This window comes from Pyrus communis, chromosome 14 (genome assembly GCF_963583255.1).
Source record: "Pyrus communis chromosome 14, drPyrComm1.1, whole genome shotgun sequence".
NCBI classification, from domain to species: domain Eukaryota; kingdom Viridiplantae; phylum Streptophyta; class Magnoliopsida; order Rosales; family Rosaceae; genus Pyrus; species Pyrus communis.
The window spans coordinates 24,220,101-24,286,364 of NC_084816.1; the positions used below are offsets into that span (position 1 = coordinate 24,220,101).

General features: G+C 38.2%; 6 protein-coding genes and 2 pseudogenes across 7 annotated transcripts in view; 4 read left to right on the forward strand and 4 right to left on the reverse strand.

The window, feature by feature from the left end:
- Window positions 1-660: 660 nt before the first annotated feature.
- On the reverse strand, window positions 661-2,083 carry LOC137716438 (BTB/POZ domain-containing protein SETH6-like). Its single transcript, XM_068455896.1, has 3 exons — window positions 1,750-2,083; window positions 1,593-1,659; window positions 661-1,446 (listed from the first exon to the last, which is right to left on the reverse strand). The coding sequence occupies exons 1-3, from the start codon at window positions 1,806-1,808 to the stop codon at window positions 1,273-1,275; spliced, it is 300 nt and encodes a 99-aa protein (XP_068311997.1). The 5' UTR covers window positions 1,809-2,083; the 3' UTR covers window positions 661-1,272.
- Window positions 2,084-16,230: 14,147 nt separating this feature from the next.
- On the reverse strand, window positions 16,231-17,015 carry LOC137714657 (uncharacterized). The gene is made up of 2 exons (XM_068453815.1): window positions 16,983-17,015; window positions 16,231-16,884 (listed from the first exon to the last, which is right to left on the reverse strand). Exons 1-2 carry the CDS (start codon window positions 17,013-17,015, stop codon window positions 16,231-16,233), a joined length of 687 nt encoding a protein of 228 aa, XP_068309916.1.
- Window positions 17,016-19,474: 2,459 nt separating this feature from the next.
- On the reverse strand, window positions 19,475-23,800 carry LOC137716105 (zinc finger CCCH domain-containing protein 32-like; annotated as a pseudogene).
- Window positions 23,801-28,109: 4,309 nt separating this feature from the next.
- On the forward strand, window positions 28,110-32,369 carry LOC137715048 (peptide chain release factor APG3, chloroplastic-like). Of its 2 annotated transcripts, XM_068454264.1 has the most exons (15): window positions 28,113-28,335; window positions 28,516-28,572; window positions 29,186-29,266; window positions 29,386-29,443; window positions 29,550-29,653; window positions 29,789-29,840; window positions 30,015-30,064; window positions 30,394-30,459; window positions 30,535-30,699; window positions 30,800-30,872; window positions 30,984-31,116; window positions 31,323-31,380; window positions 31,556-31,603; window positions 31,811-31,894; window positions 31,998-32,369. In XM_068454264.1, exons 1-15 carry the CDS (start codon window positions 28,186-28,188, stop codon window positions 32,067-32,069), a joined length of 1,251 nt encoding a protein of 416 aa, XP_068310365.1. In that variant the 5' UTR covers window positions 28,113-28,185; the 3' UTR covers window positions 32,070-32,369. The 2 variants fall into 2 exon arrangements, with proteins under 2 accessions (XP_068310366.1, XP_068310365.1); XM_068454265.1 differs by lacking the exon at window positions 31,998-32,369 and having other exon boundaries at window positions 28,110-28,335; window positions 31,781-31,894.
- Window positions 32,370-33,018: 649 nt separating this feature from the next.
- LOC137715047 (uncharacterized) lies at window positions 33,019-38,087 on the forward strand. The gene is made up of 15 exons (XM_068454263.1): window positions 33,019-33,433; window positions 33,526-33,598; window positions 33,710-33,731; window positions 33,820-33,898; window positions 34,029-34,061; window positions 34,489-34,637; window positions 34,850-35,006; window positions 35,256-35,496; window positions 35,702-35,943; window positions 36,095-36,358; window positions 36,460-36,570; window positions 36,761-36,985; window positions 37,072-37,275; window positions 37,368-37,544; window positions 37,633-38,087. The coding sequence occupies exons 1-15, from the start codon at window positions 33,107-33,109 to the stop codon at window positions 37,840-37,842; spliced, it is 2,514 nt and encodes an 837-aa protein (XP_068310364.1). The 5' UTR covers window positions 33,019-33,106; the 3' UTR covers window positions 37,843-38,087.
- Window positions 38,088-40,779: 2,692 nt separating this feature from the next.
- LOC137714693 (peroxisomal ATPase PEX6-like) lies at window positions 40,780-46,080 on the forward strand (annotated as a pseudogene).
- A 7,893-nt stretch (window positions 46,081-53,973) lies between these two features.
- Window positions 53,974-63,550, forward strand: LOC137714910 (cysteine-tryptophan domain-containing zinc finger protein 3-like). Its single transcript, XM_068454071.1, has 14 exons — window positions 53,974-54,472; window positions 55,375-55,447; window positions 55,554-55,684; window positions 55,811-56,173; window positions 56,266-57,497; window positions 57,678-58,135; window positions 58,232-60,114; window positions 60,196-60,350; window positions 60,836-60,996; window positions 61,111-61,274; window positions 61,501-62,312; window positions 62,432-62,588; window positions 62,680-62,787; window positions 63,099-63,550. The coding sequence occupies exons 1-11, from the start codon at window positions 54,320-54,322 to the stop codon at window positions 61,693-61,695; spliced, it is 4,968 nt and encodes a 1,655-aa protein (XP_068310172.1). The 5' UTR covers window positions 53,974-54,319; the 3' UTR covers window positions 61,696-62,312; window positions 62,432-62,588; window positions 62,680-62,787; window positions 63,099-63,550.
- A 1,233-nt stretch (window positions 63,551-64,783) lies between these two features.
- Window positions 64,784-66,264, reverse strand: part of LOC137715622 (cullin-1-like) — a 7,220-nt gene continuing 5,739 nt past the window's right edge. Inside the window, exons 16-20 of the mRNA XM_068454967.1 lie at window positions 66,105-66,264; window positions 65,874-66,017; window positions 65,543-65,761; window positions 65,290-65,457; window positions 64,784-65,149 (exon numbers count right to left, since the gene is read on the reverse strand). The exon at window positions 66,105-66,264 is cut by the window's right edge and continues 2 nt beyond it. Of these exons, the coding sequence (XP_068311068.1) occupies window positions 65,048-65,149; window positions 65,290-65,457; window positions 65,543-65,761; window positions 65,874-66,017; window positions 66,105-66,264 (793 nt within the window). The 3' untranslated portion in view covers window positions 64,784-65,047. The remainder of the gene's footprint in view (window positions 65,150-65,289; window positions 65,458-65,542; window positions 65,762-65,873; window positions 66,018-66,104) is intronic.

The following is a 66,264-nucleotide window of genomic DNA, read 5'->3' on the forward strand; positions in this document are numbered from 1 at the left end:
GCGCATAATGACTTGACATCACCCTCACCTTCCTCCCGCTTACCACAATCTTCTATCTAGTAATTTCCGAGAATGCATCGTTCCAAAGAGTTGGGTCATTAGGTAGTAGGATTGCTTATCTAAAAGCTCATAACTCATAAGTACTTAATTGAAATTTGTATTGACAATCTATGTGTTTCATGGAAAACTCTTGAAAGCACTTTGAAGTTTTCCGCTAAACATAGCACTTTTGGTTGTAAAAAAACAATTAGTTTAAGACCAACTCCAACCCTTGAACTCAAACTCAAATATTTAGGTTCATTAAAAGACAAAATTTAATTTTAGGACCTAAAATGTATTAATTGTTATGAAATGGTTTTAATCCTAATTTTTTTTGGGTAAGGATATTTTTGTATCTTTGAATTACGTTATCTAAATTTACTTTTAGGGTAATGTTAGGAAGACTAAATTCGTAGACTAATCTTTGTAAACTAAATAACATGGAAGTTGATGATTGAATTATTACTTAAATGTTGATTAACGTGCTTATTTTTTTATTGGTAATACATTATTTAGTTTGCATATTTAGCCTACCTACATTACTCTTAATTTTACAAAAGTTTTAATCTAAAGAAGATTTATATTCGGACAAAATTTCTAAAAACGAACAAATCACATCAATCAATCAAACTTCAATACATACACCAATCAAACTTCAATATACAAACTAGCCAATCAAACTTCAATACACACACCAACCAAACTTCAATATCCACCTGTTAAAACTACCTAAACAATCACCAGACAACAATAAATTTTCATTTGAGAAATTGCAACACCAAGCCTCACGTAAAGCTTCATATTTTCTTCTTCCAATTTGGACCTCTTGCATTTTGTCCTGTAGACATCTTCAGATTTTGCTGATCATATATATCCTGTTTAACACCCTTGATAGAACGCGTTGTAAGAAGTCGAGGCTAAGAACTGTAAGCGCTTTTCCCCACCAGTCTGCGGGCGTTTCAGGTTCCATATTTGGAGCTTCTTTTGCAGTGAAGTTGTGGTCAAGTTTCAATAAGCCAGAGGTGAGCTGCTCTTTGCATGCAGTGTTTGCAATTGCGTTGATAAGCCTGCTTACAAGGTTGGTTTCTTCTGCTGCAGGCAAGAGGGTTTCACAGCGATGAAGAACTGATATCGACTTTGATATGTTTGGAAGCACCGTCTCCTTCAGATAAGCTTCAGTTCTCGTTTCCATATTTTTCTCACCATACTCTTCCGTCATTTCCAGGAAGTGCGCTACGCAACGAAGCATGGCAACATTTGACTCTGTAATTTCAACATGAACTTTGCAGCTAGCTCAAATCCCTCTGGTCCACCCGGAACAGAAGCAAGAATTATGCGCGAAACTTTTGCATCTTTTGCTTCAAGCAACAGTTTCCGAATCCTTCCACTCTTAGAAACTAGGGGGAACTGCAACACAGTCATCCTCACATCATTATTTCGACAAGTCTTCGTTTAATCGTGACAGAAAGTTATTTTATCGCAAGCTAATGAATAACTATCTTGTAACCGCAATAAATTGAACAATAGACTAGTTCTGAACCGGTTTCACTCACCTTGTGAAGTGCAAGGCTTGATGCTCCTATTTTCACAGTAATATCGCTAGAAACATCAGATATTGGCCTGCGTAATAGAATAAATTCATTGAAAAATGGAAACGAAGCAAGGCAAGAAAATCAGTATCTAGGTTACAATCAAGAACCAAATGTATACATTCTCATAGGTACCAACATATCAAAAACCCTGCCCGAACTTTTTCTTTTTGTTTCCATGGAAGTACACAACACGCATGTTCTAGTTCAATTGAAACATATGGACAGCGTGATTCTCCCTAGATATTAATGGTTCGCTACAGGCGGATGGCTCAATAATTGCGAAATGAGTGGTGGATTGGAGTTTGCACACGAAGAGTAATGTTGGATTATGGTAAAGGATAAGAAAGCTGATTAGCTAAGCTTGTTGAGTGGACTAGGGCTGGTTTGGTATTGATATGCTTTGGAAAAAAAAAACTGTTTTTGCCGTGCTGTGAGAATAAACAGCTGTGAAATAAAGCAGTAAAGTGTTTGGTAAACTTTTTTGTAAAAGTGCTTTTGAAAAAAAAAAAAAAAAAAAAAAAAAAAAGCAGTATTATAGTGTTCGATAAACTTTTATGTAAAACAGATGTGAAAAAAAACTGGGTTTTGCAGCTTTGTGTTTTTGGCTTTTTTTCACCTAAAACAGTGAAAAAAAACTGAAGCTAAATGTTTACCAAACATAAAAAAAAGCTCACAGCTTTTTCTTATAGCCACTTTTTTCAGAATCACCTTAGTACCAAACTAAGACTAATAATATCACATAACGGTGTAATAGTCACGCTAAATAAAGCAAAAAGGGTCTGTCACAAACAAGGAACAATTTGTAATTTTGTACAACTGGTCCGTACATGTGTTCAGGTCCTACAGAGGGTAAATACACACAAATAATTGATCCTCAAAACATTAACTTGGGTTGGCAGTTGGCATTTCAAGAATGTTGACAGTAAAATATGGCTGCATCTGGAAAGCAATCAGCGAGGTGGTCCTCGTGCTATTGTTGTTTCGATTCCGTACTGTCGGGAAGAAGCTCACAGGATTTTTGTGTGACCATGAAATGTTACTATCTTCCTTAAATTCAGGGGAGCCTCAGAAGCTCATAGACTGTTTGAAAAACACAGGCTCTGTTTTGACACTCAAATCCCAAAAAGATGCAAAAAAATGAACTCTTTTTTCGGGTTATATTGCGTTACCCGTATCCGTGTAACATAGAGTTACTAGTAAGTAGAGACTACCATGTGACTCAAAGCTAAAGAAAATAAGGCTAAAATTCAAAAACTAGCGAATTAAATGTAGGTAATCAATCAAAAGCAATAAGAGATGGGAGGAATGTAGAACTGGGTGTAACCAAGTTGGCTATTACAATGTGTACCCAAGTTCAATTCCTGCTCACGCATTTTACTATTTTACATTAGATTAGATTATTGCTCGAATATAAAGAAAATAGAAGATGAGGGGGAACGTTACCATTCAGTGGCATGCCTTATGCTGGAACTCGGACGAAATGACCGCTTCCCGGAAATGCTAGGCTTCAGTTCACCAATGGTGACGGCCCCCATCTTTCCTCGAACACTTTATGATCAAAATCCTGCAGCTCCAATCCCACTACAAAATTTTCAAAAGCCTCAAACTTTCAACAATATAAGCACTTTTACTAAAAAGCCGTCTCAGATTTCTCAATTTTTCAAACACCTTATGTTCATAAATTCCCACTCAAAATCCTGCACCTCCAAATCCCACTACAAAAAGTTCAAAAGCCTCAAACTTTCAGCAACATAAGCACTTTCCACTAAAACCCCATCTCAGATTTCTCAGTTTCCAGTTGCACATTGCAACATTTGTCTGAGAAATGGTTTGAGGAAAGAGTGACAAAGAAAAATGCTGCTAAAGTGAGGAGAAAGTCACATGAAACCGTGCAAGAACAAAGGAGGGGACTTTGAAACAATTTAATTACTTTAATGAGTGTCTATGATGAGGTTTTTAATCTAAAAGTCAAGGAATTGCAGCTGCAAAAGCACTTTTCGGTGAAAGGTAGTGAGAGGGAGTGAGTGAGTGAGTTGCTTTTACATGGTTAATGTTGGTGAGGGAATTTTGCAGGATTTCTGAGAGGGCTGCAGTGCTTTTGGGGGTTGTAATCATGGCTAGTGAAAGCCATTCGCTTAAAGCTTTTGCTTAAATTAAGTCGCTAATTATGTGTAAAACTAATTAAAGTAGAAATTTAAAGGATGAGTGGGTACCTGATATAATTAGAACCACAATGCATCCACTTAAACTATATTCCTTAGTCTTCTAGAACCAAACATGCATTTCCATCATATATTCCATAAGGGATGTATACCGGTGTTACATACTTTCAGCCACTACGGTTTCGACATCTGGAGGCCTTGTACGGCTCAATGACGAGAAATTATTATGTGATACTGAAACATTGTACATCAAACCTACCAATTCAGGTATGAATTGCCGGGTATACCCAATGTGTAGCAAGGAGTGGCAGTTAGTGAAAATCTTAAGAGAAGATGAGGGGAAAGGTTGTGTGAACGGCACTTGCACATAGATTAGTGAAGAAAGTTATGATTCCACCATAAATCAATTGGCAATATAAGAAGTAGCTCAATTACTTATAAGCACATGCAAGGTCCCTTCTTTTCCGGATGTGGGATTCATACTCTCTCAACGCACCCCCTCCCGTGTGACAAATTTTCAAACCTAGGAAGTAGAAACACAAATTAGGTGACTCGGAGCACGTGTGGCCCTTGGACTTTACACGAGGGACAACCTGCTCTAATTCCATAAAGAAATTTGATTCCACCATAAAATCAATTGGCAATATGAGGAGTAGCCCAGTTACTTATAAGCACATGCAATGTCCTTTCTTTCCCGATATAAGATTCATACTCTCAACAATTAATCAATCATGAGAGACAAGAGAAACATTTTGTGAATATCAGTTTGCACATAGGTTAGTCAATCTAAGAAACAGAGGCAATACATCTAGTATAGCCTCTTAATCGGCTCTCACACAAGCTTCAAAATGCTAACAGTTTGCCCTAAACATATGCGAGTCACCTATTCATATTATAACACGGATAAACACCTAGATGATGTTTTTCTACAATAGGGGTGTCCATAGGTTTACACCCTAGCATACCAGTTTCTTTTAACAAATCCAATAAATATTTTCCGTTGAGATGAGAAATACATTTGGACGAGCTAGCAACCTCAACTCCAAGGAAGTACTTCAAATCTCCCAAGTTTTTCATCTCAAACTCTAATGCAAGATTCTCCTGCAATCTAATTATCTCATCTAAGTCATCCCCTATAATTATCATGTCATCTACATATATAATTAGTGCAATTACTCTGTTTAATCTATGCTTCATAAATAATGTATAGTCTGAATGACTCTAATGATACCCATTTTTCTTCATTGTCTGAGTGAACCTATCGAACCATGCACAAGGTGATTGCTTAAGCCCATGTAGAGACTTACGCAATATACACACCCCAGTCTTCCCATTCACATCATATCCGGGAGGAAAACCAATACATACTTCTTCTTCTTCTAGATTCCACCATGAAGGAAAGCATTCTTCACATCAAATTGTTTTAGTGGCCAATCCATATTTGCAAGTAAAGAGATTAAAACACGTACATTATTCATCCTAGCTACTGGTGAAAAGGTTTCTTGGTAATCCACACCATACGTTTAAGTATAACCCTTCGCCACCAACCTTACTTTGTATCTGTCACTTGATTTGCCAGGCCTGTATTTGATTATGAATATCCTAACCATACTCCAACTAATACCGAGACCTTTTATTATCAAACTCCACATTTGACGGATTGTGCAAGTGGTAATTATCAAGTTGTGAACAATATTGGTGTTGTTGGAAATGGGCCTTTCACCAGTCTCTCTGATAATTCGACATAGTATCAGAGTCAGGGAGCGGACTCGTATTGTACTACCACGTGATGGGTGGGTCCCCTTGACCATGTGCAATGATGTTGGGTCCTTTGGTGCCACGTGTAGGATGAGTCATCTTGGCTCCACATGGTTGCCGATGTGTGGATCTCCCACATGTGACCCACTAATTGGATCCCACGTGAGGAGGTGTGTTGAAAAATCCCACATCAGCAACATCATAATCTTGTTTTACAAGGAAGGCTATAACACAATATAATTCTTTCCTAATAAAGAACTCCTACAATATCTCTAAGGATTCCTATCTACTCTTAATGACTCGTTTTAACATAATTACCTTGGCTACACATGCTTGTATTAAATTTGGTTGTACATTTGTGGTACTCAGTGCTCTCAGAGTGACAATGTTGGACTCATGATGGCGTGGGATTGAGTCGATCAGGTGGCAATGATAACCTCATCAATTCTTTTTCTTTTTTGTTTGCTGGATGATCGGTTGGTGATGAACAACATTTTAATATTGGGGCAATGTGCAAACTTACGGCACAGGTACACTCTTGCCGTAGTATTTCGTGTCAAAAACTCCACGTTACAGAATAAAAACTTACGCATAGTTTTATTTTATTAATATAAAACGTTACGATAACAGTATATTTGTGAAAAAAAAATAATCGAGTAGGTTAGCTTCTTTTTCTTTGTGAACTGGCAGGTGGTCCAATCCACATGTTGCTTCAACACTGTTACAGAGTAAGCTGGCAGGGCAAAGCGAAGAAATTGGAGTGCCCTGCTCTGCTGGGTGCACTTATTGATTCCAGCCAAGTTCTTGCTTTAATTTGTTTTTCTTAGACAATGTATCAAATTATGAGTGACCAAGTGAAAGGAACAGTGAGATTCTTGCATACAACCGGTGAAATTCTTGCATGCATTTAGAAATATATCATCGATGAAAGCCAAAACTTTATCAAAATGCCACTTGTAGGTAAAATGATAAAATAGAGATAAAATGAAGATGGAGTGAAAATTTTATGGGTAAATCTTAATTTATTATTCTCAAGTTTCGTGGTTTTCAACATTTGGTAATCAAGTTTTTTTCGTCTCAGAGTCATATGTAAATTTTGGGACAGTCTTATACATCCGTTAGTCAAACTATTAAGTCTTCCGTTAACTGATGACGCGGCACCCGTTAACTGATGACATGGCACCACATGGACAATGACTAGGCGCCACGTGTCAATATAAGGACCACGTGAAAATTTAAAAAATTAAAAAAAATTTAAAAATTAAAAAAAAAAAAAAATTTCTGGGCGTTCAACCCCTCACTCCTTCTCCTTCCCAACCCCCACCACACATCCATCATCACACCCTCCACCCCAGCGCTCTTCAGTGCCTGCAGACTTGAGTTCATCGCCTTCTTCCGATTCACCGAGTTGTGCATCGTTATGCTGTCCAACGGCATCATCACGTAAACCGGCACTCCCGTCCCCTTATCGTGCATACCCCTCACCTAGTGCTCCAGCACCGACGATTCTACCTTCGTCGCGAACGCCTTGCCCCCCATGGACAGATCCGGCCAGCTAGACTCGAGAACTAGCGATCTACACGGACTCAACGGCGGCGACAGCCCGTCAAACACTTCCGGCTTCTGAATTTTGCAAGTCAAACCCGCCGCCGGAGACTTCCACATTGGCGGCACACTGACCGATTCTACGGATGATGAGCTAGCTTCAATTGTCCTAATCGGAGTCTCGGAGAGCGCGCTGATCTGGTGCGTCATGCTCAACGCCATTTTCTTTGTAGCCAAATAGAAATTAAGCCCAAAGGTGAGAAAAAAATAAAATTGAATTCAAAAGTTCAAATTTTTTACAAGGAGTTTATGAATTTTTCGCCGCTGCCTTTTCCTTTTAGAGATTCAGATTCTCTTTCCAGTCAATGAGCTTTTCTGAATTTTGAAATTTCAGATCATTGTTTTTGGGATTTGAAAATTTTGTGTGGGAGAAAGAGATTCAGATTCTCTGGTTTGCGACGGAGCTTTCTGGGTTTCTTGATAGCAGTAAATGGGCTTCCCAACAATAATTCTTTGTGGATTGCAGAGGAGAGAATGGAGGGAGAATGAGGGGAATGGGTGGGTGTGCGGGTGTACGGAGGAGGCTGTGCAGAGGAGAGAAGGGAGGGAGAGGGTCAGGGGTTGAGGTAGGGTGCCCAAAAACCTTTTTTTTTTTTTCTTTTTTTTTTTTTAATATAAATTGAGTGGGTCGGGAGTTGAGGGAGGGGGAGGGTTGGCTTTGCACATATGGGTGGAGGCCGAGAAAGGAGGGAGAATGGAGGGAGGGTCAGGGTTGAGGAAGAACAACCTCTCTTTTTTTTTTTTTTTTTTTTTTGAGTTTTAACGAAAAGTCTACGGTGCTGTTAACTTTAACGAAAAACCACATTTTTATACTAAACAGTCAATTCTAGTACTATTCATTTTACCCTTTATTTTGTCTTTATCATTAAAACTCAAAGTTTTCAAGCCTTTTTCATTCGTTTTTTTTTTTTTTCCTTTTTTTTTTTTTTTGTAATTTTGTAAAATTTATACTTTAGGTATGACTCTAAGACGAAAAAAACTTGATGTACTAAATGTTGAAAATAACGAAACATAAAGGTAATAAACTGATATTTATCTAAATTTTATATATAATGAAGGTAACATAAACTATTTATCAAAATTAAAGCCAAACTTCATTAAGCTCGTGAGTCACAACGTTTTCTTTTATTACAAGTTTTATTACTATTCTTACTCAATTACAAAATATATATATATATATATATATATTTACTCGAAAAATTATAATTTTGCAGAATTCTGAAGCTGCACACTGTCACGCTGCAGTCTACAGAGCTGCCTCATCAAATCAAATTTCATCATTTGGTAATAAGCTATTGCGTTGGGACTCATTCATTTTTTTAATCTACTTTTCGAAATTTGTGAACCATGTAATTCAAAGAAATATATTTTAAATCAGATGGGAAAAAAAAAAAATTAAAAAAAAAAAAAACAAAGTAAGGACAGCATTGGCAAAAGGTTGTCTGAGTCCGTCTGTGGTGGTGAGTAGAAGTGTGTGGGCGTAATTATTTACAGTAAAAAAGAATATAAACAAAATCTAAGTACGCTTATATTGGATTCGACATTCTATCCGGATCTTCAAGTTTCATGCCAGCGGACTAAAAAATTTTGGCCGTTTAAGGAGGGAAGAAAGAGATGTGGGCCCGTGATTTGTGTGAGGTAGGGTAGCGGGACAGACAAATGGGGTCGTGATTTGTGTGAGGTAGGGTAGTGAGACATGAAAATTGTATGAGGAAGAAATTGATTTTGAGTAGATGAGTGAACAAATGAATGAATATTTATAGAGTTTGGAGTAATTATTAAAGTGGATCAGTTTTAAAAACTTTGTTTTCTATTTTAATCGTTTAATTTAAATTTCGACCGTTGAATTTCTTTTTACCTTTGGATTTGACAAATAAATATGTACTGTTAGATCAATTTTAAAAGATTGCGCAAAACAAAGGAGTTTGACGTGGACCATAGATAACCAATGGTCCAAAAATCAAAAGACCTGAATGTAAACCCAAGGCTACCATTGGACAGCTGGGTCCCTATCACATGAGGCCCAACTGTCAGTCAGACAGTTACTCAATTTTATATTCAAAAACTTCAAAAAAAAATAGAACCCACTCAAGATTTGGGGTCAGCCAAATTTGAACCCAAATTTTGGTTTTGATTTGTGTCCAAACCCAAATATTATAAGTTTGGAATCCAAATTTTTTGGGTGTAGGACTTAGCTTTGGGTCACATGTTTTTCGATTGGGGTGTGTTATCCACACACACCTTTTTACTTCTCACACACCCTTTATTAATTTATGTCCGTTGATCTTCTTCAATTCTTTCGATCCGACGGCTGAAAATTAAAAGGGTGTGTAGATATCACACCCCTTTCGATTTACACCCAAATATTTGTGTTTGGCTCCAAATTGAGTTGGTCGAACTCATCAAGTTCCGAAGAAAAACCCAAGGTAGGCCTTAATCTTTCGCCATTCATCAAAAATTCGAGTCCAAACGATTGATCATATGTGCAAAAGTGCCTTCTACACCTATCATCTCACAAAAGGGAGCAATGGACACACCTTCCAAGTTGTAGTAAGAACTTCGGTCAACCAACGGCACTAAAAATTGAAAATTTGGAAAAAGCAAAACTACGTGACAAAATTCTCACCTCAGCAAACCAAATTATGAAATAAGATCCACTACACATCTCTGTGTTCGAAGCCCGTAAACTGAGAGATTTGAACCATTCAAGAGAGAGAATAAGATGCAAGCGGTTCAAGTTATTAGGTTTTTGTGAAGTGGGTCATTAAAATATAGGGATTATAAATTAAAATTGAATGGTTAGAATCTCTTAATCCACGAACATCGGACACAAAGATCACGAATGGATCTCAATCCCCAAATTATAGTTGTTGGTTGGTTCTTGCTACTTTTGGTTCCCATGCCACGTGGGATTTGGTTATAGTTAATTGAGTTAATCTCAATTTACTGCCTGAAGTTTCTTGATTTTCAACCTTTAATACATGAAGTTTTTTTAGTCCAAGTCTGGTACCTAAAATCATAATTCTGGAACACTTTTATACATCCGTTAAGTTTTCCGTTAAAACCTCTTTTAACTGATGAAGTGGCACCTACGTAGACAATGATTGTGCGTCACGTGTCAATATGGGCCGAGGTGGATATTAAAATTTTAAAATTAAAAAAAAAAAAAAAAAAAAAAAATCTTTTCTAGGCATCCTACCTCACCCTTCCCGACCCCCTCCCTCATTCTCCCTCCCTTCTCTTCCTTGCACCCACCTCCCCGCACACCCACCCATCTACCTCGCTCCCTCCCTTCTCTCCTCTGCACCCACCCAACCTTTATACGGTACCCACCCGCACCCTCTTCACCCAATTCCTCCCATCAGATCGTCGCCATATTCGGAACCCCCAAACCCATAGCCATCACCATGGCCTCCAACATTAAGACCGTTCAGCGATCGAGACTGTAATTTGCTATCTCCGAAACGCCGATCCGCTACTGGTTCCGTTGATCCACCGCCACCCGTGGCCAACCTTCGATAATGTCAACCCATCTGTGCGACGGCGAGGCATGCGTCATGCCCAGATAGGTGGAAGAGGAGCGGGGTAGATGGGTAGGTGCAGAGGAGAGAATGGAGGGAGAATGAGAGGAGAGGGTCCAAGGGGTGTAGGATGCCCAGAAAAGAAAGAAAAACAACTTTAATTTTTAAAATTTTTAAAATTTTTTAATATCCACATGGGCTCTGACACGTGATATTCAATCATTGTCCACGTGGGTGCCACGTCATCAGTTAATGAAGATCTGACGAAAAACTTAACGGATGTATAAAAATATCCCAAAATTATGACTTTAGGTATCATACTGAGACGAAAAAAAGTTCAACTACAAAATGTTGAAAACCAATCAACTTTGGGTAGTCAACTGAGATTTTAATTTATATCACTGTTATCACCACATTTTAATTCTACTAAAATTGGAAACAAAAGCGGCCCAAAGAAGGCCGAACGACAAGGCTGGTCAAAATGTGTTTTTTTTTTAAGGAAAATGATCCTCACCGGATGCTTTTCTTGGGGATCCGGGGGATCTCGTAATCATGATCGTTCATCGTACATCGTGCGATCAATTTTCGTTAGGTACTATTTATATTTAATTTAAAATTTAAAATTTAAAATGATTTCTGACCCGCACGATGTACGATAAACAGACATGATTACGGGATCCCCCGAATCCTCAGGAAAAGGATCCTCACCGGATCCTTTTCGTTTTTTTAATACACCGACATATATTAAAAAGAATATTTAAAGAGAGATTGAACCAAGTCGAAGCTAGGGGGCTAAGCCCTTATGCCTATATTATATTACTTGAAGAAAAACATACAACAGGGGGATATAATACTTAAACCTGTTGATCAAAAGCAAAATCATATACAACCCCTCCGACTAGTCAACATGGCCATCACATATTGAATCCAAAAAATTGATGCCTCATTCACTGCATGAAAATAACAAGATTACTACTACTAAAATCTCATAACATTGAGTAAAAAGAATCATCTGAAAAGAACATATGCATTAATTCTATTAGAGAAGCCAATCAAGCGGTATACTTTGAAGAAGATAAGGAATACCTGATCAACATATATGTTTACCATTCCAAGTGCAGATTTAGAGTGATATGCTCCAAGTATGATATTGGACAGAAAAGAGCGGCAGATCCAACCAGTTCTGCTATATCCGGCTGGGTGAGAGCAGCCAAAAGCCATGATTGTTCCTTAATAAGTAATAACATGCAAGGGAAGGAGATGTGAAGTAGATGAAGAGGTGTAAAACCTGTGAATGTCCAACAACAAAGACCTTTGAGCTTGTTGTCGGATACATGCAGCGCTTCATTTCTGTCTCTTCTGATAAAGATGTATGTCCATGACTCTATCGTGTTCCACGCACATTCCCTGCGCATACATCAAAACCTTCATCTGCAAGGACAAATCCCAGGGATTCTTCTCGAGAATTTAAGAACCATGCATCACCTGGTTAAGATCAAGAAAAGCCAGTAACCAAGTTCAATTGAGTTTGAAGCACATTAGAGCCTAATTTAAAATGTATCCTATGGATGTTCATCGCTTTACTCAATAGTTAGTTTCAAGAAAAGAAATTTCAAAAAAATCTGAAAACTTAAGATCATGGAGCACCATATAGTGAGCTATACATTCAAATTTGTTAGTGTTTGAGCTACTTTTGAGCTAAATTTCTCTATGTATTTGTAATCAATTCAACAAGTAATTGAAAATGAATTTTTAAGATTGAATATCAGAGATGAACTTTAGAGAGAGAGAGAATGAGTACATTGCTCCTCGAATCTACGTTGGATTCAATCCACAAAAGTCGGATACACAGTGGGTTTATAGCCATTGCAAAACCACACAAGCAACGTTACTATGATCACGTGCAGCTCACATTTTTTCATTTAACTACTATCAAACTAGACACGTGGCACGATACACACCATTGAGATGTTATAATCTTGTCCGTTCATTACAAGTATTTAAATTCAACTATTCTAACACTTAGAACATTTCAACCTTCTTATTCTTCTTCATTTCTTCAGCAACAATGCATCTGTGATCCAGCTTTCATGCTTATCAACCAACACTCCCTTCTAAGCTAGAAGCTGGTTTAACTCCAAGCTTTTCTTTGAGTGAGCAAAATCGATCATTTGGCAGAGCCTTGGTGAAAATATTAGCAAGTTGATCTTCTGATTTACAATAGATTAGATTGATAATGTTTGACTACAAGGCTTCTCGAATGTAATGATATCTTCTTCCAATGTGTTTAGTTCTTTGATGACACAGGATTTCTTGTCATATCAATGGCAAAAGTATTATCATAGTGGAGATGAGTAGCTTATGTTTGTTCTTCCCCAAAATCTGAAATTACAAACCTCAACCAAACAGCTTATGTGGTTGCTTTAGTAGCATCCATGCACTCAGCTTCAGCTATTGACAAGGCAACACTATGTTGTTTAACTAAGGCCTAAGAGAAAACCCTACTTCCAAATGATAATGCATAACCAAATGTGCTTTTCATATCAGTTTCATCCCCCACTCCAATCACTGTCACAATAACCTATGAGAATTGATTCTTTGCCTTTCTCATATTCAATCCCATAGTCTAATGTGCCTTGTATATATATGAGAACCCTTTTTGCTGTTCCCAAATGCTTCTTTGATGGTCCATGCATGAATCTAGCAAGTAGGCTAGCTGCAAACATAATGGCTGGCTTAGTTGCAGTCAAGTACAAAAGGCTCACAACCAATTGCCTATATACATTCTCATATGTTTTCTCATATTCATCATCTTTCTTGAGCTTGTCACTCATAACCAATGGAGTCCTAATAGGCTTGCAGTCCTTCAATCCAAATTTTCGTAGCAAACTAATTGCATATTTTTTCTGATTAATGAAGATCCCAAATTCATATTGTAGTATTCACATGCCAAGAAAACGATATAACAGTCCTAAATCTAATATTTCATATTTGTTCATTATGTCAAATTTGAACTCTTCTAATAACTTTGTGCTACTGCCAGTGTAGATAATATTATCTACATAAATAGAGACAATAATGCTTTCACTTTCTCCCCTTGACTTAATGTACAAGGTTGCCTCACTTGGACTTTTGGTGAATCCATAGTTGTGTAAATGAGTATCAATTTCTTCATACTATGTCTTTGGGGCTTGTTTTAACCCATACAATGCATTCTTCAACTTGTAAACCTTGTCTTCTGCACCTTGCATAATAAATCCCTTTGGTTGATCAATGTAAACTTCATCTTGCAATACACCATTAAGGAAAGCTAATTTCACATCAAGTTGAAATAGCTTCCAGTTTTTTGAGCTGTTAATGCAATGAGTGTCCTGATTGTATCTAATCTTGCAACAAGAGCAAAAGTTTCATTGAAATCAATACCATGCTTCTATGTATATCCCTTGGCAACAAGTCTTGCCTTGTGCTTCTAAATTGTTCCATCCAAATTCAATTTAGTCTTGTATATTCACTTCACTCCAACAATAGGTTTGCATGATGGTCTATCAACCAATTCCCGGGTCTTGTTCTTCTCAATCATATCAATTTATGCATTCATGGCCTTCTTCCAAGCTATATCAGTGATTGCATCAGTGAAGCATTCTGGTTCAATCATGCTAACATTGCATCTAGCATATATTTCACTTAGTGACTTTTCTTTAACTGGTGTGGTTTTAGCCGGACTGGACTCACCACTCTCAGTTTAAGTATTAGTGACCCTTTGAGTTACACAATCACTCCCTTCTAGTTGAATTTCTTCTCTCAGTGGTAATAGATCAATCTAAGGTAAATTCAAATTAGCATGAAATAATAGTTTCTCACCACTTTCTGCATTCCAACTCCTAATACCCTTCTCATCAAATACAACACTTCTTGACAGAAATATCTTTTTGGTACTCAAGTTGTAAATCATGTATCCCATCTCCATATTTCCATACCTAACAAAGATACCTTTCATAGAGGATTCATCAAGTTTCTGTCTTAATTGTCCAGGTATGTGACCATAACAGATACATCCAAACACTTTTAAGTGTTGAATACCAGGTTTTCTTCCACTGAAAGCTTCAAATGGAGTTTTGTGTTCCACAACCTTTGTTGGACATCTGTTGAGTAAATACATTGCTGTGTTAATAGCTTCTCCCCAGAACTCATAGGGTAAATGCTTGTCATGAAGCACACTCTTAGCCATTTCAACAATGGTTCTGTTCTTCCTCTCAGCAACACCATTTTGTTGTGGGGAATATGCCACAATCAACTGTCTCTCAAGCCCTAAATCTTCACAGAATTGAATAAACTCATGAGAGTTGTACTCTCCACCTATGTCGCTTCTTAATTTTAGAATTTTGTAGCCACTCTGCAATTCAACAATGGCTTTGAATTTATTGAACACTTTGAAAACTTCTGATTTGTGATTTAGGAGATAAACCCAGCACATTCTGGTGGCATCACCAATGAATGTCAAGAAATATATGTTCCCTCCAAATGTTGTGACTTACATTGATCCACACACATCTAAGTGAACAAGTTCCAGAGGCTTGCTTGCTCTCCAAGTCAACTCATTACTGAATGCATTTCTGTGTTGTTTTTCAGCAATACACCTTTCACATACACCAGTTGATTTATTGAGCTTAGGTAGACCCAGCACCATTTCCTTATCAGACAATAATTGCAAGTTGTTAAAATTCAAATGCCCCAGCATTATGTGCCATTCCCAAGCATCACCCTCAATACTAGCTTTTAGTGCAGAACCATTCATATCCTCCATAAGTAGTGGAAATCACCTAGTGCCAGTCATCTGTACAATAACAACATGACTCTCCAAGCTTCTATCTTTAAATATTACAACCTGGTCATCTCTAAATAATAAGAAATAACCATGCTGCATCATTTGCCCCACACTTAGGAGATTTTCATCAAGTCCTGACACTAACATTACTTTTTTAATGTGTCTGATACCTCTTTTGGTTTCAATCACCAAGGTTCTTTTTGCACTAGCTTAAACAATCTGTCCATTCCCCATTTTGATTCTTGTTGAAACATTTCTGTTCAAATTAATCAACATAGACTCATGTGAAGTCATGTGATTGCTGCATCCACTATCAATATACCAAACATGCTCACTTTTGACAATTGCAGCATAATTACAAGCAAAGAACATAGAGGTTTCCTCCTCCATTTGTTGTGCCACTTGAACCTGTTGAACTGGTTTACTTCTGCAATCTCTAGCAAAGTGATTAAATCAGCCACAATTGTGACACTTTGGCTTTCCCTTAAACATGCATTCACCATAGTGTACATTCCCACAGATTTTACATGCCTCTCTTGTGTTCTCCTTGTTAGTACTGGTTTGGTACTGAGGTGCTTTTATAAAAAAATGGGTATCAAAAAAAGTTGAGCTCAAAAAGGTGTTTGGTAAACACTTAAAAACAGCTTATTTTCATAGTTTTTGGTGAAAAAAAGCTGAAAACGTGAAGCAACAAAAATGAGATTATTCTCACAACACAGCAAAAACAGTTACCAACCCTTAAACCAAGGTTTGGTAGCATATTGAGGCCTATCATTAGCCTTAAAATCACCCTTCTTATCCCTAAATTTGAGAGGCTTCTTCCCCTTGTACCCAGTGGTCTGTGATCCATTTTTGTTTTGAATACTATGACTGCTAAATGCCTTATCACTCACTTCCTCATCTTCAGTATGCCTTTTCAACCTTTGCTCAAATCCTTTCAAAGTTGCAACAACCTCATTTGGATCAATCTCATCCAATTTCTTAGTTCCCTCAATGACAGACACAATGTTATCATATACAGGAGTTAGACTAATTAACATTTTCTCAACTAGTCTCTTATTTGGCAAAGTTTCACCAAACATCTTCATCTTATTCACAAGAGCAAATAATCTAGCTAGATAATCAAAAAGATATTCACTATTTTTCATTCTAGCATATTCAAAATCTTTGCAAATACCTTGTAATTTCACAACCATAACTTGAGCATCACCTTTAAATTCCTGCTTGAGAACATCCCAAGCATCTTTTGCAGTTTCTTGATTTGCGATCCTAGGAAAGATCTCATCACTCACAACACCTTGTATCAATCCTAACGCCTTTGCATCTCTGGAGATGAGATCCTGAGCAACAAGAATTTGCTTCTCATCCGTCTTCTTCCTTTCCTTCAACAATGTGCTTCAACAAAGCTCCATAGATTGTGAGACGTAAATATAGACTTCATTCTTATACACCAAAATTCATAGTTGATACCAGTGAATACTAGTGCACGAAGATCGGTGCTAGATCCAGCCATATTTGTGCGTCTGAGTTCTTCGTTGAAAACCCAGATGAACACTCACAGATTCACTCCCATATTCAAATCCAACCTAGCTCTAAGGCTATGTTAATGTTTGAGCTACTTTTGAGCTTAATTTCTCTATGCATGTGTAATCAATTCAACAAGTAATTGAAAATGAATTTTTAAGATTGAATATCAGAGATGAACTTTAGAGAGACAGAAGGAGTACATTGCTCCTCGAATCTACGTTGGATTCGATCCACAAAAGTCGGATACACAGTGGGGTTTATTGTCGTTGCAAACCCACACAAGCAACGTGACTATGATCACATGCAGCTCACATGTTTTCATTAACTACTATCAAACAAGACACGTGGCAAGATACACACCATTGAGATGTTATAATCATGTCCGTTCATTACAAGTATTTAAATTCAACTATTCTAAGACTTGGAACATTTCGACCTTCTTCTTCTTCTTCTTCCTTTCTTCAGCAGCAATGCATCTGTGATCCAGCTTCCATGCTTATCAACCAACAAAATTCTGAAATAAACAACTTAGTGGTACGTTGAAAAAAAATAGGAAGGAGCTATAAAAGTAAGGCTTTTCACTAATCAGGCGTCGAGAGATTCAATATTTTACTCACAGATCAGTTTATGAGGAAACACTCCCCACCAAAGCAATCTCATTAGTCCTCCACATCTCAAACCAAACAGAAATTGCACTAACAAATAAACACGACTTCTACTAGTCCTTCACATTTCAAACCCAGTAAGTAGCCATCTTTCGTCTGAATCTGGAAAACAAGAAGCGGTGAAATTTAATAATTTGGGTATCTCAAAGTTACTCACTTTAATCACAAATTTAACAATTGAACATAATGGGCAATTTTGCGTGAAATATTAGTATACTACTTACTGTGTGCTCGGAGTAAGAATACCCAGAAGGCTCAATGAGCTGTGCACAGAGGGACTGCAGCGGTGAACGACAGCAACCGATTCTGTAAAACTCAGTCGAGTTTTGGGCGATTTCTGCCGTGATTTCGAAGGTTACGAGGCCGATAAGGAAAGCTGCGACGGAAGGGCGCTGATCTGGAAGAAAGGCTATGGTTGCCCCTGTCGCGATTCACAAAGGAAGAAGGCCGAGTGTATTTTTGTTGTTACAAGGTCTAGGGCTCTCATGCTTCCATGCAACAGTGAGACATTTGATCCGTTGTTGAAGCTCAACCACAAGAAATTTTTCAGTGTGACGGGCACACGGGGAGGCACATCACGTGTTACTATAAAAATTGTGGGATATGTCTGTTAAAAAGTTAGTAACTTCAAAACTAAAATTTCCCACCACTTATATAAAAACATGTGGTGTACCATCCGTATTCCCGTTATAATGAAAATTTTCTGCTCAACAACGAACATTGTGTATAAAATATGCCACCATCCAACTACACAGTTCAAAACTGAATTTCGAGCTGGAAGAAACGAGGTACAAAACAAGCACACTAAGTAACAATGCAAGCAAACCAACAAAGAAAAATATGAAGAGGGACCTGCATGGACGGCTACTTCCATATTATCAGTTAGTTTTATGGTGGAAACTCAAACCCGTTCTTCGTTTATCTCATCCGCAGAAATGAGGCACATGGATAAGCAAAAGCTGCATGGTTATTGGCTTCCTTCATCCCATCTGTTTCTTCTTCTGGCAGTGATGCCAAATTAGAGCAACAGTGAATTGCAAGGTGCTGCAGTGCAGTGACGTGAGATTGCTTATTTCTTCCGGTAGTGCTACCAAATTTGGGCAAAATTCAAACGTAAGCGATTGGAGTGATGTGAGGTTGACGATCCCTTGTGGCAGTAACGTCAGTTGAGAGCAATCTCCAATTGTAAGCTTCTGAAGTGATGTGAGATTGGCGATCCCTTGTGTGTCATTGACGTCAAATTGGAGCATTTCCTAAGCATAAGCTCGCGAAAGGATGCGAGGTTGCCCATCCCTTGATATGGTAGTGATGCCAAATTTGGGCAATCTTCAATGGAAAGCACATTTGGATACAGAGGCATGGAAGTTAGATTAGGACATTGAATGATGGTCAAACTAGAAAGACGGACAAGAAGGCAATGGGAACGACATATTTTCCGTTGATGAAGTAGAAGAAGAAGCGCTGAGCTTCAGTATTAAACTCGTCCAGCACGTCATCTGCTTCATAAACTGCATCTTCTATGCTTTCGAGCCACACTTCGACTTCATTGTTGCTGGCTTGCTTTTGCTCAGCGTCCGGAAGAATGGCTTGGAATCCGGCAACTATCTCCTTGAGCTTCCGGACCTCATCTTTGACGCCCCAAATCAATCCAATCTCTTGGAAAGCAAGGGTGCCTAGCCTCTCAACGATCCCTCTTGCAATGTTGAAGAGAACACCGATGGTTAGACGAACACTAAAAAAATTTACCTTCAAGGATACATTTGTAATCACTTGAAAGAGATGAAATGAAGATACGGGAAATTTCAATACTGCAGCTTTATTTGGAATTTGTGTTGGATTGCTGTGATATCGAATCGACACAAGCATCAACAGTGTGTGTGCCTTTCCTACTACTGTGTGGGATAAACAGATTTGGTTCATCGACCGAAATATGACGCCCTTTGCACAATTGACTCGTTACACATTTACTGACGACATCTATATGAACAGCGCTCCTGGAGATGATGAACGAGCGGCTTTGGGTTTTACTTTAAATCGATCGACGAAACTCGCCACCTGGCCTCGCCCTTCTGCTATTGCTTAAAGGAGATGAAGTCTGACTGGACAGTTGCACATCAGATAGTGAAACAGAACCGCTCTGTGAAAAAATCAATCCACCTGAACTACTTGAGGTGTTCCTGGAAGAAGAAAGTAAATCAGGCCGGAGATTCGATGATGAGGATGATTGAGCCAGGGTGGCCAGCAGAGACCCAACCGGATATTGAACAACAGGCATATCAACGAGAGATGAAGCTGAGAGGTTGTACCTCATGGTCTGCACTGGATGGTCAAATTTGCATGTAGATCCAAACTTGCACTGACCATTTTGCAGGTAGAATCTACACGGTGGCTCTCCCTGTCCAAACAAAAGCACGTTAATTTTCTCCATAGAATATGACATTGTTTAACAAATTAATGAAATATACGCAATTCACCACACATATGGTATAATGCTCATAATAATCAACACGGGCACAAAAAGGCACGAGATCTAACATTAAAAAATCTAAAAACGTCTGTTGCTTCACGATAATACTTTTGTTACAAAGCAGCTAACCAAATTTAAATAATAAAACAAAAAATGTGAAGAAGAAGACTGAACCAGCAAGACCAGATAAAGAAAGCAACCCTACATAAGAGGGGAAAGACATCTCAAAGAACAAGGGCGATAGCAATTCTATCAACGATGAACAAACTGATAAAAAGTAACTGTAATATAGAGAAAGCAAAAATATAAAACTTAAAGTGAGCACTGAGAATGATGCAAGTGCTGAAGCACAAAACTCAAGCTAAGATACGTATATATCATTGCAAGGGCATACACAGCATAGATTATTTTGTTTCAGGACTGCAGCAAAGGTTTTCCAGTCAAGGAACCTTCTGTCATCTTGCTCCTTTATTCTAAAGGACCTTTTGGATAGATAACTATTTCATAAGGTTTTTCAGCAACCAGAGGCAAATTTGTTTTTCGAGTTACAACTTATAATGTGTTGCCGTGTCATCTGATTCCTATATTGAGCACATTACACATAAACATTATTCCTACATTAACCATACAACTACTTATGCTCATTGACACATCTTCTAAACTGGGGCCCACCGTACAATCCTAAATTATTTTGGGGCATGAAACACTAGCAAATCTGGATAGGTACCTTTGGGTTTCAAACCTGAGACCGCACAGGACAAACCCATGTGCCTCAGCCACCTTACTGAGCCCCTGTTGGTTGATGCTCATTAAATATCAAAATGTCTCCTTAAATTACATCAATCACCAACCAGGTTTGTACAACACTGAGCATTAACTTCTTCAGAACTCAATGGCAAAGATTCTTGTAGAATATATAACCTTAATAAAAGAAGACTGCTAACGAGACCAAGGTAAACGAACATACCTACCTATACTGCAGAACAATCAAAATGAAACACATGTTTACTCAACCTATAAACATAGCATGACAGCCTTTTCTTTGCCACCTAATTTGTATTTCATTTGGTTGTACAAAGGAGGTCAACCAGGTATGCCCTTAGATATGATAGTAGGATCCCACAATCCCCCTTTGGAAAAAGATTACTGTTTAATCGAGTAAAAGAAAACCAACTCTTGGGTCTACCAAATTGGATAACCAAGTGATGAACTCGATAACTTCTAACAGCGGAATTTTAAAAAAATAAAAATAAAAATTCATCAAAAATAATATAAAACAACTTTGCATACCGGACGGAGTGGGAGACCTATCGGACTAAGGAGACAAGTTATTCCTGGTACAGTTCGATCCCGAGGATGATGATACCTACAAGATGGTCCATATTTACAGTCCCCAGTTTTCAGATAGTACTGGCATTCAAGTTCGCCAGGCCTCTCTGGGAAAACTTGTTCACTCGGGTTGCTGCTAGAAGGACCAACAGAAGAGGGTATGGAGGTATAAAGGCTTGCAAGTCCGTGTGTTGGAGAAGATAGCTGTGTTACTCCGTATAAAGAAGTTGCTCCAACTGTGGGTTGAGCTCCAGGAGATGGTACAGGACTAAGAGGTGCCTGCACCAAGTAATAACATATTACTATTAGTAATGAACTTCAATCATATATCAACCTGAATATGTCTTTATCATACCGAATACGGACTCCAACCCTGAATCGGAACAACTCCAGGAGGAATCAAGACAGGACCGTAAGTCCCTTGCACATATGATCCAGTTAATAGTGGAGGCCTAGCCACGCTCAAACTGGTGGATGCCCCCCCATAGTGTTCTGCCAAAGGAACAGGAGACTGCACCGACGGATAAAATTGGGGTGCAGAAGCCGGTATTGTTGTTCCAGCAGGGTGTGGATGATGGAATTTACAGGTTATGCCAAATTTGCATTGCCCCGTTTTCAAATAGTAGGAGCATTCATTCTCGCCCTGTTATAAAAAAAATATATAATTAAAAAAAAAACAAAAACAACAACTGTGAGCCACTTGCTCCACAAAGTTCACAAAAGTCTACACACACCCATATGTGGATGAGAGGGAAACAGAGAGACAGAGTCAGAGAGGAAATCAAACCGGTCGTAATGGGTATCCATAAATATTTAGGGGAGCTCGGTTTAAGGATCCAGCTCCATGTTTTGGATGGTGGAACTTGCAGGACGCACCAAATTTACAGGTCCCAGTATTTAAATAATACTGCACAATAGACAAACATATGCCACAATCACATATGAAGTTCAAAGCTCAAACAAATAAATGGACAACATAACAAAGTTGCCAAAAAGTTTCCAGATCTACATTGTCATTATCAGGCAGGAAATTCACATTTTACAACAGATCAGAAAACTACTGCATACCTGACATACAGGTTCCCCAACTCTCTCTGGGTAATCCCCTGTAGCTCTTACAGTTGCCACAACCTACGTGCAGCATCAAACCGAAATCATAAAAAAAAGATAACAAAATTCACAAGCAAAGACGATTTCAGTTACCAATAAAAACCAAGCAGTTGTAACTAAGACAACATTTCCCACTGCACCGAGCCCAAAACACAGATATTAGGCCTAATATTTTCATCAAATATAGACTAGTTTAACTATGTCGAATAAATTCCAAAAAAATTTCCCATTTCTTTTCCCCAGCTTTCTCAGCAAACAAACAATCATCTAGTTTCACGTAAAGGGACAAAAAACTACCCGCAACAAAACACTCAAACTTACGAAAATTCAAAACAACCTATATATCCTGTTGCAGTCACCTATCACTGAAAGCTTGAGTACTAGTTTACATATCAAAACCCGCAATTAAGCAGTATCGAAAAAGCTCATTAACTGATTGCAAAGCAAGCTTACAATGAACAAGGACTTACCGCAGCACGATCTCGAGGATGGCTGTACCGGCACCGACCACCGTATCCACAGAACCCGGTTCGCATGTAGTAGACACAGTTGGGCACGCCGGGTCTCTCCGGGTACGATTCGCTGCTCGTCAGCCCCAATTGCCACATTTGCTCTACAATTCACCCCCAAACCAGAACAAAACCCCAATCACAACCCCACATTACCAAACCAAACACAAAACCCTAGAAACCCCAGATAACGAAATGAGCCCAAATCGAGCTCAAACGAAGCGAAATTAAAACGCCGAGCGAGTAAAGGAGTACCTTCGAGGCCGGTCTCTCCGGCTGCGGGGCTCCATTCCTGGTTCGACCCGTTTCTGGGGGGGCTTCGTCCGTACAACTCCATCACAAAAACGGCGGCGTGTTGGGTTTGCTGTACACCTGCAGCAACTATGATGAGCAGAGTAAGGGGGAAAGGGAGAGCTGTACAGGATTCCCACCACCCTTCTAGAGAGGCCTTGAAGGATCGGAGAAGCTCGATCGAGCGGAAGAGAGTGTGAGAGAAAGAGGGGGGAGAGAGAGAGAGAGAGAGAGAGAGAGAGGAACGGAGACGGTTGCTTCACAGTGATGGAGAAGCTTTATTGCTGCCTCTCTTATTTGCCGTCTTAAAGAGAACGTATTCGTACTGTCTGCTGGTATCGGCCTTTTTGGCTTCACACTCACTGAAAGTTTGAAACACTCTTTCTTTCTCTCTCCTCATTTTCTCTCTCTTTCTTTTGGTTCATTTATGGAAAAATCTTGGGTCTGTTTGGGGAAGGACCACAAATATGGAGAGATGGATTAAAGCACTTTCACTGTGTAAAGGCTGCCCTTGGCAATAGGCAATTTAGGGCTGGTTTGGTATTGCTGTGCTTTGAAAAAAAACTGTTTCTGTTGTACTGTGAGAATAAGCAGCTGTAAAATAAAGCAGCAGAGTGTTTGGTAAATTTTTTTGTAAAAGTGCTTTTGAAAAAAAAAAGCAGTATTAGAGTGTTTGGTAAACTTTTATGTAAAACAGATGTGAAAAAAAGCCGGTTTTTCAAAGCTAGGTTTTACAACTTCTTGTTTTTGGCTTTTTTTCATCCAAAACTGTGAAAAAAAGCTGAAGCTGAGTGTTTACCAAACACAAAAACAGCTCCCAGCTTTTTTTTATAGCAACTTTTTTTAGAATCACCTCAGTACCAAACCAGGTCTTAATCTCCTCCGGTGTATAATTACTGTAACAATAATTGTTTTTTACATTTTTATCTTTAAACTGAATAATCATGGCAATAAGTAATAAAATATTAAGACTTTTTATGTTCTAAAATAATAAAAAATAATTTTATTTTTAATTTCATATATGATTTTTAATCGATCTCGTCACGTCCATACGTCATTATCTGAAAGTACAATTTTCGTGGGTAGATTTTGATAAGATTTTTAACCAATTATGTCGTGTGACATGTCCTTCCATGTTTAGAATTGTTGAAAATATTGAAATGTGGTGTAAGGTGGAAGAAAATGATAAGGTATTTATAAAAAAAATATTATAATTTTTTAATAACTTAATTAAGCTGAACCATCGGATTACAAAAAAAAATTGAAATCCAACAGTTCAGATTGTGACACATGTCCCCCCAAAACATTTCTATTTTTTTCTATTTTTTTTTAATTTTTATAACAGAAAAATCTGGACCGTTGATCTGGAAATCAAACTGTCTAGATTCAACTGCTACTTAGTGGGCTGCAACGCGGGTCCCACCGCCTGAAATCTTGTCAGTAACACGCCCCCCACGCGAACGTGTTATGCACGCACTTGACACAAAAAAAATTTATAACGTGGTTGATGTTAGCCTTACATCACTCCCCCTCATGAGCTCAGGCTTTGGACTTGTGCCTGAGCTCTCCCACGGGCTCCCCCTCAGCCCAATTGCCCGAATGGGCTGGCACCACTTTGGGAGAGGATTGGATTGCAAATGGAGTATGTCCACAGGGCAAAAGAGCATGTTGGAAGTGCTTTTAGAACACGGAACTTCGAAGACATGAATAAATATTATTAACTAATTGAGTTATAGTTTATAAGTTACTTACTGTAAAAAAAGATTTATACATAATATTTTATTATTAGATCGGAATGCTAAAATAATATTTTTAGTGGTGCATGTAAGTCACTTCATCATATTTAAAGTCGAGTCTCTTGATTGTAGTATAATTGAAGTATTGGTAAGATTAATGGTAATTATATCCATTTTGAAGAGAGATGTCTCATATTTCTTTATACTTTCATTGACAACAAGTTTTATGTCTGATTATGATGGACATATCATATAACTTAGTTGATTCTCATTCTCATATTGTTATATCGACCAATAATAGAGATGGCATGCAGATAGTCGATAAAGCGAAGATACATTTATTACTATTAAATGAGCAGACACATCATGCAGTCAGACGAAACTTGCCTAAACTTTCATCCTTTGTTTAAACTCTTATAATCTCATTGATAACAAGTTTTACATATGATTTATGACTGACGTATCTTGTAATTTAATTGAATTTGATCCTCATATTGCTGTATCAAAATATTAATTCGACCAATAATAAAGATGACATGCATATAGCCAACAAAGTGACGATACATTTGTTACTGTTAAATGAGCGGACATATCACGCGGTCAGACAAGCTAATCCAAAATTTTCTATTTCACTAGCCAACTGGACAAGGTTTCTTTCCGTACCGGACAAAATAAAGGGCACATGGAAAGAGAAGTTTCGTTTGGGAACAACCGACGATGGACTTTGGAAATTACGAAGCAACCCTGGAGTTTGGAGTAGGCTTCTGATTGGCTTGTTCTTTATGTTCGGAGCCGCGCGCAAAGGACGCCACTGTGCAATGTACGGCGTGTGGTCGGGCGGTTTATATTCTAAACGTTTGCTACCAAAAATTAAAGGGCAAATTGGTGTTAGAAATGTAGCTTAAAAATTAAAATGTCGAGATGGTTAATGACTCGATCGTCGATCAATCATGGCTAATTTATCGGGAACGCTGATAAACAATAAGATAATTTACATTAAATTAATCTACATTACGAAAAAGATCAACTTAAACTAGAGTGCAAAGAGAAAAGCACACTTTTATAATCAACTCAATTAAGCCTGAGCGTGCATGCAGTGCACATGTTGATTGAACGGTGAAGGACATGTACAATTTAGGCCAGAACGTGCAAGGTCGGCCCTAAGAATTTAGGGCCTGTGCAAGATTTAGATGGAGACCCTTCATCTTTTTTAATACTGTATTTTCTTTGTTATTTTTTTTTTCAATTTATATCCATAAAATTAAAATACTAAAAATTAGAGCACCACTTTGAGTGGACAAGAGTGTTTACTATCTTGAAAGGTCTTTAGTTCAAAATACGTTGTATGGCTTTTTGTCTAAAACTTATCAACTTTTTAAGTTAATAAATTTGCAAAACTTAAAAATAGCAAAATAGTTTTACAAGGACTTGAATCGGGGATCCAATGACACCTTTTGCACACCCTCAAAACCGATTTTGAAAAATGTGGAGAAAATTTGAATAAGGGCTGGGTGGTGGTAGGTAGGTAGTCGACAGGCGGTTCAATTGTTTATTTTTAATTTATTTTTAATTAAGTTAAAACCTTGCGTGTTACAATGATCAAACTAAATGTTAACAAAAATGAAGATAATTTGGTCGCATTAAAATAGAAAATCTTTTAATTGTGCTTATAAGCTGTGGTACAAATGTCGGCACCAATTTTATTTCACCATATTATTTTTGCATTCATGTTGTAATTTATTTGTTGATATAAATGAAGTTGAACTAATTCTTTAATTAAATAAGGCATGGTCCCATCATTGATAGATAAATATAATTAGTGCTTTAGTGAACCTTACCATATTTGTTCATGCCTTTATAGTGATAGCAATCATTACCCACTTTTGCTGCTAACTAGCTACTTACAAGGAAACTATGTAAGTTCCGTATATGTTTGTCAATTAAAATGTATTCAAATGGCTGGTTCAGTTGGTAAGATCTTCACTTTGTGTGTCGCCCCATCAAGGTTGGAGTTCCGTTGCTAGCAGTTCTCGTTAATGCGCGATCTGTAAATTTCAAAGTAAATTCATACTGATGACAACTGGAAATTAGATGCTATGTGTATGTTCTTCCAGCTCGAGGTTATGAGTATACCCTCACGCTGGTGATGAGAATAACCAATCTTGCCATAAACTTTTTGTTCACGGAAAAAAAAAAATGTATTCAAGTGTAAGTTGTGGATGGAAACAAAGAGGAAGATAAAAGGGAATTCATTTCTCAATCTAATCGTATTTTTATTCCTTCTAACTAGGTAGGTGGTGAATGGATTACATTTGCCTTGTCAACTAACATTTTGTACATGGGGTGTTATTGTGAATATCATGTTGAAAAACGAGGAAAAAAAAAACAGAATAAACTCAGAAATTGAAAAACAAAGTAATTAACATGAACATTACCAAGAGTTAACGTGGTTCGGCTATTTGTACCTACGTTTACGGGATAGCAACAATAATCTCTCACTATATCAATAACGAGTACAACAGATAATCTTGATAAGCCTCTAGGTTAAGACTTGACAAACAACCTGAAAGAACAATAACAAGAAATACACTCTTGTCTCTTTTGTTTTATTTCGCACATATTTTGCTCAAATTTTAAGTTTTAATCCAAGAAGTAAAATAGTCTAATGCCAAAAATATTATGAACGTAAGTGCCTTGTACAAAAGTTACTTGCATTGCATTTGCAACCTTTTGTTATTCCTATTGACCAAAATAAAAAAGAAAAACTAACGAAAAGTCATAAAAAACTTTAGTTTTAATCAAAATGACAAAATAAAAGTGTAAGTGAATAGTACAAAAAATGACTATTCAAGGTAAAAATGTCGTAAATGTTAAAAGTAAACAGAGAGTGTTTCATTAAGATTTCGAAGAAAAAAAAAAAAAGGTTGGGTTATTCCAGTTGTGGTATACGATATCTAAGTTCCCAAACAGGACCCGTAAGCGGGACCTTATCTCTTCCGAACGCCACATATCCATTTAGGCGCGTTTTTCCTTCCGACCTGCAACTTCCATGGCCGCAATGAGTGGCCTCGCTACGAGCTCCACTCCTTCTCGGTTACTCGCATTTCCAATACGACGCCGTTTCCGGGACCACTCGTCTTCGCGCTCCGTGGTCATCAGTAAACCTCCTTCCAGAGCTCCCAGACTCATTTGCATGGCGGTTCGTACATCCACCCCAAAAAATTATAACAATTCCGAATTCGGAGCATTGAAATTGGAAGTTTACAGCTTTCGAAATTGGGTTTTTGTTATTTTTTGAAGGAAAAAGTTTTCCCCAGAAACAAACAGTTGTTATGGGATGGGATTCTCATTTTCTGATGTTGTTTTTGTGGAATTGCAGGAGCCTTATTTGATTACAAAGCTTGATTCTGCAGAGAAGACGTGGAAGGATTTATCGGTACGCTTCATACTCTGATTGAATGTTTGGGTTGATGATTTTAATTTTCCCACCCTGTGTGTGTATGTGATGTGAGGTTTTTGAGGATTAGTACTCTACTTCTGTGTAGTTTAATGGTCTAGGGTTTTAGGGTTTAGGGTTTTGTATGGCATAGAATTTGAATGATTTGGGAAAATTGGGAATATAGAATTTTCTTGATTGAAATTTTGATGGTTGTGATTACAATTGAAGACCCCATTGCAGAGATTATTTTCAGATACAACTTTGGACTTGCATATACTCTTATCCGAATTCGAAATTATTTTTAATTCTACAAGAAAACAGATTGAAATTTACCAAAGTAATCCTACAAATTTTTTATTCAATAGGCAAAAACTCCGGACTTTCTCTCGAATGCTTTGAATTTAATATCTAGTTATGATTTTGGTATTTCTGGGTCGTGATTACGAAAGATTTTCAAAGACCAGCGTAAATTGGGTTAAATTGTTTTTCATGCCTATCTAGTTGTCTACCTATCCAGAGTATAGATTCTTGTACTGTGCTGTTTCGTGGTTAGTTATTGCTGTTGTTTCTCTGGATTTGAGTATGCTCATGAAGAAGGGGAACTTTGTAGGTCAAGCTGGCTGATCCAGATGTCGTGTCAAATCCCAGTGAATACCAGAAGCTTGCGCAGTCTGTGGCAGAGCTTGATGAGGTGCTGCAGTTTATCTTTGCTACTTATCGTGCCAGGTTTTAGTTGTGTGTTCTGCACTTCTGCTTGAATTTCATTTCAGATTTAACTGACAATATTTTGCCTTTGTTTTCAATGGACAGGTCGTGACAATCTATAGGGATTTCAAAGACTGCGAGAAGCAGTTAGAAGAGACTAAAGGTTTATGTAACTATATGCCTGTGTTAAACAATCCTTTCAGAAAAATTGGAGGTATTTACTAACATTCATTTTGATATTTTACCCCTCTTTATAATCGATAATTCAGCTTTAGCAAAAGAAGCTGGCAATGATGAGGATATGGCAGAGATGATATCTTTTGAACTTGAATCTTTATCCAATCAAATCAAAGAACTTGAAGCGAAGCTCAAGGTATTATTACATGCACAATGGATCAATTTGGCATTCTTAACTACTTTAACCGAATATTGTTGTTTCTATTTTCTAATGTTTTCCTTTCCATAGTTCGAATATCAATTGGGATAATGTTTCATTTTATATTAACAGATGCTACTCCTTCCTAGTGACCCTCTTGATGCAAGAAATATAATGCTTGAAGGTAATCTCATAGTTTCCCTTGAAATAAACTGTTCTATTGATTGCTTGAGAACCACATATGATGTTTAACCATGTAAAATGCTCTCTTGAGTCTCTCTTTTTTAGGAACGTCATATGTCCAAACCAGATTTGACTGAAGCTGTACCTCATACATATGTATTCTCTTTTTCTGCAGTAAGGGCTGGTACTGGTGGTGATGAAGCTGGAATTTGGGCAGGTGATCTTGTAGGTATATGTTTCTTTTGTCGTTTAAAATCTATAGGATACGTGACCATTATTTTTTATTTGCATAAATAGAAAAGTTCGTAAAATAAAGAAAAACTCATACTATTATTCATGGGGTAGGTTACATAGTGCATAGCGTAAACTCAAAAGTCTTTGTTATTGATGTGCTTGTGTACTCTTTCTTCTCCTTTATGTTTTATTTTTCAATGATAGGCCTCATTGGCAAAACCAACTATTCTTGTGTTATGAAATCCTTCTTCTGAAGTTGCTTCCAAGCATATCTTAATGCTTCTGCATTTTCTTTTGCTTTTCTATTTTTTCGTACCAAGGTCCGTATGTATGAGAAGTACAGTGAGAGGAATAATTGGAGGTTCAGCACAGTCTCAAGCTCAGAGGTATGCTTCACTGACATTTTTAGCCGTATATCCTGTTTCCGTTGACATACTGACAGAGCTCTTGCATTATTTTAGGCTGAAAGAGGAGGATACAAGGCCTATGTGATGGAAGTCAAAGGAAAACGTGTATACAGCAAATTAAAATATGAATCTGGTGTTCATCGGGTTCAACGTGTTCCTCATACAGAAACACAGGGTCGCGTGCATACTTCCACTGCGACTGTTGCGATCATGCCAGAGGTAGCTTATATTTTACTTGTCACTGTAATCTTTTATGTACTTCATGATCAAACATTTCTGATTCATTGACTTATTGTGCTTGTTCTGTGCCTTACTATAGGCGGATGAAGTTGAGGTGGTTATCGACCCAAAAGATATTGAACTGACAACAGCAAGGTCTGGGGGAGCCGGAGGTATTTATCTGCAAAGAATATTATTTTCTTAATTAACACTATTTTGCATGTCTCACTCTTCAGAACAGGATTTCCTATGTGAGTTAAGTCTAATGCATGATTATCGTGCAGGGCAAAATGTGAACAAGGTGGAGACAGCTGTTGATCTTGTCCATAAACCAACGGGCATCCGCATCTTTTGTAGTGAAGAAAGGTCTCAACTTCAGAACAAGCATCGTGCTTTTCAGTTGCTGCGAGCAAAATTGTGAGTACTGATTTCACTGTTTTAAATTCCTGATATTCTTATTTTGTTAGGCACATTAACTGTTCCCTTTTATGAAACATTTTTCGATTTTCCATAATATTTTCGACATAGCTTGACATATGCATGTAATCAACGCTATTCACACATAATACCTCTTGTTTGCACACTTTTTCTTTGGTCCATGATGATCAATGGCATTGTTACAGGTATAAGATAAAATTGAGAGAGCAGCAGGAGTTGATTAGGAATCAGCGGAAATCGCAGGTATCTTTTAGCTTAGAGAATAGTAACAAGGCACATGAGATTGCAACATCTCTGTTTTAAACTTTTGCCATCACATATATGCAGTTCTTTGATATTAGGCTATGCAATGGGAACGCTAGATTATGGTTTTAGGCCCAGGACTAAACCATGTGACATTTGTATTCTTAAAATGCAGGTTGGTACTGGTTCTCGTGCAGAAAAGATTCGGACATACAACTTTAAGGTATTGGTAATGAGTGATTTACTGAACTATTCAATTCCAAAGCTATACCTATTAGGTGTAGAGGTCCTGATACGTATATAAAGCTACAAGAATTTATGCTAACCAGTAACCAACGTGGGACTTGTGTTCAACATTTTTGTCTCTGAGATTTCTTTCATTCGATTGGTTATGTTTCAGGAAGTTCACTTCTCTTGTTTATTGAATTAGGACAATAGAGTGACTGACCATCGGTTAAAGACAAACTATGAGCTCACCTCTTTTCTTGGTGGTGATATAGATAACGCAATTCAGGTATTTTTCCACAGACATGTCCTCCCTTTCTCTTAATAAATATTTGTCAAAAGAATACGCCAATACGAATGCCTTGCAATTGATATTCCTACTCTTCTTGCAGGCTTGTGCTTCCTTAGAACAGCAAGAACTCCTGGAAGAACTTGCTGAATCTGTAGGAGCTCCGGCTGGCTAATTTCTGCCTTGTTTTGTGGCAATCTTGTTCGAAGATTTACAGAGCCGGATCAGGTGGTAAGGAAACCTTTGCTGGAACAAATTGTTCAAAACGGGGCAATCTTTTCGTATGTTATATGTAGAGACGCAATCACAGGCACATGAGTTTTTTGTTAAATTTGTTCTCTACAGGTTAAATAGCCGAGTTATGTAATTTTTGTATACATGTAAAGTTGAGAGAATCGTGCAGCAAAAGATGCCATAAACACCTCCATATTTTAACTTTTCACATTTAACAACAAAAATGCCAGCAAAGGCGAAAGTAAATGTGAAGGTTGTATGGAATTCAAGGTGGGGAAGAGATCCTCTCCGGATCTCTCCCACCAAATCCTAGGGATCAGGAGATCCGAACTCTTGAAATTTGATCAAATGGTTACAAACAAGGGGCCCCAGGCTCCTCTAAAAGTTATAATAATTGTAGCCGTTGAATCAAATTTTGAGAGTCCGGATCTCTGAATTTCTAGGATTTGGTGGGAGAGATTCGGAGAGGATCTGCATGCACGCTACCTTATTGAACTTGAGTGCAAATACGTGGACGCATTGTCCTATCGAACTCAGGTGCCTATTAGGCTAACTGCTTTATCGTACTCAAGTACAAATAAATAGGCGAACAAATTGCTTTATCGAACTCGAGTACAAATAAATAGGCGAACAAACTGCTTTATCGAACTTGAAGTACAAATAAATAGGCGATGAAACCGCCTTATCGAACTTAAGGGCAAATAAAATGTAAGTAAATTCTGAAAAATTTACGTGTTTCTTGTAAGATGTGCCTTTTTAATATGCACTTCAAAACCTACTAAAAACATTTTCAGTTATTTTAAAAACATTTTCGGTTATTTTAAAAGCACGTACAGTCAAAATACCACAAACGAAGGGCAGTAGATAGCCTTGCTGAAAGCTCAAAACTGGGCCACCTGTTTACACCGTCAACCTCCAGCCGTCAAACAAGCCCAAGCTCCACATGGCTCCTCCTGCCTCTTCACCCCCTCTCCACACATGGCACCAACTTCTGCACTTTTCTCTTCTTCTCTCTCTCACTCCTCTCTCCTTCTCCACAATTCTATGCTCAAACGCCTCTCTCTCCGCCGCTTCCTCTCTCATCCAACCAAACAGCTCTCCTCTCCTCCATCACCACCGCCCCAATCTCCCGCCACTCACTTTCCCGCCCTTTCCTCACTGATTCCCCGCCGAACCTTCTCCATCTCCAAGCTCCTCGCCATGGCCGATCACACTTCGAGCAACCCGGCTGCCCCGTCTCACAAGCACTCCAATCGCCTCGCCGCCGAGCACAGCCCCTACCTTCTGCAACACGCCCACAACCCGGTTAGTCTGAATTTCCGAACTGGGTTTTCTGTTCTTTGTTATTTGGATTGCTCTGCGAACTAAAAGATTGAAACTTGACTGCGTTTTACCAGGTGGATTGGTATCCTTGGGGAGAAGAAGCTTTCGCCGAAGCTCGAAAGAGGGACGTTCCCATCTTCTTATCAAGTAATTTTATTCTACCCATGTTTTCTTTTCTCTTTGCAAGTATCGGAATTTGGCAGTCAGCTGATATGTGATTCATTTGATCGTTGCAACTGCGTTGGTTTTGTATTCAAGTCGGCTACAGCACGTGTCATTGGTGAGATTTCTTGTTCGATTTTTCGGAAGTTTAATTTTAATGTTCTAGTGAATGAGGACTAATTAGTTTGTGTTGGACTGTGAATAAGGTGTCATGTTATGGAGGTCGAGTCTTTCGAGGATGAAGGCGTTGCGAAATTGCTGAACGATTGGTTTGTTAGTATCAAGGTGAGTCTAATTTGTTTGCTCATTTCCAAATTGAGTAATTACATAAATTTTATGAGAGAACGTTCTTGTTTTCTACTTTTTTAAAGTATTTTCGCTGTGTTCCATTTTTTCTAACATATCATTACTGCAGGTGGATCGGGAGGAAAGACCAGATGTTGATAAGGTGAGCCTTACATTGTAAAACACCTGTGAAGTTACTGAAGCTTTATAATATGTGTCTGGAATGCTTTTTTACTTTCGCACGTCAGTGCGTCTCAAGTTATTCTATTTTCAACTACATTAGAGGTTGCTACTGGCATGAGGTTGAGTATCTTAATGTGCTTCTGAATTCTATATATATTTACAGGGGAAGGGTACGTTTTCTTAAGGCGGATAACATTCAGGCTTAGACTTTGTTATAGGTCGAGATCTTCCTAGCCCAAATCTAAAGAAAAAAGAAAATATATTTGAATTCTAAATCCAGTGCTCACATTTTCAGCCCAAATGGTTCTAGTCTGCAAGGATGTACTTTAAGAAAATAATAATAACAATTTTCCACTGGTTATTTTGGCATCATGATGTGCTGATGATTTTTTTTTTCACTTTTACAGGTATACATGACCTATGTACAGGCTATGTATGGTGGTGGAGGTTGGCCACTGAGTGTCTTCCTTTCACCTGATTTGAAACCTTTGATGGGTGGAACTTACTTTCCCCCAGACGATAAGTTTGGAAGACCAGGATTTAAGACTATACTTAGGTGAGGAGACGGTGATCTCTGAGACATTAACTTATCACCATCCCCCTTCGGCCTTCTCACCCTGTCTATTCCAATGATTCTCTTGGTTGGAGAAAACACTTGAAGTTACAAGTTCTTGTTGAGCTGGACGCTGCACATTACCTGAATGCTTATTGTTATTTTTTATTTTGGCTTCCCTTGCTCATTTATTGTGTATGCCTTTTTTGTCTCAGAAAGGTGAAAGATGCTTGGGATAGTAAGAGGGATGTGCTTGTTAAAAGTGGAGCATTTGCGATTGAACAGTTGTCAGAAGCATTGTCGTCAAGTGCGAGTTCTAATAAATTGCCAGATGGGCTTCCACAAATTGCATTGCGTCTATGTGCTGAGCAAGTAGGTGTCTTTACAGTTTACATTAAGAACTTTTTTGTGTTTATGAGTTTTGGATTTGCAAGTATACCATCTGCTGAAAACTTGGCCTCCCTTCCCTTTTTTATTTTGTGCAATGGTATTTCAGAAAAGAAGAACAAGTTCATTACATATCTGTGCATAAATAGATATGATCAATTTTCATTAAACTTATCAGAAGGCAGGACAATATTTCCTTCTTTTTCCTCATTCTCTTGTTTAATCTGTTTATAGCTTTCCGGAAGCTATGATGAAAAGTATGGTGGGTTTGGATCCGCCCCAAAGTTTCCTAGACCCGTTGAGGTTCAGCTCATGCTTTATTACTCAAAGAAGTTGGAGGAAACTGGGAAGTTGGGTGAGGCAAATAAAAATCTGAAAATGGTTTTCTTCACCTTGCAATGCATGGCAAAAGGGGGCGTCCACGATCATATTGGAGGTGGCTTCCACAGATATAGCGTGGATGAGTGCTGGCATGGTCAGTTTTTCTGAAGAAATCATTTCCATCGATATTCATGTATCTTAACTGTTATGGCATGCTCAGATACTGAACTATATGTTCAATCAAATGCCTGTCTCATACCGTTCTTTATAGTCACCATACTTTGCCCCCAACTCCTCTGTTCTTTCTATATATTGATTATTTCTGCAACAGATTGTTGAACCAGTTCTGTTTATTGCAGTCCCGCACTTTGAGAAGATGTTATATGATCAAGGGCAGATTGCCAATGTCTATTTAGATGCTTTTTCTATTACCAAAGATGTCTTCTATTCATGTGTTGCACGGGATGTTCTTGATTATCTGAGGAGAGAAATGATTGGACCGGAAGGCGAAATCTATTCAGCAGAAGATGCTGACAGTGCTGAATCTGAAGGTGCTTCAAGAAAAAAGGAAGGAGCCTTCTATGTTTGGACTAAAAAAGAGGTCTCTCACTCATTGTCTCAGCCTTAAATTTACTGTTTAGATTTGTTGATTCTAACTTACGATTTCATATAAGATATCCGACACCATTTTTGTATTCATTGATTACAATATTCTTTTTCCCTCCAAAAGTTAACGTTTTGTTTCTATTTAGGTTGAAGACATACTTGGAGAGGATGCTACTCTTTTTAGGAACCATTATTATATAAAACCTTCGGGAAACTGTGACCTTTCTAGAATGAGTGATCCTCACAATGAATTCAAGGGAACGAATGTGCTGATTGAGAGAAAAAGCCCTTCTGAATTGGCACCAAAATTTGCCATGCCTGTTGAGAAATACCTTGATATTCTGGGCCAGAGCAGGAAAAAGCTTTTTGAAGCACGATCTATTCGACCAAGACCACATTTAGATGATAAGGTGTTCGCTCTTAACCCAATGCATAAAATTGTGGTAGAACCCACCTAATAAGTTTTGGCGTATATTTTCGAGCACAAATTGATAGATCAGGTGCCTTGTAGGTAATTGTGTCATGGAATGGACTGGCTATCTCAGCTTTTGCGAGGGCTTCTAAAATTCTCAAGAATGAACCCGATGGGATCAAATTTAACTTTCCCGTGGTTGGCTCTGATGTAAGTTTATACCATCTTTGAGTTCATCTGTGGGTACCAGTAGCTTAGAATTTGTTAATTTTTTTTTCTTTCCATAACTTATATTTTACTGATAATTTATCTATCTATTTATTTGTACAATTTATAAATTTTGTTCTCCTTACTCACATTTTACTGACTATTATGTTTTATTACATTCCAAAAATATCAGCCAAAGGAGTACATGCAGGTTGCAGAGAGGGCTGCAACTTTTATCAGGAGAAAGCTTTACGACGAGCAAACTCATCAACTACAGCACTGCTTTAGGAATGGTCCATCTAAAGCACCTGGATTTTTAGATGATTATGCTTTTCTCATATCAGGGTTGTTGGATCTTTACGAATTTGGTGGTCAAACCACCTGGCTAATTTGGGCAACTGAACTGCAAGACACCCAGGCAAGAATTCATATATGGAATTTTGACGTTTAGTAGCTATTCTCTTTCTTCTGTGTATTGATGCTAGTTTACTGGCGATTTTCCAGGATGAATTATTTCTTGATAGAGAGGGAGGCGGCTATTTTAATACACCAGGGGAAGACCCCAATATTCTACTTCGTGTGAAGGAAGATCACGATGGGGCTGAGCCATCTGGAAACTCGGTTTCTGCGATCAATCTTGTAAGATTGGCATCCATGATAGCTGGAAACAAGTCTGATCATTACAGGAGGGATGCCGATCATGTTCTTGTACGAGTTGCTTAACCCAAAATGTGCTTTTACATCTTATCTGCGGAGTGTGTCTCAACTACTGCTAATTTTCTTGTTCTCTTTTTCAACAGGCTGTTTTCGAGACAAGATTAAAAGACATGGCGATGGCAGTACCTTTGATGTGTTGTGCAGCAGACATGCTCACTGTTCCTTCCCGAAAGCAAGTTGTCTTGGTTGGCCGGAAGCATTCTGCAGAGTTTGAAAACATGCTTGCCGCCACGCATGCATCATACGACACAGACAAAACAGTGAGTTTGGGGTTTTTATTTCAAGTTCACAGCTTCGTCATTTCCTTCCGCTTTGTACCCAAGTCTTATGTGATATCCGAAATGGCAGGTTATTCACGTCGATCCAGCAAATTCAGAAGAAATGCAATTTTGGGAAAGCAACAATAGCAACATTGCTCTGATGGCAAAGGATCATTTTGCTGCGGACAAAGTGGTCGCTCTTGTCTGCCAAAACTTCACTTGCAGTGCTCCTGTGACGGACCCCGGATCCCTCGAGGCGTTGCTCTCCAGAAGATCATCCCCCTCTCCTTCTGCGTGACTGTAAACGGAGTACAATTTCAACGGAGGAAACAATGTATTGAGTACAACATTCGTCCCGTTTGCGACGGTGCAGGGTAGAGCATGCAGCAGAGACATGGAGTCGTACGTGCTGGAGACTAATAGGTATTTATGGTCTGGAAAATATGTTGTGCAAAAAGCAAAGTACATAGAATATATGTCGGACGTGTTCGATATGACGATAGTGTGTTACGAATAAAAGTTTTGGGGAAATAGTTGTGCTGATTTGTGTTCTACAATATATACATTGTTTCTTGTTTTTTTCATGAAACAAAAATCTCTTCCTCAATCAAAAGACGGTGAAAATACTAAATTAATTCCGCGAACGAAATTAAAGGAAAATAACCAAATTAAAAGTTATGGGCACTATAGAATAGATATTCATGGATAGACGGACGTTCTATTGATTCTTAGTTTTGGGGCTGAAAAAGCTGGTCAATCCAAATGAATCATTCTTCTGGTTTCTATTTGCCTCCCGCCTCGAAACTGACGCACAGCACAGCGCCCATTCCCTTCGCGCGCGGGAAGGCAGCGAAGTTCAGTTGATGGGATGGCGGCGGAGTGGAGCAGCCGCGACACGAAGCCGTGGATCTTCCTCGAAAAATGTGGTGCCAAATATCGATCTTTTGAGAGATATTGGGATGCCGGAATCTTCCATTGCTCTGTTGTTTGCGCATTACCCCAACATTTTGATAAAAAAAAGCCAGAATCGTTCAGTGGGATTGTTGCTGAGGTGAAAGATTTCGGATTCGAGCCCACGATTTGTGCCGGAGGCGCGGATGAGGTCCGGTAAAAAGTCGATCTTGGAACGAAACCAAGAGGCCTACAGGAAATGTGGTTGGTCGGAGGATGAGATCGTCTCTGCTTTCAAGTCCAATCCCTTGTGCATGACGAAATCGGAGAAGAAGATAACGGAGACGATTGATTTTTTGGTGAACAAGATGGGGTGGTCCTCGGCCGCCATTGCGAAATGCGCGACGGTTATGTGACTGAGTTTGGAGCGTTCGGTTTTCAAAGTGCTGGCGGGGAAGGGGTTGGTAAAAGAGAATTTGAGCTTGGCGAGTGTGATTTTTCCGGCGGAGAAGCAGTTCTTGGAGAGGTTTGTGGGTAGATATGTTGAGCAAGTGCCTCAGTTGTTGCGTGTGTACCAAGGAAAAGTGGACTTCCAAGATTTATTGATTTGTTGATTTTTATTGAAATTTGTATCATGATTCAATGATGAATGAAGAAAACAAAATTAATTTTGGTGGTTTTCTTCAATTTCAACTTTATCGTTTTGGTTTTAAATTTTGTCAATTTGATCATTGTGTTTTGTGTTATAAGGATAATTTCGAAATTGCTCAAATTAGTTAATTGAAATTCACTAAAGCAATTTGTTTATACGATAGATTAATTATTGCCACTTGAATCATGTTATAGATAGTGAGTTTGATACTTAATTCTGGATTTGTTTGAAGGAGCTTTAAAAATGACTGAGCCGAACATAAAGGGCTATTGAACCCAAACTCAACCATCTCTAGCCACCAAGCACGAGCCATGGGTTATGCGACTCAACCACTGTTCCAAGTTCCACCTTGATGTCTATGCTTAGTCGATGTGGGACTTATTTTTTAGAACAAGAAGGATATAAGTACTTTTATTATTGGTATTGATGAATCACACGATGATGGTCAGAAGGAAACTAAGATACCTCTATGAGTTCTTCCGACCCTCAGAATAAGGGACTATCATAGTTGACTCACCAGCTAGTCTCTTTTTCAAAAAAGAAAAAGTACTCCTAAAACTTGGGTTCATAATCATAATAGTGCAAACTGTTTGAAGGCTATACGCGCTTGCTCTGAAGCGATCCAACTCTCCCGAGCAGAGATACAAGCCAACTGCCGTTCCAAATTCCAATTATTACTGCCGCATTGGGTCACAAACTCACATTACTAAGCTCAGCGGACCAACTTCTAACAATTTTATATATCAAGTATGCAACTTGTATAAGTTTCGTCGACATGGGACACATGGTCATAATTACGAACTCATGCATGCTTGTAAATGAGTCTAAACAAATTGTAAAATATTCAGTTTAAATAGTAAGCCACAATTTTAATGTGTTCTAAACGGAAACTAGTCGTACTTATGGTTGCACCTCTTTTCTTAGGCCGCCTTAACAACTTCCACATCCCACCTTTATTGCCTCCGCATTGGATTGTAAGCTTGCATTACTAAGCTCGGCAATCTAACCCCCATAAATTTGGCTATATAAAGCATGAAGCTTGTACATGCTTTTCCGATGCGGTTACACACACATTCTACTCTAACCATATATATGCATCTACTCTAACTATATATGCATCTATTCTCATTCCTGCTTCAGCATCAGCAGATGGAGTTAAAGTAGTAATCAAATTTTAAACGAACTATCAGTTCAAATGGTTAAGAGCGTTTATTCATGTACCGAGATTATGTATTTGAAACTCCCTTCACAGTATCACTTATATAAAAGAAAAAGTGTAACATATCAAATATCTGGCATCTTGCTTCTTCCAAATTCAGTTATGTCACACTCTTTTGCAAAGCAAACTGACACTTGCCTTGACCAACTCGCCAATTCTGTAAGGGAAGTGATTTTTACACTCTTTTTAACTTCTTACACATTACTTTTTATTTATGATAATTAGATTGAATAAATCAAATAAAATCAACGGTCAAAATAAAACATAGATATGTTAAAATCTAAAAAGATGTGTGTTTATTATTTCCTAATCCGTAAACCGAAATCGCGCTTTGAAAATTTGGTACAAGCCCAATTAGCAACAAAGCCCATTCAAATTCCAGTTCCAAAAAAAAAAAAAAAACAGCTGACGTTAAAACGGTTATACTACTAAGTCACCAAACGCAGACGCAGAGCAGAAGCAGCTGGAGAGCTTCATCGATTTCGCGCTATTTCTGTATATAATTATATACAGTCTGCACCTGGAATGTATCTATATGTGTATCTATAGGCTCCATTCCAATGGTGGAGAGGAGGAGGAGGAGGAACCCACTGGTGCTGACTTCCACCAAAAATCTCATCAATTCCGTACTGAGTGAAGGCCACCGCGTCGACGGCAGCAGCGATGGTGACGCGTCGACGAGCTTTCAGTTGCCGCCGGGGATTCTCCGGCTGTCCAAGGACAGCCCGAAATTGGCCTCTCTCGACGACTCTGCTTTGGTCGGGCTTTCCACTCCTGCCCTCAAACGGCTCTCCATCACCTCCGGCTCGCTGGTAATTATTTCAATGTTGATTTATATAAATTTTGCTGCTTTCTGTTTGGCTGGCGAGAAAATTGATGAAAGTACAAGAATTTACACTTGAATGCGAGCTCAAATTGCACAGCTGAAGACTGAAGTTATCGAAATTTTGATTTTCGAATGAATTATAATAGAAATTTATTGATTTTGAATACATAATGTGATTTTATAGAATGTTGAATCCGATTAAATTGCACGGATAAAACTAAAGTTATCGAACTTCGATTTTGGAAAGAATTGAAATTCATAGTTAGATTTTTCGGGTTTAAGATTATACTAGAAATTTCTTTTGAGCTAGTAATTTATAGCAGTATTCCTTGTTGTTTTCTGGTTTGGCTGGCTTTTGAATACACAAGGTGATTGTGAAAAATGTGGAGACAAACATACAAAGAACAGCTCAGGCCATTGTTCTGGATCCTCCGAACAACCGTGACTTCGTTGCAAAGCTTGAACAATCCTTGTCCGAGTTTTCTCACGCAATGCTTGTTTTGCCTTGTTGTGCATTTCCTGAAAATGATCGAATGTCGTTGAAGCGGGAAGTTGCCTATGTATCACCTCTATTAGCATTTAACCTTGACTTGCACACATTGTGCTTCAAATCACTCGTTCATAGAGGGGAAGAGATTCTGGCATCTTATTTTGGAGAGAAAGTGGATGATGAAGTGAGTGGGAAGGACGTTGAGGCTTCTGTAGTTGGACTACAGATGGAGCCTCAGGCTCAGTTGCCGAGATATACTTCACATTTGAGAGCTGCTTTCGTGAAGATACCGTAATGTGGAACACTTGACTCTATTAAAGGCAATTCATTCGTTGAATACGAAGATCGTCAAGAACTGATAGATTTGGCACTACATAACTACTTTGGAGTTGATAGGTATCTAACAAAATAAAACACTGCTCGGTCTTTTTCGTTCTGGAGAATGGTTCCCGCCTCTCCCAAGACCGAAATGATTATCCTTGTCTAATGGCTCTACATCCATCTCCAAATGTCCTAGTGAGTTTACCAACCTCACAAGAACAACCCAAATTCCTAACTTGACCGTATTCTCGGAGTATCTTGACCGTATTCTCGGAGTATCTGAGAAGTATCCTAAAGTCAACAATACTCCAAATGGAGTATCCAATACGTATCGGAATGTATCATGGGGGCACAGGTATCCGATACTAACCGTTGTCGGTGCAACTGCGACATAGATTAAGATATATTTTTCATGTGCACAAGTGTGTAGTGTTATTGAGTACTGATTCACTTGCTGCAGGATGCGGTAAGAGAACAGTTGTTAGATACATTGCTCGTCGATTGGGCCTGCATGTAGTTGAATATAGCTGTCACAATCTAATGGCATCATCTGAAAAAAGGATGTCTGTTTCACTAGCTCAAACCTTGAATACAGCTCAAGGGTGAGGTAGCAAAGTGTTTAGATCTCGTAATATTTGCCAGTTACTTAGCTTTATTACTGTCACATATACTTGACAAGGCAAGGCAGGCAGTCATATCCATTCTTTTTAAATGTCTATATTACCAGTGTTATTGTTAATTGCTGTCTCACTAAAACTTTTATGAGAAACCAGTCCATGCTATTCTTTCCTTGTTTGTCAGCAGTGTATCAATGGTATTGTAGATTATTTCCTTCTTTATATTGTTGTACCCTCTTTTTTTCCCCCAGTTATGCCAATTATGCTATCAGATACTCGCCAGCAATACTTATCCTCCGGCATTTTTATGTTTTCGGGAATTTGGGCTCTCAAGAAGGTTCGCCAAGTGATCAAGTTGGAATAACTTCTGAAGTGGCTTCACTTATCAAGGAATTCACTGAGCCAATTTCTGATGATGGAGACATGGATTCCGAAGGAAAACATAATGGTGATATTGTAAGATGCAAATGTTGTAGTTCCACTTATCTTGGTTTAGGGATACTTATAGAAACCTAGTAATATTGATTACACAAATGATCAGTGGTTGAAGAATGAACATGTAGTACTCTTTAGATATTTATTTTGTGTGCGTGTCCATTGATCTATTTTAATCTTAGTAACCTAATCATATTGGGGCATGTGCAGGATGCTTGGAAGATAGGAAGGCGTCGGGTGCTGTTAATTGCAGCTGCTGACAGTTCCGAAGGTCTACCACCAACCATTAGATGTTGCTTTAGCCATGAAATAAGTATGGGTCCTTTGACTGAAGAACAAAGGGTGAAAATGGTGTCACAGTCTCTGCAGAAGGCTTCTGAACTCTTTTCTAATGTATGTGAGCAAATGCGTTGTTTATGTACCTTTTGTGTGTGGTTTTATTTATAGAAACATAACTAAGCATAAGCTATTCCGGAAAACTTAAGCCACTAGGATGTGGCTGAACAAGTATTTTGTATGTTATAACTATGATGTAATCTTGGTTTTGTGGAAGTTGTTATAAGATCTGCTACATAAGGATACCCCACATGGTATTCATTGTAGTTTTTTTCCGGATCATAAGTGGTGGCTTTGATGGATTGGATTGTTGTTTTGCAGACTGGTTCAGAGGAGTTTATAAAGGATATAGTTGCGCAGACATCTGGTTTCATGCCTAGAGATATTCGTGCTTTGATTGCTGATGTTGGTGCTAACTTGATTTCCGGAGGCAATGTTCCGATTAACACTGTTAAGTCGGAGGAATCAGATGGATCTCTCAGATCTTATGTGGAATCTGATCGTAAGTCCTCTGAAGTTGCACCTCAGGTTCTGGGGAAAGAAAACTTGACGAAGGCATTGGAGCGTTCAAGGAAAAGGAATGCATCAGCCCTGGGTACACCAAAGGTAATTTAGCGACAAGACTAACTTCGGTTCAATATTTTATCCTTTCTTAGAGTTTTCTCCTTTATGTGGGAGGTAATAAAGAGCTTTACTGCTAGAATCAGCAAGCAGTGAAGTAGTAATCAAGGAAGTTTTAAATCATTTTCCTATAGGTCCCTAACGTGAAATGGGAAGATGTTGGTGGTCTTGAGGATGTGAAGAAATCGATTCTGGATACTGTTTAGGTAGGTCCTCAGGTCCTCTATGTATCGCTAAGCCTTAGTATCTTCATTAGCAAGATTATAGTATTAAGAAATTGGAAAATCTTTCACTGTACTCAAGTCACTTTTGTTGTATTTGTAGCTACCTCTTCTGCACAAGGACTTGTTTTCATCTGGTTTACGAAAGCGGTCTGGTGTTCTTCTAAATGGTCCACCCGGAACTGGGAAAGTAAGTTTCTCTCTAACTGTTTTGAGGACTTATCAATTTGCCCTCTTCCTCACATTAAGCAATTTGTTTGACCACCTTTATTTTTGTTATTCAAACCTCAGACTCTACTGGCAAAAGCTGTTGCAACTGAGTGTTCCCTGAACTTTCTCAGTGTAAAAGGACCTGAACTAACCAATATGTACATAGGAGAGTCAGAAAAGAATGTTAGAGACATTTTCCAAAAGGTAAAGAATACCACTATGATCAGTATCCCTTCAGTGAAAGAATCTTATGGTCAGAACATCCATTTCCACTCACAATTAAGTGATATTGCACATACTTTGCAGGCCAGATCAGCACGCCCGTGTGTTATATTTTTTGATGAACTTGATTCTCTTGCTCCACCCCGAGGTGCCTGTGGGGATTCTGGGGGTGTTATGGACAGAGTGGTTTCTCAGGTGAGGTCTCCTTTTTTCCTATGACTTCTGTAGAATCTTTTCTGTGGTTCCGTTGGTATTTTCTGATGTGATAAGTTTTTTGATTTTCTAGATGCTTGCAGAGATTGACGGCCTAAACGATTCAACACAGGTTATTGCCCTGGTATCTTCTTTTCTTATAATCAGAATGAAACCATACCTCATGCTTCTTTTGGTTTGTCTTAGGACTTTTTATTATTGGAGCAAGCAACAGACCAGATTTGATTGATCCAGCACTTCTACGGCCTGGACGATTTGATAAACTGCTTTATGTTGGAGTAAACTCTGAAGCATCTTACAGAGAGCGGTTAGTATTCTTACAATTTTGGTTTCATGCCTTCATAATGCATACTCCGTTTAAGAGAATAATCAAATTACGCATGTCATTTGGGTTGCTGAAGCTTTTTTTTTTCACATTTCTTAACGGCATCTCTTCTAGGGTCCTCAAAGCACTTACCCGATAGTTTAAGTTACAAGATGTACCACTTTACTCCATAGCAAAGAGATGTCCCCCGAACTTCACTGGTGCAGATATGTATGCCTTGTGTGCAGATGCTTGGTTTAATGCAGCAAAGCACAAGGTTAGTCAAGTCAGCACCAAACGTTGGATATTTAGTTCTGATAAACTGAAATTCTTGCTACAAGTTAATGCTATCTGATATTTGGGGTGTTAAATGGTAATTAAGAGCGCAAGTGCGTTTATGCTTCATTTCCGTTAAATTTGGAATCCACCCACAAACCAGTTAACAGACGAGTTGAGAGACCCATGATTTCATATACTAAGATAGAAAAGCTTCGAGTGCTCGATGTAGGACCTTGTATTGTCAAAAACATCTTGGACATTTTTTATCGACACTCGATACAGGTGTAAACTTTTATGACAATAAACTTAGCTAGATAAAGGAATGCTCCTGTATTGATGGTATTTCATGCTTTCTTTCTGGTGCTGACATTATGTTTCGTGCAGGCTTTGAGTTCGGATTCAGATTCTTCTTGCACAGATGACCAGTCGGACTCTGTTATTGTCGAATATGATGATTTTATCAAGGTATGGCAATTGCTCTTCACAGTGATTGAGGGAAATGTGAATAGTTCTGTGTTTTACTAAACAAAGTGCTGCTCTAAAGCTCGTTTCTGAATTATTGCCTGACCGCCTTCTCCTACCGCCTTAGGTCTTACCGGAGCTTTCTCCGTCCCTCTCCATGGCCGAGCTCAGGAAGTACGAGTTGTTGCGTGATCAGTTCGAAGGAGCTCCCAAGTGAGTTCCCATCAGGTTAAAATGATCTGTGGGGAATTTAGATTTTTATTCTCTTGTTATATAATCAAATGTATATGATATCAGTGTGTACATACAGGAAATAAACCACTGCATGTACCATTAATTAAAAAAATATGTAGAAACTGGACCGAGAGATTTTTCAGTGTGCCGGAAATACGGTTTGGTAGACTAAATGTCATAATACAAGTGGTTGATACTTGAAAATAAAAAATTTCAACCACTTATATTATGACACTTGAGTTGTATTCTCGCACACTGAAGATTTTTCGCCTGGACCAAATTGGTCACCTTTAGGACTACTTTCTTCATTGGATCATGTAATTTTTGTAGAGAGATTTTAGGTTCAACTCATATATGACAAGTTCGATATCTAATTATAATTGGTAAGTTATGTGGCTTACTTAGGTCTCTGCTCCACAATATTGTTGTATTGAATAAAACAAAACAAAACGGGAGTCTATCCTAAATTAATCCAGACGAAGAGAAAAGGATTCGAGTATACTGGCTAGCCAACTTGGTTAACCTCAGGTCGTCTTCAAGCATAAGATATTATAAGGTCTACATAAAATGAGGTTGATTTGGACATACAAATCGAAGTAGAGAAAAAACTAGGTTGATTAAGAAGGGATTCAAGCCATTAGTACTACAGTCTAGTGATATTTTTCTTCACTTGTAAGTGAGAGGTTTTAGATTCAACTCTCGCCAAAGATGAATTTAAACCACATTATTGCTAGTCCATTATGAGGCTAAGCCCACTCATTCCTCTTGATATAGATAATATCGTTTGTTCAAAAAAAAAAAAAAAAATAGATTCAAACTATAAACTTCTTATTCTTCTGTATTATAGCAAATGACAGGTTGTTATTATATCATGTGACCATATTTCAATACCATATCATAACTTTTCGATGATGAGTACAAAACAATCGTTTTTTCCATTTGTAATACTAAAATGCTTTTATTTATTTATTTATGCTGCAGTTTGGTGTTTGGATGGTCAAATTAAAGAGCACAAATCCAAGCATATTCTTTCATAATTAGCAAGGAGTATATTCCAAAAACCTTGTTCTACCAGACATGCTTCTCATTAGCAGGAGGCTTGACAATTTCTTGCACAACCTGCGAGTTAACATGTTAACGAATCGGGTTATTATCGGGTTATCCGTGAGATAACGAGTATGACACGTAAATAACACAAACATAACTTGTTTGTCAGGTCTAAAGATTAGGCATGATAATTTCTTACATGACTCATTGATCGACATGAAACAACACGATCTATTAATGAGTCTGGTCTTTATCTCATTACCTGTTAAAAATAATATGGATATCTACGGCTTGAAGGGCCCCTAAAAATTGTCCTGGAGCTCAAGTCTTTATTCTCACAAATATTCTGTTACTGTGACGAAAATATCTGCAAAATCACATGCCCTTGCTGCTTACTGATTTCCGTTTGGATTTTCTGTTAATTAGTAGTTTTCTTTTGGCTGATATTTGTTTCGAACTGGATTATTATCATTAAACTCCACTACTTTACGTTACGTAAGATTATCCAACTCTTTACATGCAACTAGTCATGTATCGATATTTGCAAATGACAATTTCATACATCTTCAAAAACAACATGATAGAATCACAAAAAGAATAGCTTGTATGCAGATCAATCAAACTACAGCTTCTTCAAAAGTATTTTTGCTTAGAAACACTTTATTAAAATCACATCAAAATTTTTAATAAAAATACAAGTGTTTTGTTCAATCTAGAAGCACTTATAGCTTTTTTTTCTTCTTTTCTTTTCTTTTTTTCTTTTTTTTTCTCTTTTTCTTTTTATGCCAAACAGGATGATGAGTTTTTGGTGATCTGAAACTGAAAGTGCAATCATCGGGTAATTGGATAAGTCGAACCAAAATTCTCTAGGAAGAAAAAGAACGCCTGCTGCTTTAGTGTGGGCCCTTCACGCCTACTGCCTCCTGTATTTCGTGACTTTCATTCTTCACAGTGGAGTTTTTGAATCCTAATCTTCGCTGGATTTCATTTGTGAGTATTTCGAAAATTATGAATTATATTTGTTTATCGTACATTATGTGATCAGAAATGATTTTAAATATTTTTATTAAAAATTAAATATAAACAGTAGCTGACAAAAAATAACCGTACGATATACGATGAACAGATACGATTTATAGATCTCCAAGATTCTCATAAAAAGAATCCAGAGAGGATCTTGTTGGAGAGTTTTCTACCTTGGGTTTTAGATATGAGTAATTGATTTTTTATTATTATAATAATTCTCATTTTATTATTTTTAAGTATCGTGAATTCGCACTTTGTTACTTTTAATTTTTCTCGTTTCATTTTTATACCTAAATTTTAATTTTCTAACACTTTAATATTTCCGTTAAGTTTTCTATCAAATTTTTGGTTAAATGATAACGTGTCATAATTTGCTACGTGGATGAAAAATTCTCTTGTAAATTCAAGTTATCGTGTCTAGTGCTAATTCTTGGCACAAAAGAAACAAGTTTTCTATCAGATTAAACTTAAAGGAGTCAAAAGTCTCTCTTATATAAGGTGGTACAAGATGGGGGGTATAATAATGTGCTAAGAATAGCGTTATTGTTTAAATATTGTTCAATAATAATAAAATAATATTTATTGAGTGAAAGGCTTTTAAAAAAGAATTATGTTTACTGTGACGTTTCACATCATTAATATAAACTCATACAAAAAATGATTTACACATCATTTTGTATTAATAGTTCAGGAGCTTATGAAAGCGGTGAACATGTTTAATCTAAATCTTTCTCGCAGCTAGAAGTGCTTTTGTGAAAAAATGATAATTGATATATAGTGTATGGGGCTTTCCCTATAGCAATGAGGTTAACTAATTAAAATAATGGCTTTTTATATATATAAAATTTAAAAACTTCACTTTAAAAGCAAGCACTATGCATAAGTATGAATAAAAAAAAACTTGCGTTTGTGATAACGAAAATAACAAGAAGACCATAAGATGGTATTTTGTGGATAATTTATGTAAATGTTCCCAACCCATTATGTGGGTCCTTTCATATTTGTGGCATGGTTTTATATTATATAACGATATATTTACACTAAGAATAAGAGAGAAATATCTTTTAATGTCATTCTAACTTCATATCCCCATTGGTTTTTCTTTTTCACAATTTAATTTAATTACTTGTTGCACGCTTATGCAAAGCCAACTTTATGAATAATAGTTGGTGTTTTAATCAATAGCATGTGGGGAATATCATATTAAAGGTTATCTTAAGAATAGTAGCATTTTAAATTTTTTTTTTTTCTTTAGGACATCGACATTTTTTTACACTAAGAGAAGGGAGAGTTCGGCTAAGCCACACAATGGGCAGCCTAATTTAGTATCGAGTTTGCCATCTACGAGATTCGAACCTAAGACCTCTCATTTTTAAGTGAAGAGAAATACTACCAGACTGGAGTACCGAATGACAATAGCATTTTAATTTTTAACATTTTATGGTTGTTGAGATTATAATGTGGGTTGAAAAATAGGACACTGGGATGGGATCTAGCAACTCTCTAACTTTTTTTTTGCACTAATTATATTTACAAATTACGTGTATCTACCCTTCACTTATATTTAAAAACTAATAATGACACACCTCGATCGAGATCAGGGCATGCTGGCCGTCACGTGGGAGTGACGTAACCATGTGCACAGTGCGGAAGCTAATAAAATAATAATAGAAATAATAATACGAATAAATAAAAACTAGTTTTACATAAAGTAATAACAACAAGTGCAAGCGTACGTGCGACGCTAAGTTCAGAGCATAAAGCCTAAAGCAGTCCAGGAGAAAACGACGCAACAAAAGTACACCCGAAGGTGATCCTACGCTGGTGATCGTCTGTCAGATATGCCGGGAAAATCCTCAGGGAAACCACCAAACGTGCTAGCCAACTAGAACCTGGAGGGGCGCAAAACAAAGGCGTGAGTGGACAAAAACAAAGCTTTTTGAAAACCATTTAATAAATAAGTTCTAACCCCTCGCCGTAAAACCTGTATACTTCCCAGAAAAATAGAGTATACATATATATAAATCATGCTCAAGAATATGCTATGCCAAAACCTCAAAATATAATGCAAGTGCTCAAGTAATATCACATCAATATCATATAACTGTCAGCCGGAGTCACCTAACGTGACCTGTACGGCTGAATCTAGAGCTCAAATCTCAATCTCACTAACTAGACCTGCATACGAGTCAGAACCACCTAAAGTGGTCTGTACGACAGGCCTGGGTGTAACATATGTATACGCTCAAGTGCTACGATCACGTGAAAGCTGTGTGAATAATCGCGGGTCACCTACGAGTCGGAACCACCTAAAGTGGTCTGTACGACAGGACTGTGCACCTAACTTGGATCCAAGCTGAGCGTGTGGTGCGGAAGGTGAACATCACGTGAAGGACTGTGCCCAACTCTGGGCGGGAGCACTAACACCGGGGGTGCAGGTTATGAGCTCTCTATGCATCTCAAATCACTACTGAATGTAAACATAAATCACAACTCACCTGACACTTACCTGTGCGTCCGCAGCACCAAACATACATATATATAAACAATTAACAATGCAACTAATCATGCATAACAACCGGCAATATAAATATGGCATGTAACGAATAAACGTTTTAAATCACTTTCTGGGAAAAATATAGGTATATAGGTATATACGGAAAACCAAAAGCCCACTCACTGGTACGTGGAAGGGTCGTAACCCCCCTACCTCGAGTGACCACGCTCGTCCTCGGGATAGGATTCACCTATATGCGAAACAACTATAAAAACGTAAATTTTAAAGCACATAACCAAACTTAAGAAATAACTTCTCATACAATGCTCAAATGGGGTGTATGAATACACCAACGTGATCTACTCAACCTCAGGAACATCCCCATATTTTTAAAATAATTTTTCACCGTCGCACGCGCCCCCACGCGCCGGCCACGCGCAGGCACGTGCCTGGCACGCTGACGGCGTCAGTTAACACCGTTAGGAATATTCCGTTATCTTTAACGGATTCCGTCAACGGCGTTAGGAATATTCCGTCCAAACTGACGGAATATTCCGTCGTTTTCTCCCGAGAGACTTCGGCGCCGTCGCCGGCGTTGGAAAATCGGGAAATCTTTAAATCGCGATATCTTCTTCGTTTTTCAACCAAATTTCACAAAATTGGTACCAAAATGAAGCTTACAACAAGAGGAACAAGATCATACCACTTTCAAGTGCTAAAATCCACGAAATCTCGCCTGGAAAATACCCCCAACTCCGGCCAACCTCGAAACTTGTGATCCCGACGTCCAAAACCTTCAAACGAACCACCCCGAGCCTCCTAAGGACCTTACCAAGCTTCCTACAAGCTTGAAATTCTCAAAAACATAAGAAATTACGTGTGCATGAACAGTACCCAAAATCGGGTATCCCGAGTTCGACGTGAAAACGAAGGTATCCTTACCTGAAATGGGTATGGTTAGACTCCAATGGACCTCACGAGCATGGATATGTACTTTGTTTCTTCGATCTGTGAAGATTTGAATGGTTTTGGGTGTGTGTCCGTACGTTTGGATGGAAATGAGAGGGAAAGGGAACTCGGGACAGGGTGCAGGGTAGGGGAAAAAGGTGTGGGGTGTGGGAGAGTGTGTGTGGCCCAAAACATGCCAACAAAAACCCAAAAACAACCACAAAACGTAAAGAAATCGCACTAGGGGCAAAATCGTCTTTTCACGCGTACGTTTTAAAATTTTCGGAACGGGCTGTTACAAATAATAAGTTTTAATTGCCACTTTATATTACGGTCTGGTGGTATTCATCTTCCTTTGTAAATGAGAGGTCTTAAGTTCGATTTTCACTAAAAATAAATTTAAACCACATTATTGCTAGCTCGTTGTGAAGCTAAACCTACTCTCTCTTCTTAGTGTATTATATCGATTGTTCAAATATTTTTTTTTAATTGGGTGCATATTAAAATGATTGATCGACTAGCATATCATATGATGAACAAAATTCAATCTATGTAATATCCTCATAACTCAAATTTCCATTTTGTCCCTGAAAATTTCAATAATCTTGTAATAATTTCAACCAACGGTTATTATACAAAACCCATAAACAATATTGTAGTAACTGATAATTTGTCACACATGAGTGGCCTTAATTATTGTTTTCAACAACTAAATTGAAATTAAAAAAAATTAAATAAAAACTCCACACATGACAACCACATTCAGGGAGGGACATTTTTGTCCCAACACATATTTTAAGCATAAAATGGTCAACCATTTGATGTTTGCTGTTTTCAGCAAACCGTGCCCCTCAGTCTCCTTATTTATTTATTTTTATTTATTTTTAAACACTGCGGTAATTAAAAGTTTGTTTAAAATTATTTTTAAAATGATTAAAAATACTTTTGGAAACAAATGTTTAGATTTTAAGTGCTCTTCAGGATTTACTTAGCATATTTATTAAGAATTGGTTCTAAAAATATTTTTTCTTTGAAGAACTTCTAGACGAGCCTTAAATAATTAATATTTTTATTTAAATTCCAATTTGTATTTTCTTATTTTGTTTCTTTTGCTTTTTTAAAATAATTTCTTTTTGACCTTTTTTAAGTCCTTTTTTTTACCTTCCAACTGTTTTACAGTATGGAAAATACCTGTTGGGATAGATATAAAAGAACATGCTGGAGTCGCCAGGTGACAAGTGGCTCAAAGCTAGAGAGTTTTCCCCCACGCGCCTTCGAATAGTCTTGAGACACACCTTCCAAGTGTGCATATGATAAAGTTGCTGCATAACAGAATTTTAAGACGGCGGAAAAATATTAGCAGGTCGAAATTACAGTATTGCAACATAACACGCTAGAAAGTTGAATATAATAATTTTTTTATACATAATTTTAATATATAATTTAATAACACAATATGTCTTATAGTTTAAAAAAGATCATCAAATCAATTGTTAAAATTACAATTTGTCGACATAATTTGCCGACTAGTTGTTTGTAATATTCTATTATTTAGTATTACATGCCAAATTTTCACATCTAGTTTACCTAATTAATGTCCCAATTACAAGGTTTTAGTTGATAAATTAATAATGTAAATTTACAAAAGATATTCTACTATAAATGATCAGTGTTTACAGTTTGACAAAAAAAAAAAAAAAAGTAATTTTTACGAGATTTTACTAATAAAATAATAAAAACTTATAATATGTTTTCCTTTAATTAAAAAGTGAATATACTCTTCTCGAAACGCTATCCACAAATTTGTCTAATTAACAATCTTGATGAGGTGCTATTTTAGACAATATAAATTTTTTTTTTAAAATAACTTTGTAACGCTCTTACTCATTAACGTTAGGTTTAAGATTTCATTAACAATTCTCGTTCAAGTAATTATAAAATGTCGATCTAAACTCCAATGTGAAAAATAATCCATATAGATAAATTTCTATAAAATATATTTTATCGACGCCTAATAAAGGTAATTTCTTGTTTTTCTCAAGGGCCAAACAAGAGGAAGCGTGCTTGCACGCGCATATGCTTGTATCTCAAACTATAAATCCTCGGGTTTTCACGACAGAGCCATTACATAAAAAACAGGAAATAGAGGGGCCAAAACGCAAATAAAAGGAAATATGTAAAATAAGTGATTAATTTTTTTTTTTCCACATGGCGCCCAAAAGTATAAAACAAATAAAATTATTTCCCAAAATAAATATATAAAATAAGTGATTTTTTTTTTTTTTGCATCCGGTAGAAAGAAATAAAAATAATTATAAAAACGAAAAATCAGAAATTAAGAAACCGGCTGCTGTAAACACCAAAAACCAGAGAGAGAGAGAGAGAGAGAGAGAGAGAGTGCTGCTGATCAAATTTTCAGCTGAATAGAATTTACACGCAGAAAGCGTCTCTGAAAAGCATAAGATTGTTGTTGTTGGCGAAATCGAAGCTTTCAGAAACCCAATTGGGTTTGTTTAATTTTGTAAATTCGTTTTTAATTTGGGAAATTTGGAAGATTTTGAATTTTGGGATTTAGGGTTATTGATTTCTGAGGGTGGTTGTGTGATCGGTGAGAATTTGATTGATTTGGGATTTTGGGTTGTGTTGAATGGGTCGTGGTTTGATTAGTAGTTGTAGATTTTGAGAGAGAGGGAGAGATTTGTGGATGATTTCTGTGGGGACTAGGGATGCAAGGAAGGGGGTAGAATTAGGGTTTGGTGGTCGGAGAGAGATGGAGGATACTGAGCTTGAAGAAGGCGAAGCTTGCTCTTCCCACATCAATGAATACGATCCCAACATCGATGCTCTCTCTTACATCGTAAGCGTATGCACATAAATAAACACATATATGTATATATACATGTAGATTTGTATGTACATGTGTTTTTGCTGCTTATTGGTTTTGAATTGCTAGAAACTTTTCGGGTTGACTTGTATCGGCTTGCTAGATCCGAGCTAATGGAGTTTGATTGAATTTGAATTTTACTTTGGTTGTGTTAAGAAGGGCACGTAATGGAATGAGAACTTTTTATTGAATTAAATTGTTGTAGAAATCTCTTACTTGAGTTTAAGAAGTTTAAAAGGCTTTATATTTGCTTTGAGGGAGCGGAAACTGTAGTTTAGAACTTCGTTACTTGGCTCATGTTCTTGTCATGTAATTGCGTTGCTAACATATCTTATTCATCCACTTTGTAATGTGAGTATGTATCCCTCTCTGACTTATGGACGGGCATGAAAATGCTGTTTTGAGAGGTTGGACCATGTGATAATTGGTATTTGCGCTGAACTTACTGGTTATGATAACGGTTTAATGTGCCATAGAATTTCCCTTGCATACGATTCAGTTTTGGAGTCTCTGGATCCATATTGGTCTACTGTGTAGTTATGATTTATGCGGGATAGTAAAATCTGAATGTTAGAAATCAAATTTTGTGGAATTTATCTATGTTAACTTCAAATGCAATGGGTGACCTTCAGAATCTCAAAACCCCAGTTTTGATATTTGTTTTAAGAATTTTTGTAGGGTCATGAAGTGTGATTGCTTTAGGTAATTAATATTTGGTAGCTTGACATTGTAGTATCTTAAATCTTAAAGATGCCCGAATCCTATGAAAAGTGTAATTGAAGTATAACCGCCTTGTTTCTAGCTCTTACTATTACTTTACGTCTCTTTGTCGAGCTTTGCATTTCAATGATTGATATTGCTCTCTCTGGTATTAGGATGATAGAATTCAGGATGTTTTGGGACACTTCCAGAAAGAATTTGAAGGTGAGGTATCTGCGGAGAATTTGGGTAAGTCAATAGAAGGGAATTACGTTATCTCTTGTGCTTGAGAGATGCATTAATTTGGAGTTCCTTCTCTTTAAGTAATGAGTTGGCAATCAATACATTGAAACAGGGGCAAAGTGGGGTGGGTATGGCTCTTTTTTACCTTCCTATCAGCGGTCTCCAGTGTGGTCTCATCCGAAGACTCCACAAAAAGTTCACAACTACAGCTTACTGAAATCTCCCAACAATTTGAAACTTGAGGTGTCAACTTTATCAGCATATAATTTCCGACTTATATCTAGTTCTGTACAGATAAATCTTTGTCTCTATTGGTTTCTTTGACAATTCTCAGTTTACTTGAGCATCTTTCATTATTTTTCCGCACAGTCTGGTCAACGTAACAATGCAGTTTGTTATAGTACACCTCAGTCAGTGGGAATAGGAACTGCTTCTACCGGTTCCACTTCGCTTGTTGTACCAAAGGCACCCTCATTAGTTCAACCTGACCAGTACGCTCCTCGGCATGAATCTGCAAACAAGAAAGCTATCAATTCATCAGACCAGAAAACATTGAAGGTGCGAATTAAAGTGGGATCAGATAACTTGTCGACACGAAAAAATGCTATCTACAGTGGGCTTGGCCTTGATACCACACCGTCTTCCTCACTAGATGATAGCCCTTCAGAGAGTGAAGGGATATCTCATGAGCCTCGAGATGCCCCATTTGAATCTCCCACCAGTATTCTTCAGGTGAATCATCTCCCTTTAATATTCAGATGTTTTCTGCTTTAGAAATAGTGTGCTTAAACTGAAACATTTATTTTGGCACCGCTCTGGAGCAGATTATGACATCCTTTCCGGTGCATGAGGATATGATGTCACCTCTTCATGACGACCTCATTTACTTAATTGCAAAGGAAAAGCTCCTAAAAGAGGGTACAGCGAATGGAACTCATACCATGGAGGGTGGTGGGAAAGTATCAAGAGCGAGGAAAACAAAATCGGTCGAAAGAAATGATTTGTCAGTAGAATCAAAAAGTGGGAGAAATAAAGATGGAACTGGGCTTCTGTCAAAGAAGGAACACGACATTGACATGTTTGTTTGTGAGGAGTTTGTTTCTAAAACCTTGAAGCTCCCGCTTCTATCTAATTCATTTTCTACTGTCAATGACGTGATCAAGAGCAATGAAATTGATAAGAAAAGTTTAGTGAGGGACAAGGTCTTCCCTGCAGAAGACGAACCAATGGAGCGAATGTCCAACCAAGAGGATGGCTGGGTTGAAAAGCGAAAAGCCAATTTGGCTGGAAAGGTTCAGGAAGATAGAAAAGTAAATTTAAGCGATGATGTTTTGGCTCATCCAAAGAAAGAGGGCTGTTGCAGAGGAGAGAAAACTTATGAATTGGTAAAAGGTGACTTAAATGTTTCCAAGGGGAGGAAAGCTTTAAATACTGAAATAATGAACCATTCAAAGCAGAAAGTCAATCAGAAGGCTGGATTGCATGAGTTGGATGATACAAGACTATATTCTGGGAAGGAGTATCCGCTACCCGGGGAAAAAAAGAAACCGAAGGAAAGTCAGAGGACCCCAGTTGCTGAGATGCCAAAAGAAAGCTCAAGGGTTTGTTCTTCTTCAGTGCCCAAGATGAAGAGCACGCATGCGAACAGTTCTAATACTGATCAAAGTAGGGATACATATAGAGATCTGTTTGGGGATATAGATGAAAATAACCAAATTAATTTATTTGAACTTCCCTTTGAAGAGAAGCTTAAGGACACTGATGCTGTTGCAAAAAGCACACCTGCAGTTAACAGTACATCAAGGGAGAGACAAAATGGCAATAAATTTGATAAACCATCATCAATTGCAGACTCACATCCTATGACGGCTTCAAATATACTCCCACGTTCTGGAAATGGGCCCATGTCTGCTGGGCCTCCTGCTACAGGGGCTCCTGCACTGATAGAAGATAGTTGGGTGTGTTGTGACAAGTGTCAGAAATGGCGGCTTCTTCCATATGGTACAAACCCGGAGAGCCTACCTGAAAAGTGGCTGTGTAGCATGCTTAATTGGCTGTAAGTTCCTTTCTAGTGGCATTTTCTAACCAATCACTACGTTCATTATATTACATGGTATATCGCTATATCCACAAAACCTGATATGCCATTTTATAATGTGTAATGACTGTTCATTCCAATCTCTGCCTCTCTGTTCTCTCTTTCTCTCTGAAGCTTGATCTCTTGATTCAAATTTAGGCCTGGGATGAATCGGTGTAATGTAAACGAGGAGGAAACAACAGAAAAGACGAAAGCTCTAATTGCACAGTACCAAGTTTCTGCCCCTGAGAGTCAAAGTAATCTGCCCAGAAATCCTGGTTTAATGGAAGGAGTGGCATTGCCTAAGCCTCTGAACCCTGACCAAAACCTTGAAAATTTTGGTTTGCCTGGCATGCCTAGTAGTGCAAAGAAAAAAAATGGAGCAAAAGAATTGCCAAATGCAACTAATAAAGATGGTTCCATTCAGTTTCCAAACTCCATGAAGAAAACCATGCAGGCATCAGTGAAGAGTAGAAGCTTGAATGATGTGAATCAGTCTCCACTGCCAAGTGAACCTGATTTGCAGCAGCTAAGCAAGTCCAGTGACATGGCAGTGGAGAAACGGAAACACAAGTACAGGGAGAAGCATAGAGATTTAGAGCCCTCTACTGGGGGAGGTATGGCATATGAAGCAGTGTTTTTTCTTTGTGCTTTTTAAGCCATCCTTAATCATGTTGAATGCTATTTACTTACTAATAAAGCATGTCAAACAGGTGACATCAAGAATTTAAAGATAAAGAGCAGAAGAGACTCCGTTCCAGATTCTTCTCGAGCTTCCAAGAAAATCAAGACTGAAGTTAAACATATTAATGATGAAGGATGGACATCAGACTACAATTGGGCAGTTGGGGAGGTAGGTCCTAGCTCAAGTGGTGCTGCAGTAGGGAAAGATCAAATTAAGAATAGGTCACATGCTGCTTCTATTACAAAAACAAAGGATGAGGCTTTCTTAAAAAGTCGATCCTTAGATGTGGGAAACTGTGATTCTAAAGGTAGATCAAAAAAGAGAAAAGTGAAGGAATCCTCCGACATGGGTTCCCTTCCAGCTACAGGGTGTTATGTTGAGGATCATTCAGTTACTGTGAAGGAGGAGTTTAGTGAGAATGACCGCAGGAAAGAAAAGAAGGCAAGGACTTCTAAATCTGACGGAAAAGAGTCTAGTGCAAGCAAAGGAAGTGGTAGAACAGACAAAAAGAGCAGCCATACAAAGAACCAACAACATAGAAAAGATATAGGTAGCAGTTTAACTCACCGGAGTAGGAATGGTATGGATTCCTTGAAAAAGGATTTGGGATTTGTACAGGTTCCTATGGCTGCAACTTCAAGCTCCTCCAAAATCTCTGGTTCCCAGAAAACCAAATCCAGTTTTCAGGAAGTTAAAGGTTCACCCGTAGAATCCGTCTCATCTTCACCTATGAGAATCTTGAATCCCGATAAGCTTACATCAGTACGCAGGGACCTCATTGGAAAGGATGAGTCACAAAATGCTGATCATTTTGCCATAGGTAGCCCAAGAAGATGCTCAGATGGTGAAGATGATGGTGGGAGTGATCGATCTGCAACAGCGAGGAAGGACAAAGTTTCCACTGTGGCTTATCATGGGTCTCATGAGTCTTCTGTGCTTGATTTCCAGGACAGAGATTCTAATCACATATCTGGTGGTAAAGTTAGAGGGCAGGTCGCCCCATCGCCCGATATCACGAATGGTCTTTCTATGAATGGTGCTTTGGGTAATTCAGGTCAAGATACTGGGTGTCCTAAACAATTGGCTTCTAATCAATTTGGTGGTGAATACAGAGAGAATGGAAAGCATTATCACTCTAATGGATCTCACCCAAGAAAGTCAGGGAAGGGATACTCTTCTTCATGGTTAAAGGACAAGAACGGGAGCTTTGAATCTGATTTGGACATTGGTGAGGCCAAGAATTCTAAAGTTGTCAGTGAACAGAAAGATCATTCACCCTCCCATGGAATAAAACCTGGGGATGGTAAAAACAAGTGTGGGTCTAAATCTGGTCAAACTGAGAACAAATATGTCAGCAAGAAAGATGTTACTGGGAAATCTTCCATTGAGAGCAGTAAAAGGGAAGGTCAGTCGAATTTCGGGGGGCATGATGGCCCAGATGTTAAGCCAGAAATCATTTGCAAAAAAGATGCAATTTCTACTCCCAAGCAGAATTCACTGCAAGATTGTGATGGTGAAAGGTTATCAAAGATTCCTTCCGGAAAAACTGAACGAGTGGATGCAGGCTCGGTTAGGGGGAAGTCACTACCCTTGCCAACTTCTGGTGGAGCTCAAAATGAGACCACAACCCGTTGTCCCCGACCAGCTGTGGGTTCTCAAAAAGGTAATGGAGCAGATAGCTCACAAGTTGATGCCTCTGAAGGTAATGATGCTCTGAAGCAAATACAAACCAGAAAGGTTGATAATCAGAATGGAACTCAGCATATCAGTTCAAGGCATCTTTTACAGAATGGGCACAGGGCCAGGGATACTGATGCCCCTAGTCCAGTTAGAAGGGACTCCGGCAGCCAGGCTGTTACTAGTGCTCTGAAAGAAGCTAAAGATCTGAAACATCTTGCTGATCGCGTCAAGGTTTTAACCTATCATATTTTCATGATTAGATATTTCTGTTCTCCTTTCTGCGATAATTATGTGTAATACTAATCCTTGCAGAACGCCGGGTCAACTTCCGAAAGTACGGGGTTTTACTTCCAAGCGGCTGTCAAATTTCTTCATGCTGCATCTTTGTTGGAGAATATTGATAGTGCCAAGCATAATGACATGACTCAGTGCATGCAAATGTATAGTAGCACCGCAAAACTATGCAAGTAAGTCAAGTTTGAGCTGTATTAATACTTCTGTTCTCATGGCACATGCACTGGTTTTGGGTGAGTCGTGTTGACTTTTGCAACCTTGCTGTGAGTCCTTGTCTACCCTTCGCGGAACCCTGCATGTGTGAGTTGGGACCCATAATATGGTTGTACGCAATTTTAGGTAGTACTTTCAACTATATTTTTGTGGTTTTTACCCTCATGTATTTGGACTTGCATCTAAAGCCTTTTTGGATTGGGTTGGGAGGGGTCACAGAGACAGTGTACTTTTGCATAGCATTAGCTCTTAAGATGTAGGGGGTGATCTTCTCATGATTGATTTTGTCATCTTTGGTCATTAGAATAGTTATTGGCATGTACTGTAGTAGCACGTGGAGGAGCCATCCCATTTTTTTAAGCGTTCTTTGCGGGCTTTTATATTTATGGGTTCTGGAGCTTTCATGCCTGTTCTGCTTTTCCTTATTAATTTAAATTGTCTGTAGGTTTTGTGCTCATGAATATGAGAAACCCAAGGATATGGCTGCTGCTGCTTTGGCCTACAAATGCATGGAGGTGGCTTATATGAGGGCGGTATACTGCTCGCATGCCAGTGCAAGCAGAGATCGTCTTGAGTTGCAAACAGCTTTACAATTGGTTCCTCCTGGTAAATTGACCAGTGTCTAAGTGAGCTGTTACTTGGTTCTAGAGGAGATGCAAGGCTCTAATAGCCTTGTTTTGAATTGTTGCTAATTTGATATCCTTGCTGCTTTTCTATCAGGTGAATCTCCTTCTTCCTCTGCCTCTGATGTTGATAACCTAAACAACCCCTCAACGGTTGTTGACAAGGTTGCCTTACCCAAGGGTGTTAGCTCTCCCCAAGTTGCTGGAAGCCATGTTATTGCTGCCCGAAACCGTCCCAATTTCCTCCGGATACTCAATTTTGTAAGTTTATATAGATCCTATATTGAAACTTCAATTTGTTACTCTTGTACTGTTGCACAAATTTTCATCACAATTAATTTATTTTAGATATTTAGTACATATAACGTGGTCAGAGAAGGGCATGAACAAGAATGGACTATCAATTTATTTAAGAATGGGTAATCTCCTTTCACAATAGAGAAGTGTGGACAACGAATGAACATTTTGTAAATATGATTACTTGCAGACTCAGGATGTAAATTTTGCAATGGAAGCGTCAAGGAAATCGCAGCTTGCATTTGCAGCTGCTAATACAAACACTGGAGATGCTAAGCGTTCAGAAGGTATTTCTGCCATTAAAAGGGCTCTTGACTTTCACTTCCAAGACGTAGAGGGATTGCTACATTTGGTACGGCTCGCAATGGATGCTATCAGCCGGTAAAAGAGGCAAGTCGTTGTGGGATGATTCAACCCTAGGAAGGTTTATTTATTGGTGAATCCTTGGTCTCATGCCTTAAGAAGGGAGGAAAAAGAGGCTGTCCTTGATACTTCTGCTGAACTGCTTGGAACTTCTGTTGAGGAACTGGTTGTTTCTCTTCTTGTTTCAAGTAGACGACTCCTAGTCATTTTATTTTGTGGTCCTGAATCTGCTTGCAAGCGCTATCGGAGACCAAACAGGTCATTCAGATCTCAATTATTTATTTTGAGGTATTGTGAACCCATCGTCAAGTACAGCTCTGCTGAAAAGGTTCTGAGCAGCTTCTGAAGGTGGATTTACTTCATCAAGAATGGGAGGAGATATATAATAGTTGTATATAAGGACAAGAAAACGAGTTCTAAAATCAATAGGGGATTTGTTTTGACTCTCAAAACCAGAACTTAAAGCTTTGGGGATCCTTTATTGTTCAGACTGTTAACTTATCTTGATAATCCGTTATCTTGAACTGTCTGGAGAAGACTCTGGCAGCTGCCAGTATGTGCGCAAACCGTCTGATCTGATTCAACAGATTGAGACCACATCAACACTGTAGAAAAGGGTGAAAACGATGGAAACCGTAGGTATGCTGTTTTTCTAATAGATTCTCTCTTATTTTCCCCATCAAACCTTTTTTTCTTTTCAGTTACCATTTTAGTTGTTTGCACTTTTTTGTCTGAATTTGATTTTGATACATGTGCAGGTTGTCTTCACTTTTGTTGTAGTTAGGATATCCTCTTTGCGTTAGTAGACACGAAATCAGAAAAAGGAAAAAAAAAATACATTATCAGCGAATTATTGTCACAGTCATGCATGTTAGCTCCAACATGCTGCGCTTGCCTGAGTTTCTTTCCTCAAAGGTTTGTTAGCTGTTATTGTTGTGCAAGTTTGATGATTCATTCTATGTTCATTCGTCTCCAACCGGCTTTCTGTTTTCACTTTCTCCTTCAGTGGCGACAATGTATATATACAAATTATTGAAGCATCTGCACGTGTTTCCGTCTGTAAAGAGAAGGGGATCGGTTGAATATTATTAGGTCGGTCCTTGAGATCTAACAGGTAAGGTTCTAATGCTTTTGTAATGTTAAATCTGCTCTCCAGACTTCAGATAATTATGATTACTTTTGCATGCATGAGAGTGAGAGGAGACGATTTTGAACCCAATTATTCTAGGGTAGTGATCTTCACATTCCCGTTTTCTCCTTTTGCATTTGTTTCCGTCTCTTCTCTTGATTCTCCTTGGATTTAATTCAGTCGAAGGACTACCCTTAGTCCAAATCTTGCAATGACTGATCACTACCCTTAGTCCAAATCTTGCATTTATAGGAGCATATAATGTTTCGCTAACCGGACGGGGTCTCTGCTTGCAGGTTGAGCAGCGGGCGGGGGCGGTTCTCTATCTAGTAGACAACTGAGTTCGATGTGATATTCTTGTTTTGAGTTTTGCCGGATGTGGGTAGTGTATAGTTTCCGAATATCTAGTCACTAAACGATTGTTTAGTTTTACACAATAAGGTCTAGAATTATTTCAATCGTTGATTACCCGTAGCGACAGCGATAGTAATGATCCGGGTTTTGTCAATAAAGCTTTGAGTTTGAAGGGATGACATTCATGGCAGAAGCTGGAAGTGGATACCTGTGTTACAACCGTTTTCAAATATTCGACTAGTAAATGCTGCTCAAAATGTCGCCGGGAGCAGCAAGCCTTTGAGATTGTCATAACTTCTCACTGGTCTCTGAGATTTAAAATCGATAGAAGTGGTCCATGATTTTGTTCGTCGTCAATCATTTTTGTCCATTATTTATGACAGATTTGAATTTTAACAGTTTTCTTAAAAGACCACGTTTGTTACCAATTTGACCTTGAACGCCGCCACGCCACGCCCGCCATTTCACGAGTTTTCCAGCTTGGATCTGATTCGAGTCATCGGGTTCTTTTGGAGGCTTTGCGTCGCTGGGACTTCCAAATATCGCAGTTTTGATTGCACGGGGAGCCGTTAGCAATGCTCCGGGGATGGATGAGCATTTGAAGGGTGTTATGGTTAAATGTTGTGTAGAGAGAGATTATATAAAAATTTCAAGTAATCTGTACTTTTTTGTTTTTTCATGAATTAAAAATTTAAAAAAAAAAAATCTTAAGGGAGAGAGGAATTTAGATAGAGAGTTGTGTTGCTAATAGTACTCTACTACAATGGTGGAAATGAGTGTAGTCATTGCATCATTGCGGGGGTTTGAATCTCTTCGGCTTCCTAATCTAACAAATCTATATTTTAACCAAAAAAAAAAAAAAACGAGAGAGCTTTGTTTAAATAGAAAAACTCTAACGAAACCAAAAAGTAGTGTGTAAATCATTTTTTTGTGAAAATGGAAATTGTTGAGTTTTTAGGAAGATTGACATACGCCATTTGGAAAGAAGTCTTACAATTTTATATTAAGAAAAATTCTAGCGGGAACAAAAACTAGCTAAAATGTCAATAAAATTGTGAGTTATGGTTCACAATTTTTGTGATCAACAAACCTCACCCTTAAATTACCTGTCCCTTGGTCACCTGGTGACCAACGAATGCTTTTAATGTCTCAAACTCAACCATTGACATCAAAGAATAAATATACAAATTTTAATATCAAATCAAGTGATGAGTTGTCATTTATTCTTGGTCACTAGGTAACCAAAAGAACAAAACTCACGAAGCATAAACCGAAGACTTTTTAGCCGTAAGAGTCCCCTGAGATTGGCTAATCTCATTTTGGTCCCTGACAATAAAAATTGATAAAAGTGATCCCCATGTCCACCGTAAATCATTTTGATCATTTCGTGAAAAATCTATCAATATCCTCGTTACATTGTCACATGAACGACCATCTTTTTAAAGGTATTTTTGTCAAGCCAAACCCTCCACTTCCCAAGAATGTTAACTTTTTCACGAAATGATCAAAATAAATTTAAAGTGAACAAGCTCATAAGACCGCTTGTATTGATTTTCACTATTAAATTTAATGTTTAACTTTTTGTCAATACACTGGTTTAGACTTGGAAACCTCGTTAAGCAACCAGAACACAAAAATCTTAATAATATTTGCCATTAATAAATAGTAGTAATAATGGTAGGGGCATGGGTCAATTGCACAAAAATGGCGTTAATACCGGATTGCACAAAAATCTTCCACTCCTTCCAAAATCCTAGCATTTCTAAAAGAGCTGCACACAATTTACAGCAGATCTCTCGGCTCTCAGGTCCGAAGAAGAAGAAGAAACTATGGTTCGAGCTTTCTGATTAGGGTTTTCGACTAGTCCCTAGTATATACCCACGCAACCGAATCAGGCAAGATACTTGAACATGTTGGGGTTTTCCTTGTCCCTCTCCAGGTAGTCCCGAGTGATGAGATCTTCAATCCGCTTCTTAATCGTTTTGATGTCCGGCTGCGCATTTCAAGTCCGCCCATAACCGTTGTCAGTACAGATTCAACGGGAACAGAGAAACGCAGAATATATATAGATATGGATACAAGAACACGAACGTAAATTGAAAATTGCATTCAATGACAAACATAATGTAGTACCTTGAACATTTTTCCCAGCTGCTCAACGCACTCCACGACTAATTGTTGATGACCCAAAACTTTTCGACTCTTCATGATCCTAACAATAGCAGCATCAATAGCATATCTCCGGTCTTTGTCAACATCTTCAATCACCTTCTTCCTTTCGTCCACGGGTGGGAGAGGAATCTAAGGATACCAAAACAGCACACGTTGACTAATCTTCAACTCTCAGAACAAGAATGAAGTGGAAAAAAGTATAGGGATCTCAGACCTTAATTCTTCTCATTTTATCTGTGAACTTCTTGTTGAATTCAAAGCTGTCATTCGTTGAGATGGTCTTTGTAATTGGCTGCTTGGTGAGAATCTTGTACTTGGCACACGAGAGCGAATGAAGCAATCTAACCAAGTCGTCATGAGTAAGGTTCAACTGAGTCAGTATTTCTGAATAGCTCAATTTATCAGCACTGTTGAAGAGGAGCAACAGAGCAGCCTGTGAAAGGAAAAAAAAGGCAACAAAATATAGTCCCCGTACTCGAATACAATCTTGAAAAGGTGACATTCTGCCAACGGCCAAAATAAATCAAGCAAAGTAGTGCAATAACCTGATAGGTTGACACGACCAATTCAATGGGTCTGGTGTCAAACTTGCCAGTAACATTGCACGTGCCCAATGAGTAAATCCATGTAAGTTTCCGGTGTTTTGTTTTTGTTTCATAGAATGACTTGAAAACTTCAACACACTTAACCTGGAACACAAATATATAACAAACATATGGGCATCAGGTATTCCGCAATTGGGAACATGTGCTAATCTTCAACAAACTAAATATTACCATCTCTTCAGGAAGGTTAAGATCAAACGATTTATAACTTGGCCAGTAGCCAGTTGTAAGTACAGTGACTGTCAAGTCCATCCCAGGATTTACAGCAGGGTTACTTTGAAGATATTCCTCAAACCCTTTCTGGTTGTCTCGAGCTATTGTCAAATCTGTG

Excerpts from the sequence above, each read along its gene's own strand:
- LOC137715047 (XM_068454263.1), top strand. The coding sequence starts at position 33,107 with ATGGCACCAACTTCTGCACTTTTCTCTTCTTCTCTCTCTCACTCCTCT. Across the intron at positions 33,434-33,525 it reads TGCAACACGCCCACAACCCG|GTGGATTGGTATCCTTGGGG; the intron begins GTTAGTCTGAAT and ends GCGTTTTACCAG. Across the intron at positions 36,359-36,459 it reads GACCACATTTAGATGATAAG|GTAATTGTGTCATGGAATGG; the intron begins GTGTTCGCTCTT and ends GGTGCCTTGTAG.
- LOC137716438 (XM_068455896.1), bottom strand. The coding sequence starts at position 1,808 with ATGGAAACAAAAAGAAAAAGTTCGGGCAGGGTTTTTGATATGTTGGTA. Across the intron at positions 1,660-1,749 it reads ATGTTGGTACCTATGAGAAT|GCCAATATCTGATGTTTCTA; the intron begins GTATACATTTGG and ends TCTATTACGCAG. Across the intron at positions 1,447-1,592 it reads CAAGCCTTGCACTTCACAAG|TTCCCCCTAGTTTCTAAGAG; the intron begins GTGAGTGAAACC and ends ACTGTGTTGCAG.
- LOC137714910 (XM_068454071.1), top strand. The coding sequence starts at position 54,320 with ATGATTTCTGTGGGGACTAGGGATGCAAGGAAGGGGGTAGAATTAGGG. Across the intron at positions 60,115-60,195 it reads ATCTTGCTGATCGCGTCAAG|AACGCCGGGTCAACTTCCGA; the intron begins GTTTTAACCTAT and ends TAATCCTTGCAG. Across the intron at positions 61,275-61,500 it reads TCCTCCGGATACTCAATTTT|ACTCAGGATGTAAATTTTGC; the intron begins GTAAGTTTATAT and ends GATTACTTGCAG.
- LOC137715048 (XM_068454264.1), top strand. The coding sequence starts at position 28,186 with ATGGCCGCAATGAGTGGCCTCGCTACGAGCTCCACTCCTTCTCGGTTA. Across the intron at positions 28,336-28,515 it reads CCAGACTCATTTGCATGGCG|GAGCCTTATTTGATTACAAA; the intron begins GTTCGTACATCC and ends GTGGAATTGCAG. Across the intron at positions 28,573-29,185 it reads AGACGTGGAAGGATTTATCG|GTCAAGCTGGCTGATCCAGA; the intron begins GTACGCTTCATA and ends GGAACTTTGTAG.
- LOC137714657 (XM_068453815.1), bottom strand. The coding sequence starts at position 17,015 with ATGGCTGGATCTAGCACCGATCTTCGTGCACTA. Across the intron at positions 16,885-16,982 it reads GCACCGATCTTCGTGCACTA|GAAAGGAAGAAGACGGATGA; the intron begins GTATTCACTGGT and ends ACATTGTTGAAG.